The sequence below is a fragment of the Lactuca sativa genome, chromosome 2 (genome assembly GCF_002870075.4).
Source record: "Lactuca sativa cultivar Salinas chromosome 2, Lsat_Salinas_v11, whole genome shotgun sequence".
NCBI lineage: Eukaryota > Viridiplantae > Streptophyta > Magnoliopsida > Asterales > Asteraceae > Lactuca > Lactuca sativa.
The window spans coordinates 198,089,301-198,145,587 of record NC_056624.2 but is presented as its reverse complement, the minus strand read 5'-3'; the positions used below and the strand labels follow the sequence as shown (position 1 = coordinate 198,145,587).

The 56,287-nt window shown below is 36.2% G+C and overlaps 4 protein-coding genes and 1 pseudogene across 5 annotated transcripts; 1 reads left to right on the top strand and 4 right to left on the bottom strand.

The window, feature by feature from the left end:
- Positions 1 to 32,877: 32,877 nt before the first annotated feature.
- LOC111921751 (uncharacterized) lies at positions 32,878 to 34,242 on the bottom strand. Its single transcript, XM_023917332.3, has 2 exons — positions 33,807 to 34,242; positions 32,878 to 33,115 (listed from the first exon to the last, which is right to left on the bottom strand). The coding sequence occupies exons 1-2, from the start codon at positions 34,116 to 34,118 to the stop codon at positions 32,993 to 32,995; spliced, it is 435 nt and encodes a 144-aa protein (XP_023773100.1). The 5' UTR covers positions 34,119 to 34,242; the 3' UTR covers positions 32,878 to 32,992.
- A 2,447-nt stretch (positions 34,243 to 36,689) lies between these two features.
- On the bottom strand, positions 36,690 to 37,363 carry LOC111921752 (60S ribosomal protein L27-3). Its single transcript, XM_023917333.3, has one exon. It carries the CDS (start codon positions 37,296 to 37,298, stop codon positions 36,891 to 36,893), a length of 408 nt encoding a protein of 135 aa, XP_023773101.1. The 5' UTR covers positions 37,299 to 37,363; the 3' UTR covers positions 36,690 to 36,890.
- A 4,371-nt stretch (positions 37,364 to 41,734) lies between these two features.
- Positions 41,735 to 44,255, top strand: LOC111921753 (mRNA cap guanine-N7 methyltransferase 2). Of its 2 annotated transcripts, none has more exons than XM_023917334.2 (12): positions 41,735 to 41,877; positions 41,959 to 42,095; positions 42,202 to 42,280; positions 42,515 to 42,609; positions 42,735 to 42,806; positions 42,893 to 43,002; positions 43,096 to 43,218; positions 43,309 to 43,401; positions 43,497 to 43,565; positions 43,645 to 43,733; positions 43,821 to 43,921; positions 43,985 to 44,255. In XM_023917334.2, exons 2-12 carry the CDS (start codon positions 41,979 to 41,981, stop codon positions 44,129 to 44,131), a joined length of 1,095 nt encoding a protein of 364 aa, XP_023773102.1. In that variant the 5' UTR covers positions 41,735 to 41,877; positions 41,959 to 41,978; the 3' UTR covers positions 44,132 to 44,255. The 2 variants fall into 2 exon arrangements, with proteins under 2 accessions (XP_023773102.1, XP_042755331.1); XM_042899397.2 differs by having other exon boundaries at positions 43,645 to 43,726; positions 43,985 to 44,163.
- A 122-nt stretch (positions 44,256 to 44,377) lies between these two features.
- Positions 44,378 to 45,308, bottom strand: LOC111921754 (chlorophyll a-b binding protein of LHCII type 1). Its single transcript, XM_023917335.3, has one exon. It carries the CDS (start codon positions 45,233 to 45,235, stop codon positions 44,435 to 44,437), a length of 801 nt encoding a protein of 266 aa, XP_023773103.1. The 5' UTR covers positions 45,236 to 45,308; the 3' UTR covers positions 44,378 to 44,434.
- Positions 45,309 to 49,791: 4,483 nt separating this feature from the next.
- LOC128132452 (dolichyl-diphosphooligosaccharide--protein glycosyltransferase subunit STT3A-like) lies at positions 49,792 to 52,159 on the bottom strand (annotated as a pseudogene).
- Positions 52,160 to 56,287: the final 4,128 nt, after the last annotated feature.

The window sequence follows — 56,287 nt, the reverse complement described above, 5'->3', positions numbered from 1 at the left end:
TAATAAATATTGTTTTTAATATATAATATTATTTGTTAATAAAATACTTTTTTTATTGAATTATAAATTTATTTTACTTATTTTTTTTTTGTTAGAGTAATTCTTTTTATTGAATTATTACATATTGATACCTATAGTTTTTAATATCTAATATTTATAGTATAATAAGTATTATATAATGGGATTATTATATATTACAAAACATTAGTTTATTGGATTATTGTTGATTCTTTTTATAATTTCTTTTTTTTGGAGTAATTCTTTTTTATTGGATTATTATATATCAATAAATATTATTTTTAATATGTAATATTTATATCATAATAAATATTATATTGTTGGATTGTTAATTTCTTTTAGTGAATTTTTTGTAATTTCTTTTTTGTTTTTTTTATTATTATTGAATTACTATTTTTAATTTATTATTTTTTTCATATAATAAATATTATTTTATTTTTAATGTATACTATTAGTTCTTTTTAATTTTATTAGTTTCACCATAAAGTCACCAAAATACGCAAAATCACCGCTTCTCATCATCAAAAATCGACGAGATCACCGCCAAACACCTTCATCGGAGATTCGACAGAAACCCTACCAACATGTTCCACCCAGCGTCATTGGTAGCCACCTGCGACAACATCTTCACAATCCAATGAAATCATTTATATCCAACATAATGCTCAACAAACTCATGTAACAATTATAAGTGGTGGTGGTGACCCGGTGATAGTGGTGATGTTTTCCCTATGGTTTCTTATTATAAGTTATCTGCAATGAAGGTGTTTGGCAGCGATCCTAGTGATTTCGATGATGAGAGACGATGATTTTGTGTATCCCACGACTTTGTGGTGGAACCAATAAAATTAACACGAACTAATATTATACATTAAAAATAAATTAATAATAAAATAAAATAATATTTAGTATATTAATAAAATAATAAATTAAAAGTAATAATCCAAAAAAATAATTAAAAAAAAAAGAATTACAAAAATTAACTAAAAAAATAATCCAATAATATAATTTTTATTATGATATAAATATTATATATTAAAAACTATATGTATTGATATATAATAATTCAATAAAAAAGAATTACTGCAACAAAAAAATAAAAAAAATAACTAAAATAAATTTTATCCAATAAAACAATATTTATTAATATATAATATTGTATATTAAAATTAGTATTTATTAATATATATAACTTCAATAAAAAAAATAATGTATTTAAAAATTGTCATTACAGTATAGTAAAAGACAAAATTGTGAAAATGATCCCCAAGATTAAAATTGTCATTTTAAAGAAGTTAACAGCCAACCAGTTAACTTAACGGAAGAGGGACCAAATCCACAGCAAAACTTCTTGAAAATGACCAAATTTGCAACTTTGCTAACGTTTGGACCTTAACCACATAAAATGAGAAACCATATGGAGCATTTTTGCAATTTTGTCTAAAAATTAGCTTTGATTAGATATGGATAAAAAGCCTTAACTTCTATCAATTATTAATGGTTTTATGTCGAGCTTAATTATATATTAGTTAATGTTTAATATCTTTAAAGCTTTGTAATAAATAACTTATCAGGTCAAACATACAATATCTTGTTGGAATCTTATCTTTTGACGTGGAATCTGGCATGCTGTAGTGGCATCGAATAGGATTTTTGGTTAAGATCATCAACATCAGTATAATACCAATCACATTTGAACACTTGAAATAAGTTTATCCTGTGTGGCTTTCAAATAGTTAATACTTGGCTTTGCAATTTGGTTTGAAATAACTTATGTAGATGATATAATGTGACATGTCATTATTTAACGCCCCAAATCTTTAACATTTACAAACAATAATTGTTGTGAAACTTAAAATATTTAGTTATCATCTCAAAATATGGTTTAATAAAAACCAAAAGTGTTCAAAAGTAAATTTAAAACTTTTGGGTTAGAACTTTACATCACAACACATATAATCACAGGAGTAATTACACAAATCACCCCTAGTACGTATGCAAAAAGGCTTGTTTAGTCTTTACTTTCAAAAATTAATTATGACCATCTCTGATATGTTTAAAAGTTGCACGTTTCATCCCTGGTTTCATTAATCAGGCCTAAACATACAAATTTACCCTTATATATTTTATTTTTATTTATTTTTAATTTGTTTATATTATTAATAAATAAAATAAGGGCCACTACCACAAACCCTTGATCTCTTACTCTAAGTCTCTAACCCACACTTTCATGGGTTCATCTTCTCCAACGTGGAGTTGTCGGAGTTACAAAAAGAGAGGACGAGAGAGACGAAGATAACGATGTAGATATGTAGTCGCCATCTGCACATTGTAACACCCAATTTTGGGATGTTTCTTATTTCTGACTTTTGGATCGTAATTCGATCAGTCAATGGTATTAATCTTCAAAGGAATAAGTAATATAAGCCTTGAATTGTGCTTTATAACTAAAGGATAAAATGGGAAATCTGATATTTCAGACTCCTTGCATGAATTGATGAATTTAGTTCGGTATGTTTTATGTAACACCCATCTCGCAGAATGAATCAGTGTATTGCATAAGGAAGTCAACTATATGGTTTTTGAGGAAAAACTATATGTCACGACGTGACAAGAAGACATAGCAAATATGAGAATGTGTTTTCGGATGGTTGTCATGACATGACAAGAGTATGGTCACAATGTGACGATATCTGCAGGCAAAGCACATGATCTTTTAGGGTTTCTCCCATATTTGAACCCCTAACCTCATATTAGGGCATCATTTCCAACCTCCGTCACCCTCAAGAACCCTGAAGGATACCTTAATACCCTCTTCTCCGTTTTTGAGCTTACCTTTGGTGTTTGGTGCATTTGGAAGGAAGAAGAAGGCCTTTGTGGTATAAAGAACCTCTTGGCAAGCTTAGAGATTTCATTTGAACCATTTATGGACCATTGTAAGTGTTCAAGATCCAAGCTTTATGTTGTGTGCTTCTAGATCTAGGTTGCTTGTCCCTTATTCTTCATGTTGTGGAAATTTGAATGGAAGGATTCCCTAAAGTTGGAAACTTTATAGGTCATTGAGGTCCCTTGAGGGTTATATATGTTGGATCAGAAGTTTGGCTAAGTTTTGAATCCATGCATGTGATTGTGGTTCCATTTTTCATCATTTTGACATAACGTGAGCTCAAGACATGCATGTCTATAAAACATCGATTTTTAGACTGTTTTTGGAGTAATAAGTCCCTCTAGAAAGTCGGAATGGGCGGCTTAAAGGATTAAGATCTAAATGCATTAAGTTTCCCCAAATGCAGTAGTCACGACATGACCGTATGGAGGTCACGACGTGATGATGAGGCTCATTGATTGTATTGGACGGATTCTATCATGATGTGGTGGCATGACCATAACGACGTCACAATGGTTTTGCTCGTGGTTGATTGTTTATAACCGGAAGTTTTGAATCAAGACTGATTTCGTTAGCTACGACGTGGACATGGGTTGGTCACAACGTGGGTATCAGCTGATGGTGATGTTAAATGTTGACTTTGACCTTGACCGTTGACTTTTGACATGGGTTGACTTTTCTTCAAATTTCTAGTCTTAGAAGGTAGACTCAGGGTTTACCTTGTGTGGTTTATTAGGAGGTATATATCATATGTTCGTTGGTTATAAGAGATGTTAGTTGTTGACTACGTCGATAAGGTGAGTTTTCTCACTATGTTATGTATGACGCTAGTTGTCTTTGTGATACTTGCATGGAAGACCAGGGTGTGGCCATTGACATATGTATTAAAGACTATGGTGTGGCCGTTGGCATATATATGAAATACCAGGGGTCTGTCTCCTTGTAGTTATACATAGGATGCTAGTTGTATTTGTGATGCTTACATAGAAGACCAAGATGTTGCTCTTGACACTTGTACGTAAGACTAGGGTTTGGATCCTGGAGTTACAAGGAAATACCATGATTTGGCTCATGCTTGATAGTGACAATAAGACTATGGTTCATCTCATAGCATTTCATATCCTATGTATGGTATGTGGTATTTTGGGGAACTCATTATGTTTTATTCTTACGGTTTATGTTTAAAATGTCTTCCAGTACTTCTAGTTCCAAAAGGAATAGCCCAACTTGACTGCACAACATCCCTTGATGGATTTTTCCGCACCGATTATTATTGTTTTACTCTGATGTTTGAAAGATACATGTTACTCTGGTTGGATTTGGAACAAATGTTTGCACGAATTTGTTGGTTAAAAAGATTGAAAGTTTTATTGGTATTTTTGGGACGTTACCAATTGGTATTAGAGCCTTAGTTTGAGGGATTTGAGCACACTCTCAGGTGTGTCTGAACTCAAACTGAGGAATTGATAATCATTTTGAAAGAAAAAAAAATATTCTAAAAGGATTTTTACAAAGAAAGGGATGTGATGTGTGCAATCAGCCAAGCTCAAGTAAGCGATTCCTAGAATACTCATATATATATATATATATATATATATATATATATATATATATATATATATATATATATATATATTAATATTAATATGTTATATGTGTTATAGAATGTTTTGCTTGTTAGAAGTTAGAATAAGGATGTATCAGTGTTGCATGCTAGAATGCCTACTAGGAAAGATGTCTTTTGATGTTTTGTTGCCTATAGAGTTTTTGATCGAATGTTGCTTACTTTATGCTTTGTAGGGCTCATATTGATATGAGTTAAAAATTAAGTGAATACATTAAGTTACATGCTGCAAAAGGTTAAATAATTTTAGAGTGATTGATTTGGCCCTATTGTGCAGCTCTTGTCTGATTCCAACCATTGTAGGGTTAGGTCTTTTAGTCGAAAGATTATTTAAGTTTTGTTGCAGGTAATTGTATTCATGAAGTAGTTAGCTGACATTTGTAGAAGTTTTTCAGCAAGGGTAAGGTGGGGACTTTAGGAGAACCTAGGAAGTGCTTTAGTATGAATGGTGAATTGTTTAGCGAGTTTTGGGAGTATCATTATAGGGAGGTGACTTAAAGGATTTGGGATGATTCTTGAGGAAATTACGGATAGGTGTGGATGTGACATCCTATTTCAAGAAGTTCTTATTTCAGGATTGTATATGATTAATGGGTCAAATGAAGGCCTTGGTAATTTACTTTTTTAACCTTTAATATGAAGGTGTTTGCAAAATTTGTCCCAAGGAGCCTTAAGTGAGAAACGCGCCCCTGTTGTGTACGTTAGGCATACACTTGTGTAAGTTAGGCGTACATGGTCGAGACTCAAACCCTAACTTTTATTTTTTGGAAACTATTTAAGCATCATTAACTCCCAATACCACTTCCCCTCATGAGCCTCCATTGTCCACTTCATACCTTACAAACCCTAATTTCCATTTATGGTGGTTTGAGCTCATTTTGGTGATTTGGTGTCCATTATGGAAGGAAATATGCCACTGCCTAGCAAGGAAGGAGCACCAAGCTTTGAGATATGAGTATTTCACCCCTTGAGCAACCTCCAGAAGGTATAAAGTTATGAGCTTGTGGATTATCTCCTTAGATCTTGCTAGATGTGAAGTTTTGTGCTTTTAGTCTCATATTCTTGTTCTAAGTGAGTATGGACTACTCTAGACCATACGTTTGCCCTTTTGGACGTTTTAAAGTGCATTGAGTTATAAAAATGGAATCTTGATTGTTCATATCCCTCCATGCATGCTCTTTAGTGGTTAACGCCTTCTGTTAAGTTAGGGTTTTTGGTGTGGGGCACTTAATAGCCATGCAAGATCATAAAGTTGGAATTTTTATGATTTAGAACGTTACGTGGGACTAGATCTTGGTTTTGGATGAAAGGACTTAAGAGAATAAGCACTTAATGGAAAAAGTGTCATTTGATCGAGTACGTTGGGCGTACTTCTGAGTAGGCTGTGCGTACTCGTATGGAGTCTCGTTTTTCGATGGTGAGTACGTCATGTGAACGAGCTGAGTACGTTGGGCGTACTCAGTCGGAAACTCGACTTCTTTAACTTTGACCTTTGACTAGGGTTTTGACCAAGTTTGATCTGGGCGTATTTTGGGTATTTTGAGTTGTAGCCTGAGTTTTGGTTACTGTTGGATGGATAGGTGACCTATAGCGTTGGGATTCGGAGCAATGTTTTGTTCAAGTATCTTTCAGACTGTGAGGTGAGTTTTCCTCACTGTACTTTGGGGTTTGAAGGCACCAATGTCGTCCAGATAGATTATGTATCCTGACACAGGATGATTGATGTGTTGTAGTGATCTGTTAGATATGTATCCTGGTATATATGACGTTGCTATGTGGTAGTGATCTATAGATCTATTTATTTGTCTGTTGACTTGTTATATGTTTACTTGTTGTATATGTCAACATAGTGCGGTTTTGGGTTGAGGACTTACTGTTATGTGTTTGGGCCAACAGATCGGGGTTAATCCAGCCTGATAGCTATGGACCCGAGGGTATTCCAGTCCGATGACGATTGGACCCATTGCATATTGGCATCACGGTTCGATGATTGGTTGATCCGTGGCATTCTAGTCCAATGACTGATTGGGGCAGGGGTAATCTAGCCCGGTGGATGAATGACCCAAAGTGTAACGCCCAAAGATTCGGGCTAGTCAATTTAGAGACAATAAGCATCAAAAATGAGTTTTTTTTATGGAAGATTATTCAGAAGGATTAATCTTAACCGAGTTGTAGTATATGTTACAAGGGTTCCGTACATATAAAGAACGCCAAAATCCGAGTTATAACGAAGAAGTTATGACCCGTCGAAGTTTCATGACGGAACCGGCACGACACCGGGAAGCGTAAATAGTGAATTTATGATAGAGCGACTTTTAGCCTTATCTATTTAAACTAAATTCGTAGAATACGTTAAACCGAGAGCGTCCATAAAAAGAACGCCCAAATCTGACTTCGTATGAGGAAATTATGATTTTTCGAAGTTTCGGCTTAGTAGTGTACAGCCCGAAGTTCGAATATTAGATCAAGTTGTTTTTAGTCGACACAATCTAAACGAGAATCGAAGATCTCGTTAATAGTAGCGTAACGATAAAAAGACAGACAAAAATGGACGTCGGATGAAGAAGTTATGAATTTTTAACGACCAATCATGTTCCGGACTTTTAAAAATATAACTTTTAAAATAAGGTCAAAATTAGCCAACAGAGTCTAAACGAAAGTTGTAGAGTACGTTCCCGCCTACGCATGGATATAAAGAACGTCGAAAACGGAGCTAATATGCGAAAGTTATGGTTTTTAGAAGTCGGAAAGTAAATTTGTGAGACCTGTTGCGAAGATGGTGACGTGGCCGAACCACAGCCGTTCGATGATGGTCTCAGAACTCGCTTTGGATGAAGACACGTTGCATCTCGGTATGCCCAGCGTCCGAGCTCGGAACGCGTTGCGTACGCGAGCCCCCCTCGGTCCAGCATCCTCCACGTCGCACCACCCGAAGATCGCCACCTGGCAGCCTTATCCGATCTACGCCCAACGTAGTAATTCCGAACTCCCAGCGTTCCGAGGTGCTGAGCGCCTATAAAAGGGTTGCGAGGGTCAGCCAATTCCTCACTCCAAAATCTCTTCTTTCTCTCACTGGTTTCTCTCTCTAACCTACCCTAACCCCCTAAAAGCCTAGGTAAACCCCCTAGCACCCGAAGAAAGCCCCGAGGCTCCCAGAGTCCCGAGAAAAAGGGTCTTTCGGTTCGGAAACACTGCTCCAAGCAAATCCTGGTTTTCTATAAAACCCGCTATAAGTGAGCTACGCGTACGCTATTTTTAATATAGCTGTTATTTAATTATAGTAACGTTATTAGGAACTTATAATAACTACTTGGGCTATTATTATGGGTTATATAAGTATTGTTTAACGCTTATATAATAGTAATAATAGATAGACTATTAATTAGTCGCGATTAACGTTAGACTAAACCTTAGTGGTATTGATACTAGGTTTTGTCAATGGAAAATTGCTTTGAGATAACGAAGTGTTGTCCGAGTACCAAGTAACCACCTTACCAAGTGAGTGCATAGTTAGTCTCATCTTACACATAGATATGAGGCATTTTATATAAATTACGTGATGTGTGTACATATTATCTGTATACTTGCTATCTATGCTAGATGTACGATTTTATACATGTTTTAAAATATTTAAACTGTATATGTATTTTATATCTACAAAATGTGTTGGGTAAAACATGGATAGATGTAATAGTCGCTATGTGACAAAATAAAATAATGAGAGGCCTCGATATAGATGTAATTGGTGATCCAGTCATCTAGCAGAGTATAGATGACGACCACAGACTATTCTAGACAGTCTAGTGGAACGCTAGCAGGCTCGCAACCTGTAGATGTTTATTTGAACTGTGTGCTCACCAGCAATACTCCATCCCCCACATGGTTTCCTTATTTGACATGAATTGCTGAGGAACCCCCGAACCATGTGTTGTCACCCAGATGAAAATCCTTAGACTAGTAGATGTTTTAGGGACGTAAAGTGAGGATAACTGGAATGAGTAATCGGGTTTTTTGGTTTGATAAAGTTAATAAACTTATTTATTGTGGGTTGAAAACTCTATATACTCACCAGGTTTCCTAACCCGACCCATTGAGTTTATTTATATCACAGGTGTTAATATGAAGTCACATTACACTGAGAGATTAAGGAGATCGAAATCACTAGTGATAATGAATGTAAGTTATGTTTATGCTTATGTTTCTGTATTGAGGATTAACATCCCAAATGTTTTAAAATGATAAAAAACTTTTCTTCGGAAATGATTTGATAACGTATTTATCATGTTTTACTGGGAACAAATTCCGCAGCATTTTTATTAAAAGAAGTACTCTGACTTTTATAAAGCATAAACAAAATCGGTCTTTTTTGGCCGTGAAAATAGGGATGTCACACAAGGGTATTCCAGTATGATGACTGATTGGAACCAACATTCATGGTTGTATATGTTATGTTGTGTGGTGGTATTTTAGGGGAACTTGCTAATATTCATGCTTACAATATGGTTTCATGTTTTAGGTACTTCAGATGATCGGGGAAAAGCAAAGGCGTGATCGTGCACATCCTTCTGATTTTATGATTTTGGATTTTGGAATACTCTGATCGGTGATTATTACTTTTGAGATCAACGTTTTGTAAAAAATTATGGTGTTTGGTTGAATTTTAAAAATGAAATTTTTACCTTGATTTTTGGGATGTTATAGTGCAAGGTAGTATTGGGCCCATACTACTGAAAGCATAAGATTTGTACTTGAATCAAGGAAATTCATGAGGATTCTAAGAAGCTTATAGAATGAGGAATTCATCAGGTATGTTTTGATCGTTTGAATGGTTGTCTTTCAGTATGGTAATGAGCACTCGAGGAGGAGGTTCTGGTTCAGGTTCAGTTTAGGCTCTAGTACTGAGCCGATTGATGAGAGGATACACGAGTTCGTTACATATAAGATTACTCGTAGTATTTTAGATGTGACTCTTGTGATGTTTGGTACCATCAAGGAGGGGATAATGGAGTTGTTGGGTGAGCGATTAGGGGCTTTTTGGACAGAGATTGTGACTAGTTAGATCGGGGAACATAATCAATCTTTTTGGGAGTTTAAAGCTTACGGAGCCCCAAAGTTCTTTGGGAAGAAGGAACCTATTGCCAGTAGATAGTGGATTGTGGACATGGAGAATACTCAACGGATGAGTTTCTTCCCTTAAGGGATCGAATATGGGATTTGCATCTTGCCTTTTGAGAGATGGAGCTCGCGACTGATGGGAGGAGATTGGTCACTCTTTGGGAGATGAGGTTGTGGCAGCCATGACATGGACCGATTTTGTGTCAAGATTCATGGAAGAGTTTACACATGTTATTGAGGTGCAACAATTGGCGAGGGAGTTTCAAGACCTTCGCCAGACGATGAAGACTGTGGCAAAGATTACCTCCAAGTTCATGGAGAGATGAAGAAGATGAGGTACCATGATATGTTGAGGGATGATATTTGGTAGTTTGTGAGCCTGTAGAGTTGCAATAACTTAGAGGATATGATTGTCAGGGCCCCGGAGTGGGAGATTAAGTAACTCATCATAGAAAATGATATCCCTAACCATCGGCTAACCTATGAACCTCAGGCTATAATCCTCAGTTCGATCATCACATTTGCTTCCTACATGAGTCATGCAACTCATGTTGGTACTACTTCTAACAAGGTCTTCAACATCTTAAGATCAATTAACTCATACATATCTATACTCTTCAAGTCTAAGTTGCCATGTCCACTTGGGCCTGAACAACCACCAACTTCACCCTCATCCAGATCAACCATAACCAAAAGACCGACAACATGAGGATGGGATACAACTAACCCTAGTGTTATACCATATGGTCTACCAACGACCAGTCCTTTAGCATCCCTGTGACTTTTCTTGATCTTCGTACGGATCCTATACTTCTAGTAGTACATGCCCATTATACCTTCCATACTTATCCATATTGTTTCATGAGTCATCCTGATGTTCTAGGTCACTACACTCGATCACAACCAGGTTTACTAACACACACCTATATGCTTAAAATATCCACAAGCTACACTTCCTATATTTTCACCCTAAGACTCTTCTCACACATATGTATGCGTTGGTATACCATAACACCATACATATGTCACTTAGAACTCCACCATACATTGATATCCCGTTGGAAAGAAACTTCAATCAATATCAACCAACCACCATACGAATACTAACCACATGCAACTAGAATTAGGAAGTCCTTCAACTGAGAGATCCAACACTATAACGGTTGGACTCAAACAAGAGTTGTGCAATAGTCCAGACCAAGCAATCTGGGACTATCTAATCCTAGGTGCATGCAAACCTAACGTACTCGCATAATAGTTAACACATATAAACATAGGCCTCAAATAGCCCAAATAAATCTACATTTAAAAAATCAATCTATCAGGAAATACCTAGGCTATAATGCATCTCAAATATCAGACAACTCTAACATGTAATTCATGAAAGATCCTTAGCCTATCCACTGGCATGCATTTCTAACAATACTCATATCAACAGATATATAACCGGTATGGATATTTTGGGAGACCACTTCCTTGAGCTCCGGTTGACTGTACACAACGCATATTGTAGTTCATTATTTTTCAAAGATGTAACGACCCAAAATTTTCAAATAAATTTTACATTTTTAATTAGCCAAACATTCCCATAAAATATGAAGTAACATTAACCACTGTTTTCAAAATTCATAACATTAACATTTTATTCAAAACATTATAATGTCCTGTCAAAACGAATGCCAAAGAGTGTACGTTGCGCCATCAAGCCTTGCCCTTGCCCTTAGGCTCAGAAGTACCTGAAACAAATCAACAAACTGTAAGCTAATGCTTAGTGAGTTCCCAGAGCATAGGCTCAAAAGTACCTGAAACAAATCAACGAACTATAAGCTAATGCTTAGTGAGTTCCCCAGAGCATACCCACACAATCCACATAAATACATAATTCATATTAGCTATAAAAGCTACATAAACCATATAAGTCATGCATACAAACATATAAGGAAGCTGTGGAAACCCTCTAGGGTCTTACACCTAGTGCCACTGGAACCCCCACGTAGTCTTAACTAACTGCCATGGGAACCCCCACATGGTCTTCCTGCCATGGGAACCCCCACATGGTCTTCCTGCCGTGGGAACCCCCACACGGTCTTTACAACCAAGAGATGACATACAAACTACACAAGCAAATATACTAGAATGCCATGGAAACCCTCTAAGGTCTTACACATAAGTGCCTCGGGAACCCACCCGAGGTCTTTCATGAGAGTATCACAAATAACTAGCATATCATATTTCTCATAACCAACTAATCATAACTCTTAACAATAATGGGTCGGCCTTGGTGCCTTACACCCATTGGTATGGTGAGGAGACTCACCTCTCGTGAATGTTGAACTGACAAGATAATATCAGATTAGAGGTGTTGATCGGGTATTTTTTTGGATTTCGGGTAATTCGGGTTTTTCATGTTAGAAAAAATACTCGTTACCCTACCCAAACTAAATTCGGGTAATTTTGGTATTGGGTTGGGTTTGGATAATTCGGGTATCACCTCAAAAATAAATTTAATGAAATAAATACGTCGTGCTTTATTAGTCTTGTTTATATAAACAAACGAGACATAAACGAAGTTACTCAAGCTTTGAACATTGAGATTTTTTAGTCAATAATACATGAGATATCAAGTAATTTTGTAACAACTTAATCTAAGCTAATAAAATGTTAAAAAAAAAAACACTTAAAGATCTTAATTTAAAAGTTTAAAATGTTTAAGATAATTGTAGCCATAAGTTTTGTCATGTTTAGAAGTTTCGTCAAGATAATGAGTTTGTTAGTTGCAATAAAAACTATAATCTAGAAAACAGTTAAGTTTTAAAGAACATGATGATATATAAACAATTACTTTTAATATTGTTAGTGTCATATTGTCATAATAAATAGATTCATGTTTTACAATAATGATAGTTAGTTTAAGCGTGATCAAATATCTGTTATATAGTACAAGATCTACAAAAAAAAAGGAATTTTTAAAATAATTCGAGTAATTTGGGTATACCCGAAACCCAAAAAATGTACCCTTTACCCGACCCGAAAAATTGTGTTACCTAATTACCCGAAAATTTTACCCGATACCCGATTTACTCGATACCCGAAAAAATCAGGCGGCTAATTCGGGTATCGGGTATTTTCGACATTGCTAGATCAGGTAGTCCCTCGCACTGCTCCAACTCAACCACTTATATGATGGATTTTAGGCATAAGAACAATCCTATGTGCTCATACAAACCCTAATGCTTGGATCTAGGTTTCTCTATTGTACATGCTTTGAATCCAAGACTAATAAACTTAGATATAACATATTATAAACTGAATTAGGGTTTAGAGAATTACCTTTGATTGTTATATAGCAATAACAATCAATTCCTTGCTTGGATTGGCCTTAGAAAGCTTAGTGCCTCAAGTGTTGCACCTCTAATGGAGTCACAAACACCTTATACAACTTGGATGAAGAGGAGAAGAAAGGAGGCTGCCCAAAAACGACTAGAAACCCTAGAGAATCAGTTCCACACGTTTTTGGGGCCTAAGGGGTCCTTTATATACTTGTGTGGACTACTAGGGTTTCAGTCAAAACCCTAATGGACAGCTTAAACTCTAAGCAGCCCATGGAACCTTCTGGATAAGGCCATGGACGAAAATGTGATGGGCTTCCATCATAATTTCGTTCACCCCTTATTCCTTTAGCATTCCTTAGCCTACTAACTCAATTATCCAATAATTGCAGTCCAGCCTCCTAAATTTAATTAATGTCTTTTAGCCACAAAATTAATTCTTAATTAATTCTTGACTAATATTAATTAAACAATATGATTTCTCCTTTAATATATTACTCTCATAATATATTAATAAATCATACTTAAACCTCTCTCTCCTTAATTAATCCTATATATTGCTATGGTGAAGGCAACCCAAAAGGACCATGCTCATAATCGGGTCAAGTACATACCAAAATAGTTATGGACTTAGACACTAATCCAACAGTCTCCCACTTGGATAAGTCTAATAACTATTTTCCGTATGACTTCAGAACCTGATCAGCAATCGTAGCTTTCACAAGCCATTGTCAACTTTGATCTTATCAGATAGCGTGTCCTCTAGATAAGGGATTATATATTCCTCCATTCTCAAGATATCATATAGACAAAAGACATGAATTTCAATCATTCTCTCTATACTGTTTCCCGACTTGCGATTTATAACGACGGATAACAGACTACAATTGAACACATTAACTTAGTCCCGGCTTGGCCAAGCACTTAGGTGTCATCACTAAATCATCGAGAGGCCCACAAATATCGCTTTTATCCCACTTTGAGTAAAAGGAATGGATAAACTTCGACTCAAATGCTCGCTTGCATTTACTGATCGAATCACACACAACAATAAGTTTTATAACACCAAGTTACTGGTGCGTTTACTTATTATCAATGTGTAACCGACCAACAAATAACAACTCACACGTCTCGGTTTCAAGAATATACAATATTATCGTCTCACTAATCACTCGTGATAAATCCATGAAGTGATCCAAGTGAGCGTGGGTTTAATCCAATACTCTAATCTTATCAAAGCACTCATGAACTCTGCAGCAAGCTTGTGCTATGTCTAAACACTTCAGACAATCTACAGACAAATTCATGACAGTCTTTATTCATACCTACTCCCAACGTATGACCGACTGTGGATGTTTGAATAACCTAGTTATTATGGAAGTCAAAACATGAAAATTGAAACATAACAATAATACTTAATCCTATATGGCCTCAAACTTGTGAGAGTAAATAAAACACTTCTATTTAACCACCATATTGATTACTCATTATTATCGTTTACTGTTTCAGAAAATCAACTTATTACTTAAATTACAACAATAGCTGTCCCATGCATAAAGCATGCACACTATGTTTCCTATGGTCCTTACTTTGTGAAATAGATCAATTGAAAAACCTTTTCAATGATGCTCATTTCACAATTCCCAATCCTTATCATTAGTGTAAGAACACAAGGTTCTTTGCTAGTATTATAATATGCTAGATTCTAACATCTTATGTAACGATCCTTTCATAAAGTCATAGCACAAAAGTCACCAAGACTTGGTTGATGAAATTTTGAAGTACTCTATCGGACATTGTTACAAGACAATTCCATAGAAGTGAAGTCTCACATTCAAAGTACATTCATTTGAACATCCTTCCTGCATAAAAGTTTCTAATCTAGGCATAGAATCTCAATATCCAACTCCCAATATGGAAACATTTCCACATTTGCCATATGACAACTCATTCTTAATAGAATCTTATCTATTCATAATAATGTTGATATGATCCATCCAATACCATACTTCCAACTACTCACAAGCGACCAATCCTCAGCGAACTTTGGATCATCTTTTGATAGTTGTTTAATTATTTTAGTCAAGACCAATTCTAGTCCTTTTTCCCTCTTAATGCGCTAGACATTTAGAAAATTTTAGAATGGTAAAATATTATAACATTTGCAATCGATCCTATACCCGAAGCGTATGGGACACGATACATAATGTCTTACATAAAGATATGATACTTTACCAATCTTTTGCCATAATATTTTATGTGTCATGTTCTCATAATTCGAACTATGAAGAGGGATGCCGTAATCATAATCGAATTTTACGAACACACAATGTATCCTTTGACTGAAAATATTAACATTTCTCAATCTAAACTTTAGATTTTGAAACGAAGTATAATATTCTCTCCCTTAATTATATTAAAACAACTTTTCAACCCATGCAACTTTGCAAATTGAATCTTTGTTTTTCTATAATTAATATTGCTAACTTGCAATACTCGCCATAATAATCATACAAGCATAACACTTATGCTCCCACTATCATGATGATTATTATCATAACACTTATGATCCCACTAGCTTTGACATTTATTCAGAAAACAAATGAACTTTCAGAAAACAATGCCTATTGAATTTATGGAATTCATATTTCTAATACCAGATGCTTTGATAAGCCTTTATCTAGGCTTCTTAACATTATAAACCTTTGTCTTAGATAGCTCATATGTGTGCTTAAACAATTCAGAACTTATGTTACTAAGTTCCAAATGTTGAAACTAATTGCCAAATCTCATAATTCGAACTATGGAAAGGGATGCCGTAACCATAATCGAATTTTGAGAATACAATTTTCACAATCGCTATCTTCTTACATCTCTTTTAGTGAAAGCATTTCCTCACAGTCATTTTCATGAAGGAGGGAATCTTATGACACTTAGATTTTATGGTGTATGAGTTCCTATCCATGTGAATTTGCCAAAACCAAGGTTTGCGACAAATCCAAACTCATATGGACTGAACTTTCTTAATCTTGATTTCTTGCCTTATGGTAACACGAGTGCCCACCATGTCTTCCAAGTAGTTTAGTAACTTGTCCTTACATATCAATGTACTTTCCATCGACTAAGGCTCTAGTATGCATTCAAATGAGAACTCATAGAACTCACATACGCAATTAACTCAATTGGAATGGCACAAAAACAAAATAATGTCAGCACGATAGGTTGCAAACCTCAAGTCGTGTGCTAGTGATGATCGATAAGGTATATTCTTGATTTGTTCTTGAAACCTTTCAAGACCATTAAGACTCCCACTGACTCCTTGACATATAAGATTCTCTTGTCAATAAACATTTCTTGATCACAAAGCAAATATTCAAGAGTTAGTGTAGTTCTTATCAAGACAAAACACTTCACAAATTGGTCCTAGTTGGTCTTTGTCTTATCCAAGACAACACAACTTACCCATTTCAAATGTGCAAGAATAAGAAAATTTTTCCAAATTCCACATTTGATGAGTGTTATAAACCTACTTAAGACTTGATATTGGAACGAAGTATGATTGACTTCTTGATTTACCCATTTCTACAATTCTTGATTCCTCTTTTTAGACATGCAAATGCACTAAGACTCACTTAGAAGATCAATTGAGATATGGTTCTTAATCATTAAGACTTCATCATAAAACACAATAAAAGGTACTCTCCCTTCTTCTTAGAATGGAGAAACTTTTATCTTTCTGCCTTCTTGATTCTTCTTATTCGTTCTGCTATTGATTGAAACTATTTCAGTTAACTCAGAATTATACTCAATCTTATAAGTATAACCATATTTACTAAACTTTAGTAAATCATGACAAATATCTTTGTCACTCTTGTGGTAGACTTGATCAACGTACGATCTAGTGTACTTGATCTCCTAGTCCTTCAATTGACACTTTGCCAAAGAATTAGTCTAAGTTTCCCAAATGTGAAAGTTTTTCATTTATCATACAATACACATTGCATGATTCCAAGTTTATGTCCAATTGAAACTTGGGCGATGAGAAACTCTCCCTATTTGGTTAACATTTGATATTTCCACAAATAACATAACCAAGAATCAAATCCATTTTGCTAATAATAGAAGTACACAAACATCAATTTTTCATATATTTCATTGCAAGGATAAACAAATAAGATAAAAACCAAAAATTTATTTTATTCATAAAACCAGCGGAAAACATGTCCTTACAATGCAAAATTCAAATGAAAAACTATGTAATCATATACTCCTAACAATTCTATCATAATTCCCTAAGCTCAAAATCTGATCTTCGAATTCATGCGATCGAAATCCATTTCTTCGTGATCAGACTCATCTTGCTCTTCCATCAAACTTCCTCTCTTTTCTCTAATCCTGCAAAACATGCCAATGTTATCTTATCACATTATGAATAAAGAATAGGAATTTAAATGGAGTTAGATAGTGGATTTTATACCTGAAGTAGAGCCATACTTATCGACTCTCCTATCTCTTAGATTCTTCTGGTCCTTCGGGCAGCTTCGTATCCATTGCCCCTTCCCTTGGCAGCAGGAACAAGTGGTGTCCATGGAAGCATGGTTGGTTGAGTTATCAGACAAATATGCTCCATTACTTCGCCAAATCATTTCTGATTCAACAACAATAAGCATGTAAGTCAAGTCAATGAGGGTTGCGTCAAGTTTCATCATATAATACTCTTTTATGAACTTATCATATGATTCAGGGAGTGACTGAAGAACCCAGTCCACAACCAACTTATTTGAGATAGACGCACCCAACATAATCAACCTATCAATGTGTGATTTCATCCCTAGGATGTGAGCACACACGGGTTTGCCATCTTGATGCTCCATTTCCAATAGGGACTCGGTGATCTTGAACCTTTCAAATCTTCGATCATTAGGGTTAGGGAGAACAACGGAAGGAAAAGGAGGAAGTGAAATCAAGCTAGTCCATAGTGATCCTTCACTTTGAAGCAAGCTGTCACTTTCATTAGGAACACTTTTTCCTTGGGATTCGGGAATACCACGGTTAGAGTCAGACATCTACAAAACGAGAGAAAATTCAAGTTAAGTTGATTGAGTCCTTAATAAAACACCCAAATGAGTTATTAAGGCTAAGATCCAACACAATATTCTACAACCTAGAAAAGGGATGTCGTAATCTAGCTGCAAAATATTTGAAGGTAGGTAAATGACGATTTACCAATTTCCACCATGAAAAACGAAAAGGAAGATTAAGTTTTAAATGAATTGAAACTCCTAGATCTTTTGAGATTCATTGAACTTTTCAATGGCATGTTTAATCTCGATTATGCCCTACTATTTGTGACTGGGATGCCGAGGATCACAAATAAGGTGTGAATAACCATACGAATCACTTGGTGCACCCAATGCTACAATCACCCAATCAATGTGCCGGTTAGCCACACACGCTCCATTGATCTATGACAAACATTGAGTCACCCTTCGCTACCAATGTCATCCCCAAATTAGTGTGCCGGTTAACCACACACGCTCCACTAACGTTTGACAGAGGTACGAAGTGTAATTCTATGGATTAGCATACAATTTCACATTTTTCCTAAAGTAACTATGATTTGGGAATTTGAAAAAGCATTTAGTTACTTTGTACTTCATTATACTTATAATGGAAGGTTTCTGTCCTATCCTACCCGTTCGGCTAACGACCATCCACTAGTCAAGAGTGCGGTGGGTAAGAGTGGATACCCATTCAATCGCCATTTTATAGGCAATTTCCTTAAACACCCCTTATAGACCAGCTTCGTGAATGAGGCCTACTAACGGTAAGACTTACTGTTTACTCATACATATTTAATACTAGACTTTTAATGTTATATATAGTATAGGGTGTATTTTACACTTTTAAAATACTAGGTGGTTTAACTTAGTAAATTATACTTTTAATTTAATTAAATGTCAACCAAAAATTTTTATGGGTTTATTAAATCACTTTTAATTATACACTTTAATTAATTAACAAAACCATAAGGGTGTGATTCGAACTTTTCAAATTCCTAGGGTTTTAGAATTTAACATTTCAAAATTAAACTTATAATCAACTTTTAAATTCCAAAACTTGAGGGAAAGTTTTGAAACATTTCAAAACGTTAGGTATCAAATAACAAATAATTCAAATTAAACAATTAATTTCATAATTATCTACATTTGACCTAATCTTATTTTTGTCATTAGATAATTACCAAATAATTTGAAATAATCCATATTTATCATATAAACAACCAATATTTAAAAGATTTGAAATTATCTATCGTTTTGGCAAGGATAATCACTAATTTAAGATAAAAATCGGATTTTAACTTCAAAAAACGAATTAGGCATTAAATCCAAGTCAAAACAGCAGCTAAATCCCGAAATTCCCTCTGTCTGTCCCCTGGACTCGCCGAGTCAGACAGACTCGCCGAGTTCATCCACTGACTCGCTGAGTCAGGTCGGGCAGAGGCCAAAAAATTCGTTTTTCAGTAAATAATTCAACATAGCATCACATACAACTGAAACCAATCAAGACTCTGATACCACTGATGGATTTTAGGCATAAGAACAATCTTATGTGCTCATACAAACCCTAATGCTTGGATCTAGGTTTCTCTATTGTACATGCTTTGAATCCAAGACTAATAAACTTAGATATAACATATTATAAACTGAATTAGGGTTTAGAGAATTACATTTGATTGTTATATAGCAATAACAATCAATTCCTTGCTTGGATTGGCCTTAGAAAGCTTAGTGCCTCAAGTGTTGCACCTCTAATGGAGTCACAAACACCTTATGCAACTTAGATGAAGAGGAGAAGAAAGGAGGCTGCCCAAAAACGACTAGAAACCCTAGAGAATCAGTTCCACACGTTTTTGGGGCCTAAGGGGTCCTTTATATACTTGTGTGGACTACTAGGGTTTCAGTCAAAACCCTAATGGACAGCTTAAACTCTAAGCAGCCCATGGAACCTTCTGGATAAGGCCATGGACGAAAATGTGATGGGCTTCCATCATAATTTCATTCACCCCTTATTCCTTTAGCATTCCTTAGCCCAATAACTCAATTATCCAATAATTGTAGTCCAGTCTCCTAAATTTAATTAATCTCTTTTAGCCACAAAATTAATTCTTAATTAATTCTTGACTAATATTAATTAAACAATATGATTTCTCCTTTAATATATTACTCTCATAATATATTAATAAATCATACTTAAACCTCTCTCTCTCCTTAATTAATCCTACATATTGCTATGGTGAAGGCAACCCAAAAGGACCATGCTCATAATCGGGTCCAGTACATACCAAAATAGTTATGGTGTAACAGCCCGGAATTTCAGGTATTATTATAATTATGTTTTGGGGTGTTTTTAGAGGGGACTCGGCGAGTTGGAGCCTAGACTCGCCGAGTAGGATCGCGGATCTGGTCGCGGGTTCGCGACTGGACTCGACGAGTCCGGATATGGACTCGGCGAGTCTGCGCTGTTTAGCGAAAACCCTAACCGTTCAGATTTGGGACGTATATGAGGGACTTTATGGCCGTCATTGTTCACTCTAGCCTTCTGAGAGAAACCCTAATTCGATTATGTGCATCTGGAGCAAGGTTGAAGACCATTGTTGATTTTGGAAGAGCTGTTGTGCAAGGAAGAGAAGGCTTGGTTAAGGGAACAACAAGAGAAGTCACGTTCAGAGGATTGGGAACACAGAGAGCACATTATTCAGGTAATAATTCGAGTTACATTCTTCTATGTTGATGTGTATATGGATTTAGGGTTTATGGAACCCTTTTGTGGCTAGATTGAATGTTACCTTAGTCCCCCAAACGATTGGAACCCTGTATCGGGACCTTTGGAGGTCCAGAATGTCCCATGCCTGAGCATTTTGGGAATCAATGGAGGTTTTGGATTGGAATCCTTATGCCTTAGGTCAAAATGTAAATTATGAGTCATGGGGTGTATTATGAGCACCGAAATGGGGACATTACGTGATGAATAAGTTTAGGAAGGCCAGACCTATGAATGGTTGGAGCAGTTCTGACCTTAGAAAGCAGTTTGAGCGGTTGCATGGCATGGACTCGCCGAGTCCGATGAACAGACTCGGCGAGTAGCTTGAAGATTAACTGGAACTCGTCGAGTTGTTCTTCAGACTCGGCGAGTTGAGTCGGGGTGGCACCGCGATTCTTCCAGGAGGAACTCGTCGAGTCAAGAGGGATACTCGACGAGTAGAAAGGGAATATTAGAGAATTGGTGAGGACGTCTAGACTCGCCGAGTCGCCATAGCACTCGCCGAGTCCGGTCAAGTTGACCGTTGACCGTTGACCGTTGACCAGAGTTGACCTATGTCTGACTTCCTAGGAGTAGTCAAACTTAGAAGATAAAAGTGTTAATAAGAGATATATGATGTTATAGGGAGATTGTAGCTCGGCGGATCGAGCACGAGTGATTTCGGGATTTGCTAGCTTTCGATATTCACGAGGTGAGTCTTCTCACTATACTGTACCTGGAAGGGTTTGACTGTATGACCGGAAGGTCAGATATGATATGTGATATATGTGCTATATGTGGTAAGTTATTTGTTATATGTGCTATGTATGTTATGGGCCGGAAGGCGATTATGTTATGGGCCGGAAGGCATTATGTTATGGGCCGGAAGGCGATTACGTTATGGGCCGGAAGGCGTTGTGTTATGGACCGGAAGGTCGGCGTGGGTAGGACCGGAAGGTTTACCCAGCAGGGACGGAAGTCCCCTGAGACACATGGACCGGAAGGTCAGGGCCTAGAAAGGCGTATGTGCGTAAGTTGCATATTGGGGAACTCACTAAGCATTTATGCTTACAGTTGTTATGTATGTGTTTCAGGTACTAGCGAGGACCGTGGGAAGGCGCCGGCGTGATCTGTACACACTGATTGATGTTTTGAGATCTTGGGAATTCTATGAATTGTATTTTGACATAACACTTGGAATAATTATGCCTTGTTTGAATGAAAATACTTTATTTTTGAAATGAAAATTTTGTTTGAAAATTTGCGTTGTTACATATGGACTTAGACACTAATCCAACACTATAATCATCATGTGATTAACTTGTCACTATCCCGAAATACCATAAATTCCCTCAAAGTCAACCCTAGTCAAAGTCTAGGTTAACAGTCAAGGTCAACAGTGCTTGTTGATCTCAATTCATCGAGTGTATCCAGTAAATCGTCGAGTTACCTGTGTAAATCGTCAACTCGCCAAGTTGCCTGTGTAACTCGTCGAATTCCCCAATGTCCAAAAGACCGGAAACTCATGTAGACCGACACATGGAGAAAAAGCATGTCTTTTTCCAAGCTAAGTCAAATTCATGTCAAATGCATATCTTTCCCAAGCCAAGTCAAAATATTAGTGGAAATGAGATAAAAAAATCTCATGCTTTGGCCAAAACCTAACCAAATCTCAGATCTGGAACACTAAACCACAAATGGACCTCAAGGATCCATAAAGTTGCAAACTTTATGGAATCTATCCACTCAAACTCTCCCAACATGGAGAAAAAAGCACAGAAGCCTAGATCTAGAAGTATAGAACATAAAGCATGGAACTAGAACACTCACAATGGTCCAGAGTAAGTGCTAGAAGATGATGATGAGACTTGCAAGTTGGATTTATGTACCAACAATGTTTCCTTCTCCCTCAAGACACGAAAAACACCACCAAAAGCTTCAAAAACTCAACAATAGAGGCTAGGGTTTCTTGGAGGGTGAAGGGAGATGTCGGAGGCTGAGGGTGTGCAAACCTTGTCCCTTACTTCCCATAAATAGGGGCACAAGCCCCGTAATTAGGGTTAAGTACTCAAGTGGCTGCCACGTCGTGAACATAATCTTGTCACATCATGACACACAAGATTGATATGCGTTTTATACAATTATGGCCACGTCGTGGTAATCCATGTCCTACGTTGTGGCATAGGGTTTTCTCAAAAAACCCCATCTTTGATCCCATTCAGTCTTTAGCTGATCAACTATGGGAAACGTGTGTTAAAAGTTCCATATTTACTTATATAAGTATGGTATGATACGATGAAGTTGTTTTTGTAAAGCATATCCCTATTTATATATCTATCGAATTTGACTACATCATTGTATCTCTTGAAATTGCATACTTTTGTAATAATGCTTTTAAGGTTATTGTCAAATCAACTGTATAGTGGATTCATAAGGATCTTGTACACATATGATAAAGCTTTATTTCGACATTTCTTTGCTTCTAATCCGCTTAAAAAATAACGAGCTAACAAAGACTTTGAAAAGACTTTCCATCCTGGAAAACTACCTAATGTTATCCAGGCTCATCAAATAACAGTTTTTTTGATTTCTTTAGAATTCTCCCCAAATTTTTCAGCAGATTCCCATGCGTTATGCACTCATTCGACATTTTGTTCTCAAGTCTTCTTACCTTCCAGGACAGACAATCTACCTTTAGCTAGGAGCCTCTTTTCCTTTTGCCCAGTTCCCCAAAAAAGCATTTGACGTGTACGTGTTAAGCATATAGCTAGCGTTCATTATGAGCCAAGATCAATCTCTTTATTTAGACTATGATTTGGTCATACAATGGTAGAACCTAGTGAACTGGGCGTACTACTTCTCAACCTTTTGTTGTCTTTTCTTTTCTTATGATTTTTGCTTATTTGTTTAGTCTAATGAGTGATATCTTATAGAAGTTGGTAAAGTAAAGACAAAATCTTTTGAAAGTAATGGTGGCTAGGAATGCTTTCAGTTAGGGCATCGATACACGTAATGTTCGACCTGCTTAAAGAAGGCCCCTTCCCTCCTAAGTTGTAAAAGGGAAGTGCAGATGTTTCTGTAAAACTCTTTCGACTTGAGTATACCCTAAAAAGAGGCTTCTCGTTTATCGTTATTTGGTACTAAGGATACCAACGTTAAGTGCAATAATTGTTGTTGAAGGAGCAGTAGAATCTCAGTCTGCATTCAACGCCTACTTGACTAGCTCAAAACAAGGCAGTTGGAGTGTGTAGATGAGCTTAGAAGCAGGGCTATATATATATATATATTTCAATTCGGCGACAGGATGGAAAGACTTTCCTAATAAGAGATGGCAGGCTTGATACATATACAACTGTTTATCACACTGGAATTAACCAGTTCAATTATACCTATCTTAATTCCTTCATTCCATACAAATGGATCTGTTAAAGTTGGTCGATTAATCCTTCCTTTGATTCCCTTGCCTTCGAGCACCCTCATCCATAAAGACAATGGGACAAATGAATCCCTATGACAATGAAGTTTATAACTTTACTTCGAGATCCCATGCCATTAGCCTATGTAATGTGTGACAACCTGGAACTTCTGTCTTGTACAATTGGTCAATTCTATCAATGTTAAACTCGATTCTATCACCTTTTAACATCGTTTAAGGATTTGTTCAAGTGTTCTAAGCCTAGTACAATCAAAATTTGGGTTCTAGGTTGAGTTATTCCAAGTCATAGCATAACATTCGGGACAAACACCCCTCTAGGAGGAGTGTACGGTCGTACACCCACCCCATGACCGCACACTCGGGGTGGTGGGTCACTCACACCTATGTATATGAGGAGACCCCCTTCCTTCGCTCTTTTCTTCTCTTGGCTGCACACTACTACTTTATCTCTCTAGAATCTTCATCCAAGAACCATCCAAAGGCCTAAAAAACAAAAGTGATTCATCCCATAGCATGTTATACCTGAAAGATCCCTTGATTCTTCATATTTCAGCCTTGTCATCACCTCCTTGAAGGTGTACGACCGCACACCTTCTTAAGGTTGGCCATACACACCTTAAAGGCTCTCCAAAGTGAGAGTTTGGCCCCCATCTTCTAGTCGAACTTGGTATTATCCTTAATGCACCTCAAAATCGACATCTTGGGCAAAATCAAGGAGAGTGTACGGCCGCACACCCCTCTATACGGCCGCACACACACCCTTAGGGCCGTATACCCACTTTGATGATCGTCTTTGGCCTCAAACTTGCAATACCACTAAGTATGGGACCTATAACACTCATTGGATGCTAGTAGAACCTTGGAAACACCTCAAAAACACTTCCCTTCATGATTGTATGGCCATACACTCATGGGCCGCACAACCATGGACGTACACACCCTTAGGGTGGTCGTACACCTCCCTCATTCAATCATATATGATTCCGACACTTAGTTCAAGCATTTACAGGTCCTTAGAGTGGTTACCTATCATGTTTAGTCATGGAATATCCTATTCTAAATACATATGTGTGTTATTATATGTTAATAGGATCCACTTGCGTACGAAACATCAGTTGACACTCAGCATCCCTATAAACACGACATTCAAATCCTATGTCAAACAGTGAGTTCATACCCCCACGCTTTTATGACTTTTACACGTTTTCAAGGGAATACAAGCCAAACACAAAGTTTTCAACGAGTCAAATTTATGCAATTTATACAAATCAATGATTTTCATAAAGCATTTAGATACTTAATCCCTTTTGTAGTATGCGGAGCATAAGGGACGTTTTCTAAATAAAATTGCATAATTTTCCAAACATTTCGTGAACTTAACGTTACATTCAAACTATAATGGGTATAGTTTGGGGATTTCATTACCAGTTTTATAGATACAAACTACATACACGGTTGAATGCATAAACTATGACAGATTTAGATTATATCATACATTACTAAGAGAGTACAATAGTAAATAAATATTTTAGTATAATTATTTTTACTCTACAAAACATACATTGGATTTTCATACGAAAGGACAATACACTTATTTATATTATTACACACAAAGTTGTCAACTTAATTGGGAGACACGTCCTTGGGCACTTACAACATTAACTAAGTGGAGGACTACCCTTATGAACCAGAATTTCCTGGAGAGAAAGCGTGACTTTTGTGTATAGATCTATACGGGACTGACTATCCCGCACCTGGCTGCTAGCTACAGTCGGACCGGCATGCCTACGAGTGACAAATGTCATAAAGGATATTGGCGTCAGTTTCACGTCGTATCAAGTTTAAGTACGGTCATAAAACTCGCCAATCGTACGAAATAATTTACGTAATAATACACTCATGAACAATTGCTTTAATTTCATAAGTGTGACACTTATGCCTTACAGTTTGGGAACCATTAAAGCAACAAAAACACGAATACTAGGGAAAATAAGGGATTTTCCCATACAAACAGAACATACTTTACATACTGGTGGTAGCTAGGGTTTTCAAACAGAAATACATTTTACATACTGGTGGTAGCCAGAGTTTCAATACAAACGATACTTTACATATAATGAAATTTTAACATTTATACAAATTCAGTGACTAGTTTTCATTACAAAATCATGCTTATGAACTCACCAGCTTTATGCTGATACGTTTTCAAAACCGTTTGTATTCTCAGGACAACAATAGACAGGTACCCTTGCCAACTTTTGGAAAAGACGGAGCATTTTAGAGTCTCGTCTTTTACCTTTGTTATATTTTGATGTATACAAACTATTTTTTTAAACAAATGTAAATATTCATATGCAATGTAATGGTTGTGTTTACTTTGATTACTATGATGCAATTGTTGTGATACTACATATGACGTCATCCACCTCCGAACATTTCCACCGTTTGTTTTATGGTTCGGGGGTGTGACATAATGGGATCTCTAGAAGGTAAAATATGAAGAGAGTATTTGAAACATAAATACCTCCCCAACCTAAGAGTATACCTATATGGGTTGTTCCCGTCGAATAAAAGCATATCCAACTTTCTTAAGCTTCAATTTAACCCATTGGTCGTCAGGATTATTCCCACTGATCTTTCTTTTCTTCATTCAAAACCTAACAATGGTGGTGGTAGAACGTTATTGTTGCCACCTTGACCAGATTCCTCTAACAGTGTGGTGTGGATCATGTCTCCAATAATGAAGCGCAACCGTCTGTTTTCTACATCTATTTTCGTCATTTTTTCTATGAGGGGAGAATTTGAACACTGCTGAAATATCTCAACCATGAAGGACCGCATCCCTTCTTGTCCCTTTTATATTGCTTCCATTATTCAAGTTAAATTTCAAGGAGCCATTGATGCTCTCATACCAATTTACTACAACCTTCTAACTATTTGAAAGAGAAAATATGTGGAACATAAATGAATGCTTGATTTCAGTAATAAAAAGATAGGTAAATGCTTAGATAAAACTATTCATTTGATATGTTAGGGTCTCCTTGTAGAATATATCAAATCGAAAAAATGCATAATACTAACCCTTACAAACTAGATGTTATTTTGTAATCGGCGCGTTACCTACTTTGCCTATAATGTGTCAATTGTAATGGACATGGAGCAGTTTCATTGGGGTGATAAAGAAATGTAATTTTTCAAACCAGAACATGCTAGTCATTTTTAATGACTAGCCCTTATTTCAATATGTTACTCTTTTTAGTAACTTAGCCTTATTTCAATTGATATAATCAAAGTTTGTTAAATTCATCTTCAAAAACATGTATATAGTAATCGTTTAAAACACAATAAATATATCAATCAGTTGAACAAAACACATACAATGCATGAACACATGAGCCTTCAGTCTCGCCTTCGTCCTTTGATAAGCACCTGAAAAACATTTAATCCACAAGATCACAACTATAAACCAAAGCTTAATAAGTTTCGCTAAAACACCCCATACAACAATACACATACAATGCATGCACACATGAGCCACCAGTCCTCCTGAACCGCTTTGCAAGGCCTGTAGGATGCTTGGACTGCTCTATCGAGCCTACAATCTACTAGCCCGCCTCACATGGCCTATAGTGGTTGGACCTCTCCCTTGGGCTTATATTTTGACTGGGCCGCCTCGCAAGGCCTACTATACACTGGACCGTCCGGGTATCTTAACCTAAAACACAAAGAAGGACCGCCTCAACCTAACCAACCATAATATATCAATATATGCAAACAGATAAACAATAACCAACAACACAGCTAATCATACATATCTACCAACAAAACTAATCACTGAAGCATACCAACATGCTACACACAAGGATACATACTGCAGTACAAAGTATAATGAGAAAACTCACCTGAGCTAACTAGCAGAAGCTCAACAGCAACCCTCAGCAATCAGAACAACTAACTTAAGCTACCTAGCACCAAATCAAGACTAGATCTTAGCTAAACACTTAATTCTACCAAGGTTTGACCAAAAGTCAAACTGGTCAAAAAGTCAATGATCAACGATCAAGGTCAACAGCCCAAAAGACAACTTTATTGGCCACCATTTGTGGCCCAACCTTTGTTACGATGTGGAAATCTTTGTACAAAATAGTCGCGAGAACTTCATACATCACGACCTGATGGGCATATTGCCACATCGTGGGAACTGATCTTGGACAACATAATGGATTAAGCCCTTAATCCACTAAGCCACACACTCATCTCCTCTAAATGGTTTCCTTACACCCAATGAGTCATAAAAATATTTTCTTTATAGTCGTGCTTGTCAAATGCATGTCTTTCCCAAGCTAAGTCATAACGTTAGTGGAAATGAGGTAAAAAATTTGATGCATGAGCCAAAACCTAACCAAATCTCAGATCTGGAACACTAAACCTCAAAGGGACCTCAAGGATCCATAAAGCAACTTTATGGAATCCATCCACTCAAACTCTCCCAAACATGGAGAAAAAGCACAAAAAGCCTAGATATAGAAGTATAGAACATAAAGCATGGAACTGGAACACTCAAAATGGTCCAGAGTAAGTGCTAAAAGATAATGATGAGACTTGCAAGTTGGATTTATGTGCCAACGATGTTTCCTTCTCCCACAAGAAACGAAAAACACCACCAAAAGCTTCAAAAACTCAACAATAGAGGTTAGGGTTTCTTGGAGGGTGAAGGGAGATGATTGAGGCTGAGGGTGTGCAAACCTTATCCCTTACTTCCCATAAATAGGGGCACAAGCCCCGTGATTAGGGTTAAGCACTCAGGTAGCTGCCATGTCGTGACCATCAACTTGTCATATCGTGGCACACAAGATTGATGTGCGTTTTATACAATTATGGCAACGTCGTGGTAATCCATGTCATACGTTGTGACATAGGGTTTTCTCAAAAAAACCCATATTTGATCCCATTCAGTCTTTAGCTGATCAACTATGGGAAACGTGTGTTAAAAGTTCCATATTTACTTATATAAGTATGGTATGATACGATGAAGTTGTTTTTGTAAAGCATATCCCTATTTATATATTTATCGAATTTGACTACATCATTGTACCACTTGAAATTGCATACTTTTGTAATAATGCTTTTAAGGTTATTGTCAAATCTACTGTATAGTGGATTCATAAGGATCTTGTATACATACGATAAAGCTTTATTTCCACATTTCTTTGCTTCTAACCTGCTTGAAAATAACGAGCTAACAAAGGCTTTCAAAGGACTTTCCATCCTGGAAAACTACCTAATGTTATGCAGACTCATCAAATAACGGTTTTTTAGCTTTCTTTAGAATTTTCCACAAATTGTTCAGTAGATTCCCATGTGTTATGAACTCATTCGACATTTTGTTCTCAAGGCTTCTTACCTCCTAGGACAGACAATCTACCTTTACCTAGGAGTCTCTTTTCCTTTTGCCCAATTCCCCAAGAAAGCATTTGACTTGCATGTGTTAAGCATATAACTAGCGTTCATTCTGAGCCAAGATCAATTTCTTTATTTAGAATATGATTTGGTCATGCAATGGTAGAACCTAATGAACTGGGCATACTACGTCTCAACCTTTTGTTGAATTTTCTTTTCTTATGACTTTTGCTAATTTGTTTAGTATGATGATTGATAACTTAGAGACGTTGGTAAAGTAAAGACAAAATCGTTTGAAAGTAATGATGGCTAGGAATGGTTTCCGTTAGGGAATCGATACACCTAATGGTCGACATGCTTGAAGAAGGACCCCTTCCCCCTAAGTTGTAAAAGGGAAGTGCAAATGTTTCTTCAAAAGTCTTTCGACTTGAGTCTACCCTGAAAAGAGGCTTCCCACTTATAGTTATTTGGGAATGAGGAGACCGACGTTAAGTGCACAAATTTGTGTCGAAGGAGTGGTAGAGTCTCAGTCTGCGTTCAACACGTACTTGACTAGCTCAAAAAAAGGCAGTTGGAATATGTAGATGGGCTTTGAAGCAAGGCCACATATATTTCAATTCGACGGCAGGATGAAAAGACTTTTGTGAGAAGAGATGACAGGCTTTATACATATACAACTGTTTATCACACTAGAATTAACCAGTCCAATTATACACGTCTTAATTCCTTCATTCCAGACAGATAAATCTATTAAATTTGGTCAATCAATTCTTTGATTCCCTTGCCTTCGAGCACCCTCATCCATAAGGGCAATGGGGAAAAACGAATCCCTGTGACAATGAAATTTATACCTTTACTTTGAGTGACCATGCCATTAGCCTGTGTAATGGACTCTCTAGAAGGTAAAATATGAATAGAGTTTCTGAAACATAAAATACCTCCCCACCCTAAGAGTATACCTATATGTGTTGTTCCCGTTGAATAAAAGCATATCCAACTTTCTTAACCTTCAGTTTAACCTACTACTAGTCGTGATTGTTCCTACTAATCTTTATTTTCTTCATTCAAAACCTAACAATGGTGGTGGTAAACCGTTATTGTTGACACATTGATCAGATTCCTCTAACAGTGTGGTGTGGATCATGTCTCTAATAATGAAGCGCAATCGTCCGTTTTCTACAGCCATTTTCGTCATTTTTTCTATGAGGAGAGACTCTGAGCACTGCTGAAATATCTCAACCATGGAGGATCGCATCCTTTCTAGTCCCTTTGATATTGGTTCCATTATTCAGGTTAAATTTCCAGGAGCCATTGATGCTTTCATACCAATTTACTACAACCTTCTAACTATTTGAAAGAGAAAATATGTAGAACATAAATGAATGCTTGATTTCAATAATAAAAAGATAGCCAAATGCATAGATAAAACTAGTCATTTGATATGTTAGGGTCTCCGTGTAGAATATACCAAAACGGAAAAATGCATAATACTACCCCTTACAAACTAGATGCTATTTTGTAATTGGTGCATTGTCCACTTTACCTATAATACGTCAATTATAATGGACGTGTAACAGTTTCATTGGGATGATAAAGAAATGTAATTTTTCAAACTAGAACATGCTAGTCATTTTTAATTACTAGCCCTTATTTCAACATGCTACTCTTTTTAGTGACTAACCCTTATTTCAATTGATACAATCTGAGTTTGTTAAATTCATCTTCAAAAACATGTATATAGTAATCGTTTAAAAAACAATAATTATATCACTCAGTTAAACAAAACAAGTATACAATTTTGAAATGAAAATGAATTATAACCCTAAGGCCCTAACATTTTAAAAAAGTGTATCATTTAACATTTTGAGTTGGCATGAAAGTAACATCTAGGTTGAAAAGCTATGAAACCTCGGAAAATAAAATAAGAGTTTAGGTCCCTTACCTTTTGGTTTTCTACTCATTTGATCACTTAACTCATTTTAAGTTTTAAAAGATCATCAAACTTTTGGCTTTATGCTCATTTAGTCACTCAACTTTTGGTTTGGTCACTTAACTGTTGGTTTTGTACTAATTTAGTCACCTAACTTTTAAAATCGTGTTCATCTAGTCACTGAACTTTTAAAATTGTGTCAATTTAATCACTAAAAGTTTAAAATAAAGTTATAAAAATGAGTACAACTTTTAAAAATTAGGTGACTAAATGAACACAAAAAGCCAAAAGTTAAATGACCAAACCAAAAGTTATGTGACTAAATGAGCACAAAAACAAAAACTTTGGTGACTTTTTAAAACTTAAAATAAGTTAAATGACCAAATAAACACAAAACCAAAATTGAATGATAAAAAATAACCTAAGCCCATATAACAGTAAATCACAAAACCAAAAATTGAATGAACAAAAATGACCTAAACCTATAAAATAAAAACTTGTATGGAGGATAAACAAGTTTTAGAAAATGGCATTAGAAAGAACTGTTCAGGAAGCTGCTTTATTTCATCACAATTTTGAAAGTAGAAACATGAATACAATATCTAAGGAGCTTACAAGTGTAAAACCGTTCGCAAAGTATATGAATGTTTAAACTTTAATTAATACACATTCTCGAAATGGCTCAAGATAAGTCAATAGATTCCATGCATACATGTTTTAAACCCATTGTGTTTGAAGTTTGAAAGGACTTGGTTGGATTTATGAGAACAAACGTACATTTTTTTATCCCTACATGTTTGCCCTAGTGGTACGAAAGTAAAAATCCTTAATTAGAGTTTCAGATTTAAATCTAGACACCATCCTTTTTATGGGTATTTTGCAAAATACTTGGAAATCTCAAATTCTATAAAAAAAAAACGTGTAAGAATGCAACTGTCAACCAGATGTAGCGTTTATGAATGGTATAAAGTTGTTGGCTCATAACCGTGATCAAGTTTTGTGAAATGCAAAATCAATTGGCAAACAAAAGGATTATGTTATATGTGTTTTTATAGCCTTTTTCCTTGTAACAAATAAAGGAAAAGTGTTTAGTCACACCACGACATTCTTGAATCACGTTGTGTTTTCAAAATCCAACCATGGAACGATACAAAAAAAAAATGTTAATTTTTATATCTCTGACGTCGGTCTCAGTCACAGTCAGTAGTTAGTCAATCAGTCTCAGTCTCAATCCAGATGGTGTACAATCTGTTTTGATCTAATCAAACGAGACGGATGCTATAATTGCTATTTGTACTTGGAGAAACAAAACGAAAGAGGGTTGCAAGTGGTAAGTAAAAGAAGTCGGAAGCTGTATATTCAAAGTAATTCTCAGATTTAAACAGAGTATTTGAATTAATATACGACATATGTAAAAAAGATGGAATCTTTTAACCATATTTCATAGGTACTACTGATCATCATTGGGTGTGGGTGATGGTGGGACATCATCAGATGGCTTCTTCCTTGCCCTGCCCTCTTTCCATCGTCCAATAGCCCACCTCAACACAAAGAAGCCTCCAATTGCATAAACCTAAAAACAAACACCAACGGGAATAGATATTTCATAATTTTTAGTAACAATTCATAATTCATAAATAATATAAATGGATTAAAATTGAAAATTCTAGCCATAAAAGCCAAAAAGAAAATTTTACATGGGATGGAGCCCTTAGCCCTTTAGTGAGGATATGATAAAGTGTTCTAAAATTTAAGGGAACCTTCAACATCAACATCTATGATCTATCCACCAGCTGGACTTAAATGACCTACCAATTGCCAATTGGTACTGTGAGCAAACCAAGACCTATAAACTAGCATCCATTTTATCCAGCCAATCTGTACTAGTGTTGTTAACTTATTTGCCCCAAATATCACTCAACATAAGATCACAATTCCTAGATTCCTTCTCCTACAGCTTATCAACATAAAATATAACACAAATTCAATTCAATTACATAATCATCAACAAATAATGAGCTCGAATTAGAAAAAGGACCAAACTTTACACGGAGAATACCAAGATTTTAGGAGTAGAGATTTCGTGGTTACAATGAAAACGATGAGAGAGAGAGAGAATTAAGGAGCTTCGAATTCGTGATCCGATAGTGTGAAAAATATTCAATCAACGAGAATCGATAGAAAATAACTCCGAGAATATTCAGGACTAAAATAGCAAAATCAGGCATATAGGGTTCAGAAAAAAAAGAGGATAGATTACATACCTGCCAAAGAACAGCAGGACTTGTTTCTTGAACCGCATCTTCCGATTCAAGCTTCAACGAAGTAACGGTCTTCGAACGACCATCTGGATACGTAACCGTAGCCGACTTCGCTACCCCCACCACTTCACCATCACGAACTATCTCTTTCTTCTCTGTTTCCACCTTCGCAATCTCTTTCTTCTCCGGCGGCTGTGGTCGAGGAGGGAAATTAAAAACCTGAGTAAACTTGGTGAACAGCAGAGAAAAAGGATTCGGAGGCCGGTTCGATTCGTCTTCGTTTTTGAGCACAATCGAAGTTTCTTTGTCCGCCATTTTTGTCGCAAAGCCGGTGCGAAATCAGTGCAAACTGCAAGCAAACAGTCAACTTAAGCGGATCGTCGAAGCGCGTGCGATCCAACCGTTATGTTAGGCTCGTGAAAGATATAAACGATGAGACATGGAGATGTGCGCTAAAGTAGGTTTCAAGGCCCAATTGTTTGGACTAATCGATTTAAATGGGATTAAAATCATATGTTCACACCGATCCCTTCATATATCAACTATGTTTTGGAATAAGTTTGTGACACAATCATCTTTTATGTTTTGTAAGTAAGATTGTAATTATAAGATTAATTTGGGAGATTCAATCAAAATAAACTTGTTTTTTTTTATTTGTTTGTAATGTTGTTTTTGTTGAGTATCTAATTATCTATTATAGTATTATGTTAAGAAACATACTTTATAAATAGAACATCTTAAGTGAAAAAGGAAACAAAGATAAATAATAAACATTATCATGTATAATTAGTCATTGATAAAATGAGATGTTCTATGAGACTTCATATGACCTAATATGCTCGATTTTCAAGTTGAATAAATCAATTTTTAAAAATTGAATATATAATAAACTCAGATTAAATTAGGATCATAAAATCCTAATCGAATCTTAAGATTACAGTATAATATGATTGTGATCATCTTTTGTTTATAGAATCATAAAATCTAAGATTATATATAATTGTTTAGAACTATTTATGAATTTTTTTTATTAGTTTACATGGTATAAAAATGAAATTAAAAAAATATGCTTAAATTATTTTATATGGTATTTTTTAAACCCCTAACATTTTCTCCAGTAACTGAAAATAAATAAATAAATAAATAAAAATAATTAACCAACTTTTTTTCTTCAAAAAACATTTATATTTGGCAAACTACAATTTCATTTTACCTCATTATTCGTATGTTTTTTTTTTCTGTTTTGCGGTTGTTTATTGTGGTTTTCAACATTAAATTTTGAAATTAACATCATATCAATCTTGGAACAAGGAAAAATGTTGTGACCAATTTTTGTTGGTAAGTGAGCATCAAATTCTATTTGCAAGATTTTCAAAGATTGTTGTGGGTGATGAAAAATGGTCTAGGCTAGTATGATATTTCAGATTGTTTTCATAATCAAATAGAAAAACAACTCTTAAATTCCAATATATGTTAAAAAATTTAATGTATCTTTGATGTTATTTGATCTATAATAAGATCATTCGATTTCTTTGATACTCTTTTTTTCTCATCAATACTCATATAATAAGACATTACATTTCATTTTCAAGTTAACACAGGCCCTTCTGTTAATGTAGAACCTTTCAGTATCAAAATTAGTAGATGTTGAACCATTAGTTTCCAAATTAGATCACACTAGATCATTTGTCATACAATTTCATTCAAGTTTGCAATGCAAAAACTTCAATTTCTAAATTAACAAGCACAAATGCAACGGATTCTCAATTAAAACCATTATAAAAAAGTCAATCAAATATGTGTATTATTTTTGGGAAAAAAATTTGTGTTTCTCTGAAAAAAACAATCAATTACAAGAAAATTACAATTAAACATGCTAAGAGAATTCAAAATAAATAAATAAAAAATGTTCATAAATATGGACTAAAAGCTATGTTTACAAGATCAAAAATCCAAAAAACATTAAGAGCATTTATAAAAGGAAGTTATAATTTGTAAACTTGGTCTTGCCGTTTTTGTTAATTTCAAGATTAGCTTGGATTGTTTACTTTTTGACTTATTTGATATCAAACTTTAACTTAGGGTTATGAGATAGACCAAGGTACCTAACGATACTTTTAAACGACATAAATTCGGTATAAGACAAAGACTATACATATATATCATCTTCAAACTTAATCATAGCCTTTGGACACCAACGGGTTGGTCTTGTTTTATAAGAATCATAAGTCATATTTAATAAGTGGAGTGTTCTGATAATACATACTAAATATGATATCTTAACTCGTAGATTTAGATTCTATAAAACTTTAATCGATTATACATGTAAAAATGTAAATAAGTTACTTTTGATTAAAGTTAATGTACTAATTGTTTGAACCTGGTTATATTAAACTTTAACAATGTACTAATTCTTTGATTGAATCATTTGCTGTTATTCCACTCCTTTTATAATCATTTGAGCAAGTTCATAGATCCATATATCTCGGCTCATAACTAATACAATTCTCAATCTAATAAATTAATTTAATGTACTTAAAACTTTCTAATCCTTCTAATTGCATTTGTAAACAAATGACCTTTCATATTTCAACACTAGGCTTTACTTCAATCTCAACTAGTTTAATTCGTGAGATGAAATACTAATACAACGATAAAACAATCATTTTCTGCATTGATAATCGATGGAACACAATGAATTCAAATCATAAAGTCCAAATCGATATTGAACGAATTCGACGCCTACTGTGTCCGAGATTAATAAAATATACTTTGCTAAGCTAATCTGATTAAAAACTATTCAAATGCAATCATATCGATTTGTATTGATCAGCTGAAAGTATTCCATTCAAGATGAATACTGTGGATATGAATATTAAACAGCAATTATACGATGAAAGGAACAAACTCATATCGATAACCAATCCAACAAACAAGCATGAGGTACAAACAACTAATCCTTGAAACGTATCTTGATTTGCAACCAAAAATCGATACAAGTAAACTAGCATTAATCAGTCTATCATCATCAACATTCATCAACTAAAGATTCGGAAAAACGTAACAAAACCTGACACGAAAAACAACTCAGAATCGGAGCTTCGAGAAGAACCAACGGTTTTTCCCGGTCTTGAACCGCTCCTCTAGCCTTGCTTTGGTCTCTTTGCAAGCTGTAACCTTCTTGTCGCGCGACTGGAGAGCATCGACCGAGACGACATCCTTGAGATCGACGTCGAGAGTGTACCTCGTCGGCATTATGTGGTTGTAGTTCACTAGCTTGATAAATGCCTTCACACGCGACTTCTTCGCAGTCTTCTTTGCTGAATCTTTACGAATCACCTTCTTCGGATATTTGGCGATTCCAGCGACGAGGCAGTGGCCGTAGGGACGGTCACGAGTTCCGTCATCGAACTGTTTTACGATCACGGCCTTCCGCCCAGCGAAACGGCCGTTGAGAACAACGACAGCCTTGTTAGGTTTCAAAAACTTCACCATTTCCGCTTCTTCTGATCTTCTCTTAGGTTTGCCTTTGCCTCCGCCGCGCTTCTTAAACACGATACGACAGATATATTTCTAGGGTTTATAAATTTTAGATAGCATTGACGTGGGTGGGCTGGTAGCCTCTACTAAATAAGGCCCAGAAACAGGAGTAGTTACAAATTGCCAATTTGCAATCAAGATTTGTGTTTGTGGGCTTGTGTCATCGAGAGTTTGGGCCGAATTCAATTGTACCACTAGTCCATTACCCAAAAAAGTATAAAATATTAAAATTCAAGTTTTTGATCAGATGGAGATCGTTATTAAAGTTTAGTTTTGAAGGTGGCAATTATTTTGCATCGTGTTTGTGTCACTCGTTCTTTTAATCTTTTGCATCCTAACTCTTACGAATGAGCAAAAAAGAACCGCAACCAAAATGTGGTTAATGGTTTTGTTTCAACATTATTATAGTATTGGTGGATGAAAAAACTTTTGCTGGAATTTTTATATCATTTCAATTTATCTTCATTTTTTTCAAAAAAATTGAGTAAATAATATTTCATCTTTAATCTTACTTTATTTTTTACCCTCAAAAAATATTTTTTTATTATATTTTAAGAATAACCATAGGTAAGTCCCGTCAAAATTTAGAGGAACCAAAACCGAGAGTTCCTAAGATGTTGTATCTTGTTGCTATAACGTTTCAACTATTTTAAAACAATGATCATAATATTCTTAAGAATTATCTAACTAGAGACCTCTCACAATTTATAATGACTTCCCTCCAATTTACATTATCAGATGTGAGATAGGATGCTAAATTATCAACAACCTGATAGTAATCTATTTTTATAGCTTCATTTGATTCAAATGCATTTATCCCACAAGCGAGGTGGGATAATTTTTGGCCACGTTTTGTTATTTCAATATTATAAACATTAGTTGCCTCTTCTTCTATGGCTTATCCCACATTCACATTTATATATGACAAATTTCTTTAAAATCTTAATAATATAAAGATAGAGGAATTTTTAGCCTTAGTGATTTAAACCAAAGTTTTAGTATATGTTAAACCGAGAACATCCATAAAAAGAACCCCCAAATCTGACTTCGTATGAGGAAGTTATGATTTTTCTAACATTTAGCATAACAGTGCACAACCCGAAAATTCGAATTTTAGATCGGTCGATTTTCAGCCAAAATAATCTAAACGATAAATGAAGATATCATTAATAGGAGTTAAACGATAAAAAGACAGTCGAGAACGGAGCTCGTATGCGAAAGATATGAATGAAGTTTAGTCTCTACTTTTCGAGCGCGGCGAATTCGATACAGTTTTGTAAATCCAAGATAGAATGAGAAATAGTCAATAGTGTCTAAGTTAAAGTTGTAGTACTCATAAATACCAACACGTGGATATAAATAACGTCGAAAACTAAGCTCGTATGCGAAAGATATGGACGAAGCTTAGTCTCTACTTTTCGAGCGCGGCGAATTCGAATACAGTTTTGTAAATTTGAGATACAATAAGAATTAGCCAACGAGGTCTAAATGAAAGTTGTAGTACTCGTAAATACCAACGTGTGGATATAAATAACGTAGAAAACGGAGCTCGTACGCGGAAGATACAGACGAAGCTTAGAGACTACTTTACTATAAAACTCCTATAAATAAAGGATAAACTCCTTATATTTTCTTCACACCATAAGCCTTTCTTTCTCTCTCTAACTTCTCTCTAACCTCCCTAAACCCCTCCCAAGTCTAGGGAACCTCCCTAGCACGAGAAGGAAGCCCCAGAGCGCCCGACGGCTCCGAGAAGAAAAGCTTTCAGCTCAGAAACGCTGCTCCAACGAAGCCCGATTTTTAATAAAAACCCGCTGTAAGTGAGCGACGCCTATACTATATTTAATATAGTTTTTATTTAATTATAGTAACATTATTAGAAGCTTATAATAAGTACTTGGGATATTATTATGGGTTATATAAATATTGTTTAACACTTATATAATAGTAATAACAGCTAAACTATTAATTAGTCTCGGCGAATAATAGACTAAACTCTAGTGCTAATAATACTAGGTTTCGTCGAAGAAAAATATTTTTTTTAAGAAGCGAAGCGCTGTCTGAGTTCGAAATCACCACCGTATCAGGTGAGTGCATAGTCATTTTCATGAACATGATTTTAATACAAGTATTAATTGAAGTATTAAATATATGTTAAAGAGTTAAATATTTGTTGAAGAGTTTATGTGTGAGTGTATAGTCCCTTTCATGAACATTATTTAATACAAGTATTGATCTAAGTATTAATTATATGTTTATGTGCGAGTTAATTGAGGTTGGCTGAAATACGTGTTAAAAACATATCTGATTATATATGATGATTTAGGATAAATGGTAGACCTAAATTAATTATGAGGAATATTGGGCAGTATTTTTTTTACGAGTAAAAGTGAGTTATACTCAGAGAATAGAACTTTAGTATATGTCATTTATCCGGGAGCATGGATTAGACACAGTCATTATCCCTAGTCCGAGAGTATGGATTGGACATAGTCAATTGTCATTAATTCGGGGGTATGGATTAAGACATAGTCAGTTGTCCTTAGTCTGTGAGTATGGATTAAGACATAGTCATTCATCCCTAGTCCGAGAGTATGGATTAGACATAACCATTCGTCATTAATCCGAGAGAATGGATTAGTCATTCGTCCCTAGTCCGAGAGTATGGATCAGGCATAACCATTCGTCATTAATCTAAGAGTATGGATTAGGCAAAGCCGTTCATTTCTGATCCGGGAGTATGGATTAAGTAAAACGGTTAATCTTGGGTTTGAGAGTATGGATAGTCTTTTTGTGAGGATCGACGGGGTGGGATAAGAGTTGCTTATACATATATGGTGAAATTGTATGTTTTGTGAGTTATAAATTATATATATGATATAACATTGTGGGATTGAAATCCCTATGTACTCACCAGGTTTCCTAACCTGACCCACTCAGTTTATTTATATCACAGGTGTTGATATGAAGTCACATTACACTGAGAGATTAAGGAGATATAAATCACTAGTGATAATGAATGTAAGTTCTGTTCATGCTTATGTTTCTGTATTGACAATGACATCTCAAATGTTTTAAAATGAATAAAAATACTTTTATTCGGAAATACTTTGATAACGTATTTATCATGTTTTACTGGGAACAAATTCCGCAAACATTTTTATTACAAGAGGTACTCTGATTTTTATAAAGCATAATCAAAATCGGTCTTTTCTGACCGAGAAAAATGGGGATGTCACACTTTCCAAGGTCTTAAAGGATAAAGTTTCCAACTTTATCCATTAAGACACACCCTTTACGTCAAGATCTAAATTCCAAGGTCCAAAAGGCAACTTTAAGCATGAGACTAGATCATTAAGCGCTTAATCTAAGAAATCTTCAACTCAAAACTTCCAGAAGCACTCTAGGGATCCTAATGAACCCTAAAAATGTAAACTTTATGGACATGTATGCCCCAAACATGTCTTTTCCCAAATATAGGTCAAAAAATGCAATATGACTTAGATTTCATGCAAGGTTCCCAAGTCACCATCACTTCCTATATCTATGAGATAAAATACTATTGGGACTTAGAGAAACCATAAAGTTGCAACCTTTATCTCTTCCAACCATACAAACCTTATGAAAGGGACTAAATATGACATAAACCTAGTTCTAGAGAGAAAACCACCAAAAAGATGGGCACTTAATCACTTACAAGAGTCCAAAGAATGCTCTAGATGTCGGTGATGATGTTTGATTGTTGAATAAACACATTAGACACCTTCTTCTTCTTCTTTAAGTTATCAAAATCACCAAAATAAGCCAAGAATTACCAAGAGGCTTGAGGGTTAGGGTTTTATGGGGTTTGAGGGTGATGGAGGCTGATAAGGAGCCCTGTATTCAAGCTAATGAGGTTTAAATACGAAGGAAACCCTAAAAGATCATAGGCTTGGGCCAGAACAGTTGTCATGTCGTGACAAGTTCATTACTTTTAAGTTCTTTGAATTTAACATGAAAGATGTTGTGTCATTCATGGATCAAGTTCATGAGTTTATGATTCGTGTCTTTAAATTTAAGAATCCAGATGTTGAAATTTCCGAAAAGTTTATCGGTGGGGCTATCATTACCAAATTAACACCTTTAAATTTAAGAATCCACTGCCACAACACCCACCATATAACTTATAAATCAAAATAAAATCGAACAAAAAACATAAAAAGGACAATTTTGATATTTTACGTCATTTAAATTGAATTTCAATTCCAATTTTTGTCACCCAAACAAACTATAAAATTGGTTTCCAATTCATGATAAATTTAAGTTATTTAACATAAATTTCTTCGCAATCATTATGCAAAAATACATGTCATTTTAACACTATCTGCGAACCTAGCAGGTGATTTACCCGGTTGGAGACACATAATTGGTTAAACTTGAGAACTGATGTTACACATAAAACGGTACCGTTTGGATTAAGAGCAGATTTACTCCATTTCGATTATTCGGATTTGTTGGTGAGGATTTTTCCCAACCCTGCTCTTCCTCCATACCGGTACCATTTCTTGTTTTGAAACTCGCGCTTACATCTTCTGGCTTAACGAACTCACCGTTTATTCTTCCCAAACGAGTGTAGGGTTTTAGGGGAAGAAGACGATGCTGACTCCAACAATCCCAACGCACAACAACAGGATCGTTGATTCAACTCACCATCGACTACTCGAAGTAGTTAAGACTGCTCTTATCAAGATTTTTGTCTCTCCCTACGCCACTGTCTGTAATCTCTACTCAAATACTCTCTTTGTATCTATATGTTTTTGCTCATGTGCATATTCATGCCGTTTCCACAATTTGACATTAAAATTGGTTTGTTCTTCAGGTGTGTGATTTGTATTGCGGAAGAGTACCAGACGAAGAGAGATGGGACGAAGCTCAAATAGGTCACTTCATCGGAATTGGTAATTTCACATACAATCAAAACGTTCCTATCTGTTAGTGATCGATTCAGTTTTCCTACGTGTATGAATTTGTTCAATCCTTCGTCTTAAAAGTCTTAGATAGGGTTTATGGTTGAACGAATCTTTTTTAGAAGATTTTAATTTCATATTTCTGGAGATGTATGACAAAATTGAAGTAAAAAATAAAACAAAATCAGAACATATCTTGAACAAATTGAGTTATTATGCTTACAGACGAAGCGTCATCTGGAGTTAGAGAAGTCCAAGAAGCATGGGAGAGTCAACGAAAGACTTACACTTCAGACTTTTATGAGCTTGATCCCTGCATTGTGAGTCCTGTTATCATGTAATTGCATATATTTTGTCTCTTTCATGCGTTATTAAAGATAGGTACTCATTTAAGCATTTCTGAGATTTTGTAGTTTGTCCACTGATGGATGTTGACCTTCTTCAGGAAAACTTGGAACCAAATTTGGGGGACAAGGGAAATACAGCTGATATTGTTTGTTGCATGCAACATTTGCAGGTTAAACTCCATTGTTTGTGTTAATATTGACCTCTTCTTCTCATATTGAACATATAAAGGGAACTTCTGTTACTTATATACTGCAGTTCTGTTTTGAAAGTGAAGAGAAAGTAAGAAGACTTCTGCATAATGTGTCATCTTTATTGAAACCAGGGGGTTACTTAATCGGTATTACTCTGGACTCATCTACTATATGGTAGGCTACCATGTTTTTGGGAGTCATTTTGTCAGAATTTATTTATAGCATCATTTTCTTGCTTTCATTTTGAATAATTGGATTGCATTGCAGGGCAAAGTATCAGAAAAATGTTGAAGCATACCACAACCGAAGTGGTGCCATGAAACCCAACCTTGTTCCCAACTGCATTCGATCAGAAAACTATATGATCACTTTTGAAGTTGAAGAAGAAAAGTATAATAAAAACACCCAACATGTTGTATTTTCTTATAAAATGTAATCAAACGTCTGAACTTATTTTCACTATATGGTTTAATTTTTCAGGTTTCCTTTTTTTGGGAAAAAGTACCAAATGAAAATTGCAAATGACACGTCTGCTGAAACACATTGTCTGGTACACTTCCCAAGCTTGATCAGGTTAAGATTTTGGCAATTTCATTTCATCTTTTATGTGGTGATAACTCTTGTTTTTAATAAAACTTTTCCTAATTAATGTTTATGAATTTTTTCAGACTGGCAAGAGAAGCTGGTCTTGAATATGTGGAGATACAAAACTTGCTGGAATTTTATGATGATAATAGGTGGGGATTGGGGAGTGTGATAATTTTTTTTTTTCAAAATTTCGCTTTGTGATCTTTACATTATACTTTGTTATATCAGAGCACAGTTTTCTGGGATGCTTCTAGAAGCCGGTCATGGTCTTGTGGACCCCAGAGGGAGACTCTTACCAAAATTCTACGATGTACTAGGTTTTGTGTCGGTTTCATCGTCCTTTCATCTTATAAATCGTTTTCCTAAACTACCCTCATTGCTTATACCTGAAACCTGTTATGCAGGTTTATATACTACATTCATATTTCAGAAGCCTGATCCGGATGTTGCCCCTCCACTTATGACCCCATTATTGCATGATCATGGAACCCAAATCCTTGATGAGGCAAGTTATTCCATCTTTGACCCTTGATGTTAGAATAAATTACAAAGTTGGTTTTTGTTTCAGAGGGAGTGGCAGGGTAGTGTGTGGAGGGATGAGGAGAAAATTGGAGCATCACATTCTGAATCAACTTTCAGCTTGGGGAAGATAACTGAACAGAAAGGGATTCTAGGTCCTGGACCTGCTGATTTACGTTTTTCAGAAGCCATTTAAGCTTCCTCCTCACTAATAATCTCACAAATTCATCATGATATTATTAAGAACTAAAATCATTGATTTTCATTTTTTAATACTGTATAATCCTTCATATATATAGATCACTGAGGATTGCATTTTATGTTGTTTATATTGAACAAATGACACATGTCACACAGACAGTAGGGTGTACATATGTTATACGTGAACTTGTTGCATATATATTAGTTTATCATCAATCAATTGGTAGATTAAATCAGTAAATGATGCCCACTAAAACCATATATTAATTAATTAATTTACATAAAAATTTCATTACATTCACTTTCCGGGTACAAAGTTTGTGGCATAAGACCAAGCATTGTTGGCAACGGGATCAGCAAGGTGGTCAGCAAGGTTCTCCAATGGTCCCTTTCCTGTAACAATGGCTTGAACAAAGAAGCCAAACATGGAGAACATAGCAAGTCTTCCATTCTTGATCTCCTTCACCTTCAACTCAGCAAAAGCCTCTGGATCATCAGCAAGCCCTAACGGGTCAAAGCTACCACCAGGGTAAAGCGGGTCAACAACCTCACCCAAGGGTCCACCTGCAATTCTGTAACCTTCAACCGCACCCATCAAGATCACTTGGGTTGCCCAGATGGCTAGAATACTCTGAGCATGGATCAAACTAGGGTTTCCCAAGTAATCAAGCCCACCTTCACTGAAGATCTGTGATCCTGCCTTGAACCAAACAGCCTCACCGAATTTCACACCATTACGAGCCAAGAGCTCTGGGAAGACGCACCCAAGAGCTCCGAGCATGGCCCACCTGCAGTGGATGACTTCAAGCTCACGGTTTTTTGAGAATGTTTCTGGGTCAGCTGAAAGTCCGGCGGTATCCCAGCCATAGTCACCGGGGAATTCACCGGTGAGATATGATGGGGCTTCACCGGAGAACGGGCCTAGGTACTTGACTCGGTCGGGTCCGTACCATGGACTTCCTGATGGTGCAACCTTCTTTGCAGATGTGGTTTTCCTCATTGAAACCCGCCCGTTTCCTAAAAGCTCGGATCCAGAGGGAGCTGTTTTCACTGCTTGTCCGGCGAAAGGGGAGGAGAGAGCCATGGTGGAAGCAGCCATTGAATTTGTTCTCAGATCAGAAGGTAAGAATGTTGAGAAAAGTGGTGGTCGACTGGTTGAGTGTTATGGTTTCTTCACAGGTTCTATAAATAGAAACAAGATTGTGGATTCTGTAATCTGTTGGTGTATATCTTCAGAATCTTTTGCTTCATTTTGATTGGAGGGTGATATCTTTGATAGCTAAAGAACAACATATATCCAGAAAACCAACCAACAAATGACACGTTTCCGATTTCCTATCAAATATTCAAGAGATTTATAGTAATACTAATAATGTACATATTGTTTCCTCGCGTTTTAATTATTTGCAATTCATGTTTATACTTGATAATTATGTATAGCATAAACAGTCTATTTCCTGGTAAACCGTAACAGTAGTTTTTTTATACAGTAAAAACTGAATTTAAGTATAAAATGTATATAGTTAAAAGAGTAAACCGTAAAATGAATAAACTTGTTTTTTTGTTTAACATACCATTATTTTGGGGGTTTGAGTTCTAGCTCCGACGACATCTTCGGAACATGAAAATGCAAGTGAATAAACACTTCAAATTTAGGTTTTATTGCTGGAATTGAACACCACAAACCAGAACAAGAACTCAATAGAACACACACACATTAGATCTGAAACAAAGGGTGTGTGTGTTCATGTGTATCCGAGTTTTTGAAAAACCATAGAAGATGATGAACAACCCTAGAAGCTCTGATGAACAATCCTAGAATTGAATCGGTTCCAAACGTTCAAGCCCTAGATTGGCTCTTGAACTCAAGCCGTCGGAATTAGGGAACTCAAACTCTCAATTTTTAGGAATTCGATAACTCAAACTTTGAAACTGGAAAACGAAACCCTTGATCCTTTGAAATTGATTTCAAGAATTAGGAATAGATGAACTAGAAAAGACTAAGGTTTTTGATTTACGAACAAATGAACTAGAAAACACGACAGAAAAGTCATGATTGCTTGACGAAGTTAACCATAAAGCTCATATTTTGCCCTGAAAAGATGTCACAAACCGGAAAACCCCGCTATACCCGTTCATATTGATACTTTTTCAACAAGTTCAATGGTATATCGAACATAAAAATAAGTTTAGTCATTAACTATATACAAAACCTAAAATTAGTTAACCTTATCATTATCCCATTATAAAAATGTCCCTTTTGGTTATGTATTTTTGTAATAAAGTCCATTTTTTTAATTTGGATACATAAGACACTACGGGTTGTTAAGGTTTCTTTTTGTCATGGGTTTAGTGTCTTAGTCCATGGACTCAATGCATTTTAAATTGGATTGTTAAACTCTATTTTATATATCAAAACCCATCAATTTAAGCATCCCAAATTGACATTTATAGCAACTTATTTTCATTTTAATGCGAGTTATAGTATTTTTTTTCCATTCATTTTAATGTTAATTATAAAATTTTACATTCATTTTTTTCATTTTACTTACATTTAAGTGTTAATATAATTTAATGTTATTTTAAGATTTTATTCGTCTATAAACATTTTATAACAATCTACTTTTTGATTATATAGCTTTACATTCCAGAGTCAACTCACCTAATTTTGGAACCTGTATATGTTCGTCGCTTTATTGTATCAAAACACTATGGTGACGATATCAATATGGTAAACAAAAATAATACTACATCTATATTGTAATATCCATTTTGTGAGGTAATATATTTCTTGTCATTTCTGGTTAAGTGTTTGATTATTATGAAGAAGGAAATGACATATTACGTTGGGCGTAATATGTAAGAGAGTGTGAGCACGCACGACGTACTCACTTGACTTGGACGCGGGCGGGGGCACCTTTGTACAATGTGTATGTTGGGCATACGCTGTGGTTCAACAAACCCTAATTTTTAGGGTTTAACCCCTATATAATCCCCATTATGAGGCTTGAGGCTGCCCCCTCATCAACCCTCCCACACGAAACCCTAACTGCCATTTGAGTGTTTTGAGCTTAGAAGTGACCTTTGTTGGTTTTTTTAGTAATCTTGAAGAGGAAAGGATCTCTTGGAAGTTGCTCTTATGGTGTTAAAGCTTGTGGATCTAGAGCTTAGCCACCTTGATTGTTCTTCAGAAGGTATCAAGTCCTTACCTTGTTGATTCATCTCTTAGTTCTAGATAGTTAGGGTTTTTGGCTTGTTTTGGTCCCTTGAGGTGTTTCTTGGGAGTATAAGCTACTCCAGAAGGTTATGATGATAAATCTTAGTGTTTTTGATGTCCTTTGTGTATAAAAATGGTGTCTTGATGGATTAAGATCAACCATGCAAAGGTTGATGCTCGTTTCATGAAGTTAGTATGTTAAAATCCAAGATTTGACCTTATTAAGCCATGCAAAAGCCTAAAGTCTTCGACTTTATAGATTAGGACCGTGCTATGATGTTGTTATGGAGTTTAGACATTAAGTCCTTAAGTGTTTAAGACATTTGGGAAAGAAAAGGGTCTCTGACCAGTACGTTGGGCGTACTTCTGAGTACGCTGGGCATATTGGATTCGAACCCCGATTCTGGATCGGACCACGTACGCAGGGCGTATGAGCCTGGTACGCCATGCGTATGTGCTGACAATAGGCTGAGTTGATTTTGGGCCTCATTTGGGCTTGGATTTCTTTTGGGCTTGGTTTTAGTTGATGGGATGAAAATGGGAGAAGGGTAAAATAGACTTTTTACCCTAAGGGTCGGGATTGTTGGATTTGAACCCCCGATTTTGGGTTATTACCTAACTATTAGGGTTTTATATGATTGGTTAGTGTGGAATTCTCCAGTACAACAACCCAAGCATTTATTCGACTTATCAGCAAATTGAAGTGAGTTTGCTCATTATATTGTAAGACACAAAGATATGTTATGTGCTTGTAGTCTTTGTGACTCATGTTGTAGGTGTTATATGCATGTGTGTTTGTTTGCTATATGTATGTGGGGTGAAATAAACTCGGTATAGCCTTGTGCTGACATATAAGTTGAAATAGACTCGGGGGTGAAATAGACCTGGTACGGTCTTGGACCGAAGCATGAGTTGAAATAGACTCGGGGGTGAAATAGACCCGACACAACCTTGAGATGGCGTATATGTATGGTATGCGGTATTTTGGGGAACTCACTAAACTTCGTGCTTCTATGTTTTGGTTACTTCCGGATCGAAGGGGAAGAGCTCGGGATGATCGCATCGCACACACCATGATATTTCCCTTTTTGTTTTGATACATACGTTTGGGTGATGTGTTATTTAATATACACTACTAGAAAAAAGGCCTTTTACGACGCTCATTGCGCGTCGTAAAACGCTCAGACGACGCGCAAATGCGTGTCAAGGAAGGCCCTGTCATAAAGAGAGACGACGCGCTTTTGCGCGTCATCTATAGACGACGCGCATTTATGACGCGCATTTACGACGCGCGGTTATGACACGCAATGCGTATCCAGGAAGGCCCTGTCATAAAGGAAGACGACACACATTTGCATGTCGTAACCTTACGACGCGCGTGTTTATGACACGCAATGCGTATCAAGGAAGCCCCTGTCAAGAAATGCCATGTCATAAATGAAGATGACACATTTTTGCGTATCATAATTTTAAATGTTCTAAAAAAAATATTTATATATTTATTAATTTTTAAATTAAATTTGCATTTAATGTCTCATAATAGAAATAAAATATCATATACAAAAAATACAATCCATTGCATAAAATTTAATGTCATACAATTCTATTTTTTACAATATCTAAATTTGCATCTAATCTACTCTCTACATCAAATTCCAACTAAGGAAAGTTGCATCTTGCCTTTCATAATTCTTTAAGACTAATGCTCCAAACAGATGTTATATGGATAAGAAGTTGTACATTGGCCCATCTACTCTGTGTTTCATACTAACAATTGAAATGAAGAATGCAACACTTGCATTTGCAGTATCTTATCTCTTTCGGCTTGAGCTTTCTTTTCCTCTTCTAACTCCAAAGCTATTCGCTTTCATCAACCCTATAAACACAACACAAAATCACTTGTCATTTTCATTCTACTTTTAAAATTAATTCTTATCAGGACATTCTGCTTTTAAACCTACCAATCTAGCAAATTTTTCAAAGAATATAATTTATAATTTTTATGGAAAGTACATTGCTATTTCTTGAATACAAGATGTTACAAATCAAGAAACTTACATGGACTGCCGACCACCATGAACCTGCAAGACACGAGACATCAAATAAATCAAAATTAAAATTTGATTTTTTTTGCTTTCAGTAACGATTAACATTTAACAAAAAAACAAAAGGTCAACTCACTCCCTTTGCCTCATTCCAGCTGACCCACTCCCTGGAAACAAGAAAAAAAAACTATCAACCAACATTTTACTTATATTTAAGAGGTTTTCATATTGATTTATTTATTTGTTAATAAATAGTTTACATACTACACCTATGGTATGGATTAAGTATTCAGGGGAGGATTTACTATCAAGGAAAATGTCGAGGGTAAATTGTTCACATTGGTTTGAGTGATCTGCAATCTCTTTGAATTTGAAAGTATGACTTCGTCTTGAAGCTGCATAAAATAAATATCAATGAATACAAGCTCATAAGTCATAATCACATCTATTATTGTGTGCACATTAAACTAACACTGATTGCTAAAAGAATAAAGGTTTTGACATGTGTTTTGATTAAGAATGTAGTCATATCAAATACCTTCAAGCGCTCAGAAAGATCTTTGAAACCCTTAACAAGTTGGGGCCAAAGGCGTTCACGGTTGGAACTCTCCATATCTTCTAGCTTTCCCATTGCATCTGCCCACATATAATACACCCATTTAGAACCGTATTATATGTATATATAATTAAACCAATGGAAGTACACATTGTTAACAGAGACATCCATTTCATTGATGAGGCAGATGAAAAATATATTCAAAAGCAGGAATAAAATGAGTCAATTTGAAATGCTTTTTTCCTATTACAGTTTTCCTAACTCTATCATATCCTCTACCACCATCAGTCTCCACAAATCTACATAAATAAATAAAATAAAATAAGACTTACTTATGTTGTTAAACAAAACAAGAAAAAAGTAGTCGATTACTGATTACTTGAAATATGATAGTTTATACATAAGGGGGTTTAGCATGGTTGGAGTCGCATGTGAACCAATTTGGTATTGACCTGATAAGAAATAACAATGAAAAAGAAGTAATTTATTAGAATAGATAAACAAAAATGAAATAGAAGAAATAACAATGAAATAGAAGTAATTTATTTTCCATTTTTTAAAACTACAATGCCCTAATTAGAAACTATTTGAAAGTACAATGCTATAACTAATTAAAAAAATGAAAGTACATTACTTGAAGTACTTAAACATACAAGATAATCAGGCTCCTTCATATGTGGGAACATGCCTCCTCCTATACACACCCATTCGTAGGAACTTTTTTATATCATCACTAGAGTATCCCACGACACCTGACAATGATGAAAACTTCAAATAATTAATTTCTTATTTTCAATTCTTTATTATTATTTAAAAATAAAAAATAAAACTAGACATCCAAACAGTTGAAAAATTCTCAAGCAACTTTTTTGGGTGATGACATGGCAGTACCAACAGTAGCAATGTGTGTTGTTCCATGTTGTATTATCAACTATAACTGTCCTGCTAGCCATTGTTGTTGTTTGGTAACATCAAGTGTGTGTGTGTGAATGAGTGCATTAAGTCCTAAGTCCTAAGCATGGATAAGACCTTATATAAATGCTGATTGAATACAGTGAGTTACTTACTTTATCATCTACTTCAGTGTTATGGCTTAACCATGCGTAAGCCTCTCTGAAATCATCAAAAACATGAAGACCTTCTGGTGGATGAGAAGTGAGCACAATTTAAAGAGCTGAATATGCTTCTGTTGCATCCTGCACACTATGAACCTAAACAAAGGGTAAAATCGTCATTTACTTTGTCATTCAGATGGTTCATTAGGTGCAAATAAGAAAAAGTCCTTGTACATACAATAGACACCATTCATCACTTAATGGAAAAGAAAGAAACAAACCCTAATCTGGTAAGCTATGCATGGGTGTTTCTTTTTTACTTGATTAAAAAAAACTACTTTAATGGAAGAAAGTATGGTTACCACATAGAAGGCACCCATAAACACAATTAAGAAAAGAGCAAAAATCGATGTGTCAACATGCAAGACTAAGGGCCACTTTTCAGTCTTCTTCTTGGAAGTCTCTTCCACAACCACCTCTTTTTTTGGTTTTCTTGGAAGGTCTTTTCTTCAACAAATCTTCTTTTTTTGTCACTATTTTCCATGGAAACAGTACTAGCAAATACTCCATCCCAAACCTTAGTGGTCAAAGTCAACAAAAAAGTCAATAAAATACTTTTGAGGACTAAAGAAGTGCGTGTGTGTGATTGCAAATACTTACTTCATTTTGGTTATTTTCAAATAAACTAAAAACATAGAATTTATTTGATCTTGCGAAAACATCAAAGGCTTCAAAAAGAGCAATTTCGGATAATATGCATGCAGTTGGAGCAAGCACAAGCATTAGTTGTACCTGTCATATCGTTAGACAAAAAAGTTTAAGTTGACAGGAAATTAAACATATGAAAAAAAGGTAAAAATGTAAAATGAGTAGAATCCTTACCATGGCACTACAAAAGTATACAAACATTACTATATAAAGGATCAGAAAGGAACTTGCATCAAATAGAGGTGAAAAGCATGCCTGCAACATCATGAGTGTTCAGCACTCCCGTGTAACATTCCATCTCCCCAATGTTCCTTTACTTCAATCTGTTCCAAAATTAGGCAAAATCAATGTTATATAAATGAGCATTATGCTTATTAAGCAAGAAAATCAATATAAATTACTATATTACCTCTTTGAATCGGGTCAAATAGTATTCAATCATCTGTGTTGTGTATTTTCTTGGTACTTTGACACAACAGCACCAAGAGCACAAGCTCCAACACTTCCGCGTAAAAAGGTTACATCCCTATCATTATCGATTTCAACAATATGTTAAATATGGATTTATATATCAAGATAATGAGATTGGAGTACTATAGAGGGTACCTAAAGCTTGCAGAAGCAGAGTCACAAGCTTCAATAATGCAAGCAGAGGTGTTCAGATCATTCTTGTTGCCATTCACTGGAAAAATTTTCAAGAGCAAGAAAGCGGTCCCCGGAGTACCATCACAAAGAGTAGAGTCGACGTGTATTCTTCTTTCAATGGTCTGCCATGTGTTCACCACAACCTGTTAAACATTTCCACAAACACGTTGTAGGCATGCACACAAATGCAGAAAACCAAGAAACACGCAGTTCCCCCAAAAGATTTAGTATCTATAACCATGTGTGTGTGTGAGAGAGAGAGAGAGAGAGAGATGGTACCGTGTGCTTGAGATATGTGGCGGCTCTTCTGAATTTTCTACGGATCTGTAAGGAGGGTCAAGGGAAATCAAATTCAGGAATCAAGAACTTGGATTCCATAAATACGAAATCCTAATTGGAAATCAGGCATTCGTTTTTCAACGAGTATTAGACTTTCAGTCAATCCCACATTTTAGTAATAGATTTTTAGCAAATCCCAGGCTTTTAGCGATTAAGCGAGTCTCGGTTTGGTTTCGGTAATAGGCTGCTGGCGACTGACATTTAGAAATCTCAATCTAAAATTAAAATCAGATGGAAGAAATCAGAAATCATAAAATCAGCTGGGAAGAAATCTGTGAAAAGAGTTGAAGTGGAAGGTGCGTTATGAGTGTCGATTCGCTTAGGTGGCGAAGCAGCAGCAATGGTGAAAGTTAAAACCCTAAGTCGTCAGTTAATAGAAAACAACATTACATGCTTCCTTCTGCGGACATTTACCCCAATTTCCCCTTTCGTCTCTCACTCTAGAAACCCTAATCCCTCCGCCACAATGAACACCATTATAGTTTCCACAGCGCCTTGAAAGCCCTAACCTGAATCTCTCGATGAGAAGCGTATCTAGAAGGAAGCAGGTCAAGGAATAGTGCAAGAAAACTATTGACGAGTATTCTCAATAATAGCAGAGAGATGAAGAAGGTGAAATTACAGCAACGATGAAGTAGATGAATGGAAATCAGAAGCCCTTTTTCTTGATTGAGATGATGAAGTCGAGAGATGGAGATGAAATCGTAACCTTCGATCTTTGATTGAGAAGTTGCACAACAGTGTGAGGAGAATGAAAGATGCGTGAAAATGCTTAGGGCAGGAAGGGTAGCGGGCTTTTCTAATTTTTTGGCTTTTCTTTTCCTGCTTGTAACTAAGGAACGCGCGTTCATTAAAATTATAAAGCGACACATATTGAGGGCGCGCATTTAAGGTACAGCGCCCTCTGTGTTTTTAATTTTTTTTTCTTTTGACACTAATTTAAAGGCACGCAATAATGCGTGACCTAAATCCTTAAATTTTCTGAAGAGATGACACTTTTTTAATGTCACTCTCGTTTGCGTAACATAAATTAATGAGTGTCATAATTTGCGCGTCGTAAAAGGCTATTTTTCTAGTAGTGATAAAAACAAAAAATTTTGGTTTTGACGGGTCGTTACATTGGGGCCAATACCCTTTCATCATCAAATAGTTCTAATTTTGGTGTAGTTGTAACACCCGTTTTCCAGAATGGAGGAATTGTGACCAAAAGGAGTAAAAAATATGGTTTTTGGGAAAACCATATGTCATGACGTGGTGGGTTGGTGGCTATGACGTGGCATGAGACTTAGATGAGCGTGTGTCCTGATGGAAGCCACGACGTGGCGAGTGTTGTAGCCGAAGCCTATGATTTTTAAGGTTTCTTTTATTTTAAAGGCCTTATCTCTAGAGTTAGGTCATTTCCGATTAACCCCCACCCTCCTATCCTGAAATCCTAGCCTCTTCACCTGTCTTTTGAGCTATTTGTTAGCATTTTGATCATTTGAAGGTTGAAGGAGGGCCGTGTTGAGCAAATGATCAGATAACATCTTATGTCCATCTCTTGGTGCATCTTTTGGACTTGTGTGAGTCTCCAAGTTCTCACCTTTGTGATTCATTATTGTAGATCTAGACTTTTGAGCTCATTTTCCTTCAAGATTTGTGGCACAAATGGTGGGTTTTGATAAACTTGGCAACTTTATTACTTCTTGAGGTCATTTGGTCATCATATGTTCCAGATCTAGATTGTCTTGTTGTTTGGTGCAATACATGGAGTTTTGACTCCATTTCTTATCCTATTTTAACCTAGTTTGGGAGACACATGCATGTCCATAAAGTAAGGATTTTTATGGTTCATTTGAAGGCAAGGAAGCTATCTGTAAAGTTGGAGAAAAAGACTTAATGGATTAAGTCCTTAATGAGAAAATTGGCTTCTACTAGTAGCCACGACGAGGTAAAGTTCAACCTCACGATTGTTTTGTTCGGACATGCCCACAATGTGGCGATGTCTTGTTTATCCTGGATTTTGTCCTGTCTTGCCCACGACGTGGCCAAGAGGTCTCCACGTCATGGTGGTTGTTGACTTGGTTGACCTTTGACTTTTGTAGACCATTTGTAACATCCCAAAATTCAAGACTAAAATTTTTCTTTTTAACAAAACATTACTTAAAGCAAAATCATCAGTCCAATTATAATCAGAGTATTAATTTCCAAAACACATGTTCATTATCAGAGTAAAACATTCCCAGGCTGTCTAATCTATGGTGCGTGTCATGCGATCACCCCGAGCTCTTTCCTCCGCTACCGGAAGTACCTGAAACCAAAATTGAAAATCGTAAGCACGAAGCTTAGTGAGTTCCCCACCCTACCACATACCATGCATAACCACATACTGCACATACTGGGCCACGCCCGCTATCCTGGGCCTCGCCCCTACCTCGGGCCTCGCCCGCTACAACGGCCCCGCCGCTCCAGGCCCCGCCTGGCTTCGAGCCTTGCTCGGATACAAATCTGTTTCACTTAGGCCTCGCCTATCACAGGGCCTCGCCCACTAACATATAATAGCACATAAACATATCACATCACATCACATAAGCTAAACACATACTAATGGATCTTGTCCTAAGGCCTGGCCTATCTCTGGGCCCCGCCCTCATCCTGCTACTGATGAGTCATGGAACCCCGTCCATACTCCTGCTGATTGTGAGGTACGGCCCAGCCCACCCTCACTTCTTCCCTAACTTGGGCCTCGCCCCTGATCTGCTGCTACTGAGTTGTGGAACACTATCCACACTCTGCTATTGGTGAGATACGGGACCTCGCCCACACTCACCTCCCTACTAGGCACATACGAGTATCACACAGACAACAAGTATAAACTATCACATAAACCATTCCTTGGGCACCCGCCCTCTATCATTGGACCTCGTCCCGAATATCATAGTAGCATACTGTGCCTAGGGCTAACCCCCGGGTCTTCTACTCATAACTACATGGGTCGGCATTGTGGCCGTAGACCCATTCATACAAAGGGAAACTCACCTGCACTGGCTGAACTGGCTGATGAACCCACTAGCTGCTGCCCGGAAACTCTCTGAACTCCTGCTCCACTCGCTCCCCGAGCTACCAATATCAATGCAACACTGAGTCTAACTGACCCCCGAAAGACAACCAAGTCAACTCTGGTCAAAGTCAAAGTCCTGGTCAAAGTCAATCTTCCAGGTCAACCCTACTCGCCGAGTCACCCTATTGACTCGCCGAGTTCATGTGTTCAGAGTCCTTCTCTTTGCGACTCGACTTGCCGAGTCAGTCCATGAATCGCCGAGTCTATTGATTTCCGAGTCCTGACCTGTCCAACTCACCGAGTCTCCACTCGACTCACTGGTTCGAGTCTCAACTCGAAGGGTTTGGGGCTTCGCGACCTGACTCGCCGAGTCCAAGAACAAACTCGCCGAGTCCAAGAACAGACTCGCCGAGTCCAAGGCAATCTTCAACCAACTCGCTGAGTTGTTCTTCAAACTCGCCGAGTTCCTGCCCAACTTCATCCGACTCGACGAGCTGTTCATCCCACTCGTCGAGTTCCTCCTAACCTTCATGCTACTCGCCGAGT

What these genes read in the sequence shown, in the direction of transcription:
- LOC111921751 (XM_023917332.3), bottom strand. Translation starts at nt 34,118, where the DNA reads ATGGCGGACAAAGAAACTTCGATTGTGCTCAAAAACGAAGACGAATCG. An exon ending in GTCCTGCTGTTCTTTGGCAG is followed by an intron (nt 33,116 to 33,806) that starts GTATGTAATCTA and finishes GTTTGTTTTTAG; the next exon opens with GTTTATGCAATTGGAGGCTT.
- LOC111921752 (XM_023917333.3), bottom strand. Translation starts at nt 37,298, where the DNA reads ATGGTGAAGTTTTTGAAACCTAACAAGGCTGTCGTTGTTCTCAACGGC.
- LOC111921753 (XM_023917334.2), top strand. Translation starts at nt 41,979, where the DNA reads ATGCTGACTCCAACAATCCCAACGCACAACAACAGGATCGTTGATTCA. An exon ending in AGGTCACTTCATCGGAATTG is followed by an intron (nt 42,281 to 42,514) that starts GTAATTTCACAT and finishes TTATGCTTACAG; the next exon opens with ACGAAGCGTCATCTGGAGTT. An exon ending in GAATTTTATGATGATAATAG is followed by an intron (nt 43,566 to 43,644) that starts GTGGGGATTGGG and finishes TTGTTATATCAG; the next exon opens with AGCACAGTTTTCTGGGATGC.
- LOC111921754 (XM_023917335.3), bottom strand. Translation starts at nt 45,235, where the DNA reads ATGGCTGCTTCCACCATGGCTCTCTCCTCCCCTTTCGCCGGACAAGCA.